At 45.9% G+C, this 71,391-nt stretch overlaps 3 protein-coding genes across 3 annotated transcripts in view; 1 reads left to right on the forward strand and 2 right to left on the reverse strand.

The window, feature by feature from the left end:
• Nucleotides 1–18,087: 18,087 nt before the first annotated feature.
• Nucleotides 18,088–44,312, forward strand: LOC308259954 (PRAME family member 12-like; the record flags this gene model as incomplete). Its single annotated transcript, XM_080691294.1, has 6 exons — nt 18,088–18,374; nt 18,757–19,338; nt 20,178–20,597; nt 21,626–21,708; nt 28,161–28,287; nt 44,237–44,312. The coding sequence occupies 6 exons, from the start codon at nt 18,088–18,090 to the stop codon at nt 44,310–44,312; spliced, it is 1,575 nt and encodes a 524-aa protein (XP_080547420.1).
• A 785-nt stretch (nt 44,313–45,097) lies between these two features.
• Nucleotides 45,098–54,559, reverse strand: LOC308259955 (PRAME family member 12-like; the record flags this gene model as incomplete). Its single annotated transcript, XM_080691295.1, has 5 exons — nt 45,098–45,102; nt 45,357–45,499; nt 52,362–52,769; nt 53,283–53,864; nt 54,249–54,559. 5 exons carry the CDS (start codon nt 54,557–54,559, stop codon nt 45,098–45,100), a joined length of 1,449 nt encoding a protein of 482 aa, XP_080547421.1.
• Nucleotides 54,560–67,521: 12,962 nt separating this feature from the next.
• Nucleotides 67,522–71,391, reverse strand: part of LOC308259956 (PRAME family member 12-like) — a gene marked incomplete at both ends in the record, with an annotated part of 4,613 nt that continues 743 nt past the window's right edge. Inside the window, 4 exons of the mRNA XM_080691296.1 lie at nt 67,522–67,546; nt 69,618–70,037; nt 70,402–70,524; nt 70,885–71,391. The exon at nt 70,885–71,391 is cut by the window's right edge and continues 72 nt beyond it. Coding sequence (XP_080547422.1) covers nt 67,522–67,546; nt 69,618–70,037; nt 70,402–70,524; nt 70,885–71,391 — 1,075 coding nt within the window. The remainder of the gene's footprint in view (nt 67,547–69,617; nt 70,038–70,401; nt 70,525–70,884) is intronic.

The raw sequence follows: 71,391 nt of genomic DNA on the forward strand, positions 1-71,391 counted from the left end.
AGAAAGGTGTTGGGGGTCAGGCTTCTGGGCCTGGAAGTTTGGGGCCAGTAAAGGTAAGAAAGAATGAGGGAGATCATTGGGGTGCAGTAAAGTAGGGGAGCGCCCAAGAGCTACAGTGAGCACAGGGAGGCTCCAGGCTTCAGGCCAAAGCCAGAAAGCTAAAGAGACAGCAGGGAGGGTGAGGGGGTGGCTGTAGGAAAGGCATTTGAGAGGCCTGAGTTGGAAAGTGTCTTGGCAGTCGCGAGAGGCCTGGAATGAGGGCGTATGAGGCTCCTGTGGCTGCTGTAACAAGTGCTGCCCTCCCCGCCTCTGAAAGTAAGGCGCATCTGTTCTGGTATGGTTCCGGAGATCCTTCAGGGATCTGCAGGGTTCCTTCCTTCTGGAGGGTCCTCACCTTCTCAGTGTCCTCGAGGGAACACTGGCATCCCGTGGCTCACAGCCCTGTCCCCATCTCCACGGCCACAGTGGCACATCCCCTTCCCTCTCACCCTAGCCCCCTGGAGAGTTCAGGATCCTCCTCCCACCAGCATCCTTCAGTTAAGCACATCAGCAAAATTCCTACCGAATGTCAACTCGTGCTCGTGGGCCCTGGGGTGAGGATGTGGACATTTTAGAAGGGACGAGGTGCGAGTTCTCTGCACTAGACAGATGGCCAGCGTCATAGCTTCCAGGACATCCTTTCCAGGAGGCTGGGATGGTCACAGGGCAGCGCCAGGGGATCAAAGGGAGCCCACAGAGTATGGCTGCCTACACCTGGTCAGTTTCCCAAAGTTTACACACACACACACACACACACACACACACACACACACACACACTGAAAAGTTACAGCAACTGGAAGTACTTGAGGTCAAATGAAAACCTTGCATCCAGATCAACAGTTGAGGTGCCATGACCAGTAGCAACAGCTCCAGTGGACCAGGGGTTTCCTAACCCTTCCCCACCCCAGGGAGGGCCTTTTCCCTACACCCCCAGCATCAGAATTCCCTGGAAGCTCATTGTCCTCAGCTCACTGGCCCACCCTGGAGTTTCTGGGTCTGTAGGTCCCAGGAGGGAAAGAGAGCTTGATTTTCTAATACAGGATGCTGCTGCTGCTGCTGCTGGACCACTCTGAGAATTATGCTTTGAAGTAATATTCTGCAGTTATAAAAGTAGGGGGAGGAATGGGGTGGGAACTGGGGACGGGCTAAATAAGCGCTGTGTGCATCTATGCCTCGACCATCTTATACTCCATTAAGATGCGTGACTGCAGTGCACCAATAAAAAAACTTAACAAATTAAACATAAACTAAAAAAACAAACAAAAAAGTAAACACGAGGCCTGACGTCCTTGGAGTGTCTCCACAGCTACAGCAGGAGGTCGTGATGCTAGAATGTTATTAAAAAGCATTAAAGTAAGAGGTGCATTGCTGAAAACAGGGACGGGTGATGTAAACCTCAAGAGTGCTGACAAACAGACGCTCCGTCACCCCAGCCCCACCCTCCACGGGCTGTGTGGCCCTGAAGGAGTTACTGCCCGTCTCTGAACCTGTCTCTTCTTCTATCATATGGATTCAGTATTAATCAATCTCTCTTGCACGCGCGCCCCTCTCCCTCTCCCTCTCCCTCTCCCTCTCCCTCTCCCTCTCCCTCTCCCTCTCCCTCTCCCTCTCCCTCTCCCTCTCCCTCTCTCCCTCTCTCTCTCTCTCTCTCTCTTTCTCTCTCTCTCTCTGGTTTTTTGTTATTTTTAAATTTTTTGGTGGTACTGGGGATGGAACCCAGGGTCATTCTACCTCCGGGCTACACTGACTCCAAGCTGGGTGTGATGGTGTACACCGGTCACCCCGATACTCGGGAGGCTGAGACAGGAGGATCTCAGGTTTGAGGTCAGCCTTACTAATTTATTGAGGCCCTCTGCATCTTACCAAAACTCTGTTTTCAATTAAAAACAATGAGCCGGGCGTGGTGGTGCACGCTTGTAATCCCAGTACTTGGGAGGCTGAGACAGAAGGATCTCAGGTTCGCAGCCAGCCTCCGCTACTTAGTGAGGACCTTTGCAACTCAGTGAGACACTGTTTCAAGATAAAGATTAAAAAATAGGGCTGGGGGTGTAGTTCGGAAGTAGAATAATGCCCCTTGGGTTCCATCCCCAGTACTGCAAACAAACAAACAAACAAAAACAAGTAAATAAATATAATAAAAACAATAAAAATAGGGTAGAGGGTTTATCTCAGAGGTAGGAACAACCCTGGGTTCAACCTACAGCAATATATATACATATATATACTGACCCTGGGTAAAGATGGCTGCTACTGTTTGACATTCAAAGGTAACAGGTTAAACAACAGCCCAGGGCCCGGGGGACAACCAGGACCCTCCGCAGACTCCACCCTCTACCAGAGGGGTCACCCTCTGGCCCCTCAGCTGTAGAACTCAGCACTAGAAAACCGCCTGGCAGCAGAGCTTATAGGGTGGAGAGGAACCCGGGACAAGCCTGCCCCCTGGTGGCCCGTTCAACACCAATTTACAGGTGGCTGTGGTTTCATCCAGATTAGGGGTTTCTTTGTGACAGGAAGACTCTGAAGAGCCGATGCAAAAAATAATTCAAAAGCTAGGTGGTGCATACCTATAATCCCAGTACTTGGGAGAGTGAGACGGAGGATTGGAGGTTCGAGACCAGCCTAGGCAAGCTAGAGGCCTTGTTTCAAAATAAAAAGGTCTTGGGTGTAGTTCAGAGGCAGAATGCCCCTAGTTTCTGTCCCCTGTACCTAAATAAATAAATAAATAGCCGGGTGTGGTGGCGCCAGCTTGTAATCCCCGCGCTTGGGAGGCGGAAACAGGAGGATCGCGCTGGTTCGAAGCCAGCTGCGCTGACTTAAGAGACCCTGTTTCCAAATTTAAAAAAGTATAAAATAGGTCTGGGAGTGTAGCCCGGAGGTAGAAGGGCTTCCAGGAACCCCAGTACCATGAAGAAAAAAATTTTTTAAAAAATACATAAATACATAAATAAAATTCAGCTCCTTTTCCTCCACTCCGCCCCCATGATTCTCTGTTTTGTCTGATCTGGGTAAGGGTGTGGGGCTGGCGGTGCAATTGGGGATTTATTGAAACTAGAAGCATTTCACGTTTGAACTTAAAGGCAAGCTGAGGTCGGCCCTGGAGATTGCGGGGCCCACTTTGAGGTCCCAGGCTCAGCCAGGTATAGATGTACTGGGCATGTCCCTGCTGCCCCTGGGCCTCGGTTTCTTCCTCTGAGAAATGAACATCTTGGAGGTCCCTTGGGAGATGGAAGACCAGGTCCCGGTTGTTGCTGAGTCTGGTTTGCTGTCTCCTTCTCTTCCTCCTCCTGCTCTTTCTCCGCCTCCTCCTCTTCCTTCTTTTTCTGTCCTCCGGGACTAGAAATCCCTTAGCCTCTGATGAAGGCAGAGCTTGGCTGTCTGCACTTTCTGGAAACCCAGGTCCTCAACACCCAACTGCACCTCCATGTCCCCACCCTTTGCCTGGGGTAGAACAAGAGAAATCAAATTCAGGGAAGGAAAGGGAGACTGTGGCTTTGAGTCTAAAATATCCATGGTGGCCCTCACCTTCCCCCTGGAAGGTCAGCTTTCCTCCAGACCCAAATATCTAAAAGCTCTAGTCAATACACGGTCTAGTAAATCCTAGAGCACTGTGTGTCGACTTCAGGGTACGTGTATTTTGTTAGGCTACAGAATGTATTTTTGACTGATAAGAGAAGTCTAGGTCTAAATTCTTAAAAGGTCCAGTAAATCAAGGGAAGCAAACTCACCCGCTCACATGCCCACCATTTCCCACCCTCAGGATGAGGCAGGATCCCACGGTGGCAGCACCCAGGCCCCGTCTGGTGGGGCCCAAATTGGCATCGTCCAGCCCCCGCCACGTGGAGGGAGAAACAGGAAACCAGGCCCAGGAAAAGAAACGGAAATCTACCCCGAGCTTCTGCTTCTGTACCCCTGCTTGTAATGGATGCAATCAAAACCGGCCCCGCCGCCCCTGGGGGTATATAATCTGTATACTGGGTTCAGACTTTGGACTTTAGTCCTCAGCTTCCCACCTGTGGAAATAAAGGAGTTCTCCTTCCCAACCTGGTCTCCGGGTTGACATCTCTTCAGGCTGAATCTCCTGCATGGATAAAAGCCCGCTATAAAAGAAGAGCCCTGCACACCCAAAGGGCCTCCCTCAGTCTGGGGGTGGCCTGCGTTCCCTCTGGAACATGTATTTCTCTTTTTTTGCATGTGTGTGCGGTATTGGGGAGGGAACCCAAGGGCATTCTACCTCTGAGCTACATCCCCAGCCCTACTTTTTATTCTTGATTTTGAAACAGGGTCTCACCAAGTTGTGGAGGGCCTCACTGAACAGCTGAGGCTGGCCTGTAATTTTCCTGTCTCAGCCTAAATACTGGGATTATAAGTGTGCACCAACACGCCTGGCTTGAAAGTGTATGTTTTACTTTCCTATGTAACTTCTATCTGTGTGTCTGACTGGCATGAGCTGAATTTCTTTCCCATCCCATAGGCAAAAGACCCTGAGGATCCTGAGCTGAAAAATCAGTCCTTCTCCCCTGACCTGCCCACTGCAGGACTCTCCCCTTCCAGGGGAAAAGTGTTATTCCTCTGTTGGTGCAAAACACCAGCCTCAGGTCCAGTTGCCTGGGGCCACCTCTTCCTCCAGGATGACCCCAAGCTGCCCAGGGCCACACAGGTGCAAGTCAGGGCCTCCCACCTGCGCAGCACGAGGTCTTCTTACCGGTTTTCCTCCTTCTCGCTCTCTCCATCATGCAACAGGATCCTCACAGCAGCTCTGGAACAGGAACTGGAGCTGGAGGTGGAGGCCGTGATCCTTAGCTGGTCGTCCCAGGCAGCGCCTGTCCAACCTCGCCTGTCCGCACTCCCGTAGCTCCAGGCAACGAGGCAGCTCCCCTCTCCCTAGGTGGGAAACTTCATGGCAGCCTATTCTGGGCCCTCAGGGCTCCCCAGGTGGCCTGGGACACAAGATGGGGCCTGAGGAAGGTACGAGACTTGGCAAAGGGTAGGAGAAAAAGGGCAGGACTCTGGATATGGAAAAGCAGAAGCTGAGGAGCAGAGCAGGGCAGACCACTTTGGGAGAGGAGAGTCCTGTTCAGTTCTCCACACCTGCTGCCCGGGGTTTGGAAACAGCTAAACCCAGACTGTGTCAGAGATGCCTAAAGGCAAGAGAGGGCTCCTTGAGGTGCAACTGTGTCCAGGTTACCTAAGACCAAGAAGATGGCCCATCATCAAGAATGAATCATGATGTTGGGCGTGGTGGGGCACGCTTGTAATCCCAGCATTTGGGAGGCTGAGAGAGGAGAATCACGGTTCGCAGACAGACTCAGTTACTTAGTGAGGCCCTCTGCAACTCAGTGAGACTCTGTTTCAAAATAAAGAATAAAAAATAGGAATGGGGGTGTAGTTTAGAGGTAGAATGCCCCTGGGTCCCATCCCATAATACTGCAAAAAAAAAAAAAATCATGGTCCGGCAAGTCGGTACAAGCCCATAATCCTAGTACTTAAGTACTTGTGAGGCTGAGACAGGAGGATCACAGGTTCAAGACCAGCCTCAGCAATTTATCAAGACGCTCAGCAATCTAGCAAAACCCTGTTTCTAAACAAAAATTTAATAGGGCTGGAGGTAGAGCTTGGAGATAGAATTCCCCTGTGTTTGCCGGGCTTGGTGGCGCGCGCTTGTAATCCCAGCATTCAGAAGGCTGAGACCGGAGGATCGCGGTTCGCAAACAGCCTCAGCTACTTAGTGAGACACTCTGCAACTCAGTGAGACCCGGTTTCAAAATAAAGAATAAAAAATTGGGTTGGAGGTGCAGCTCAGAGGTAGAATGCCTCTGGGTTCCATCTCCAGTACTGAGAAACAAAACAAAACAAAACAAAACAAAAAAACAGCACCTGTGTTCAATCTCCAATACCAAAAAATAAATAAAAAATAAAAAATAATTAAAAAATGTGTTTTTATCTGAGGGACAGCTCCTTCTGAGGCTCAAGGGCTGGGTGTACTTAGACAAGAGGTTCTGTCCTATCAGATGAGGATACTGAGTGCGCATCTGCTGTGGGACCCTCTGAGGACTCATAAAGGGAGGCAGGCCGAAGGCTCGGCACAGGGCTGGGCGTGTAGCTCAGTGGCAGTGCGCTTTCCTTGCATGTACGAGGCCCTGGCTCCACCCCCAGGAGCTGTCTCACAAGCCCTAAAACAATGTCACCATCTAAAGCTCGGCACGGGGCCTGGCATACAGCAAGAGCTCCATAAATGCACCTCTTCCTTCCTTGTCCCTCACAGCAGAAATCCACAGCATTCCCCATCCTTCAGTTTACTCTGTTCCAGGAGGAGGGAGGAGAGCGGGACACAGGCTCTGGATGGGACTCGGCTTTCACCTGCGGCCACCAATAGCCACCATTCCCCTGACCCAGAGCTTAGCGGCCAGCAGGGGCTGCAGGTGGGGAGCTCACGGCAGTTCATCTCTAGTTATTATTATTTTTTCATTCAGTGTTGAGAATCAAACTCAGGCCCTCATGGCTGCTAATCAAGCTCTCTGAGCTATGTGCCTAGTCCCCCGGCCTTTAAAATTTTGAGACAAGGCTTTGCTAAATTACCCAGGCTGCCCTCAGATTTGCAATTTTTTTTGCCTCAGTCTCCCCAGTTGCGGGGGGTTACAGCCTGCACCACCTCACCAAGCCTTTGTGATTTTTAGATAAAATTTCCAAACTGGCATTTGAGTGCCACCTGCTGGTAGGTTGGTTCTGTAAATGAGTGTTAGATTTTTATAGAGATCTGCTGTTTGTACATGCATATGTGGATATAAATACGTTGTAATTTCTAAGTAACCTTTTAAAATTATAAAGGAAGTTTAGCGGTTTCAAGAAATGATATGCAATGCGACACTAAAATAACATTTAACTCGGTTTGCTGTCTCAAGAGAAACAACAAAGGCAGGCGTGGTGGCGCACGCTTATAATCCCGGTACTTGGGAGGCTGAGACTGGAGGATTGCGATTCTCGGCCAGCCTCAGCTACTTAGTGAGGCCCTCAGCAACTCAGTGAGACCCTGTTTCAAAAATAAAGAATAAAAAATAGGGCTGGGACAGTAGCTTGGAGTTAGAATGCCCCTAAGTTCTACCCCCAGGGCCACAAAAAAAAAAAAAAAAAGAAAGAAAGAAAGAAAGAAAGAAAGAAAGAAAGGAAAAGAAATGACGACAAAGATTGTAAAAATCAGCAAATGAGAACTGTTTCTTCAAAAACGTATTAGAACAATGCAGAATTAACGCTGAAAGAAAATGCTGCGCTTACTTTTTGGCATCGATGTAACTTTTCTGAAACAGTATTCAGATCACAGTGGAGCTGGACAGGAAGCACAGAGTCTCCATGTACTCTGGCCGCACACGCCACCTCCCCTGCATCAGCACCCCGCATCACACCAGACTGGGAGCTGATCACAAACTCATGCTTTATTTTAAATTTTTATTTATTTATTTATTTTGGTGCTGGGTATGGAACCCAGGCAGAGGTGTTCTACTTTCTGAGCTATACCCTCAGCCCCCCTCCCCCCTTTTTTTGGTGGTGCTGGGGCACCTGGAAGCCCTTCTACCTCCGGGCTACACTCCCAGACCTATTTTATACTTTTTCTTTTCTTTTTTTTAAATTTGGAAACAGGGTCTCTTAAGCCAGCGCGGCTGGCTGGCTTCGAACCTGCGCGATCCTCCTGTCTCTGCCTCCCAAGCGCGGGGATTACAAGCGTGCGCCACCACACCCTGCTACCCTCAGCCCTTTTTATTTCGTAACAAGGTCTTGCTAAGTTGCTGAAGGCCCCACTAATTTTTTTCTTCTTTTCCAAAGGAAAGAGAATATATTTGATTAATAACATATACTGACTTTTCTCAATATAAGACAAAAAATAGCAGTGAAAGATATTCAAATAACCAAAATAATCATTATATTATTATAAAACACTCGTGTGTGGGCTTTTGCAATGAAACAGAATCAATAGGCTGCTCACAGACACATAGGAGGGGGTTGTTACGGTATTGGCGCCTGTCATTTTGGAGGCTGTAAAGGGTTTATTCTCCCAGCTGTGGAAAGCAGGTAGTTAACCCAGCCTGAGTTCAAAGGCCTGAGAATGGGAAGGTGCGGTGAGACTGGTTAAAGCCTTGTAGAAAGTGGGGCCAAGAGCCAAGCCCAGGTGACTGGCTCCGATACCCAAAAGGGAGAAAAGATGGCTGTTCCCGCTTCAGAACAGGGGGTAAGTCTACCGTCTGCGCTTTTTGCTCTATTCCAGTGAGCCCTCAATGGGTTAGATGACGCCGTCCGCTTTGTTAAGGGCAGATCTTCTCTACAAAGTCCAGGGCTTCAGCTGCTAGACTATTAGGAAGGCCTTCACTGATACACACAGCACAAAGTTTTACTTTCTTTTTTTTTTTTTTTTTTTTTTTTTTTTTTTGCCGGTCTGGGGATAGAACCCAGGGGCATTTGACCTCCGAGCCACACCCCCAGCCCTATTTTTTATTCTTTATTTTGAAACAGGGTCTCACTGAGTTGCAAAGGACCTCACTAAGTAGCTGAGGCTGTCCGCGAAGTGCGAACCTCCCGGTCTCAGCCTCCCGATTGCTGGGATTATAAGCGTGCGCCATCATGACCGGCTAAAGTTTTACTTTCTATCTGGGTCTCCCTTAATCCAGTTACATTAACACTTAAAATCGGTCGCCACAAATAGCCACGTCATGATTAATGGATGGAAAATCAACCGCATTCATGTATATCTGTCACCATTCAGTGCCTGCATGAATTTGTTCTGTTCACGGGCTGTTTTGAGACCATTTTGCAGGTATTTTCAGTAACAGACGGTAGCAAAATCCCATTTATAAATGAAGGGAGCCGGGTGTGGTGGCGCACGCTTGTAATCAAGTACTTGGAAGGCTGAGACAAGGGGATCCAGTTTTGAGGACAGTCTTAGCTACTCAGTGAAGCCCTTTGCAACTCAGTGAGACCCTGTTTCAAAATATAGAATGAGAATGGAGCTGGGGATGTAGCTCAGAGGTAGAATGCCCCTGGTTCAATCCCCAATACTACAAAAAAAAAATATGGATGCATCGATATCTTAAGGAGGATGTTGGCAAGCTCATCTCGAGCTGGCCTGGCCATTCTCCACTGGGTATTTATTTGCTTTTCCAGACAAAAGACTTTGCAGAGATCAGTGTGTTACTTCAAGAACTCTAGGGTGGAGCTCAAAATGTAACTCACTATAATAATTAAACCCTTAAGAATGCATCCCTGACCTCCTTGTTCCTCAGGTAGTGATTCACAGGGTTGAGCTTGGGGGTGACCATGGTCAGTATCCGTGGAGTGACTGGAGCTGGGCTGTTAAAACATCAAGATACTGTTCCCATAGAAACGAGATACTGCAGGTAAGTGGGCACAGGTGGACGTGGCCTTCCTGTGTCCCGCACCTAAGCATATCCTCAGGATGGTGGCAAAAATGAGTAGGTAGGCAATCCAGGTAATTAGGACAACAGGAAGGATACAGAAACTCACAACATAGCCGGGCGTGGTGGCGCACGCTTGTAATCCCCGCGCTTGGGAGGCGGAGACAGGAGGATGGCGCAGGTTCGAAGCCAGCCACGCTGGCTTAGGAGACCCTGTTTCCAAATAAAAATAATATAAAATAGGTCTGGGAGTGTAGCCCGGAGGTAGAAGGGCTTCCAGGAAGCCCAGTACCACCACCACCAAAAGAAAGAAAGAAAGAAAGAAAGAAAGAAAGAAAGAAAGAAAGAAAGAAACTCACAACATAAATACAAATTAGACCAGCGCACTGATTTGTCTATCAGAGCAAGAGAGAACCATTACTGCTGGAATATCACAGAAAAATGATAAGCCACATTGGACTTTGAGGAAGAGAGAGAGAGTGTGTACCCCAGTGTGGACAGAGGAATTCAGGAGACCAGTAACATAGGAGCCAATTACCAGATACACACACACAACGCAAGTCACTGTGGTGGCATAAGGTAGGGGTGATTCTCCGAGGCTGGCCTCAAACCTGTGGTCTTCCTTTCTGAGCTTTCTGAGTACTGGGGTGACAGGTGTGCTCCACTGTGCCCAGCAAAGATGTAGATTTTTGAGTTTACTAATGAGTGTGTCCTGTTCCACATTGGAAGATTATTCTGTGAGAAAGTATGTTAGCTGGGCCTGACGTCAGATGTCTGTGGTCCTGGTACTTGGGAGGCTGAGACAGGAGGATAGGAGGTTCCTGGTCAGCATCAGCAACTTAGCAAGAGCCTTTTTCAAAATAAAAAATATAATAGGGCTGGCCATGTAGCTCAGAGGCAGAATGTCCCTTGGTCAATTCCCAGTACCACACATAATAAAAAAGTATGTTTATAGAAATGATAGAATTCATATTTATGAACTGTTGGTATATAATAAATGGTACATAATTACTTGATTCTTCAGTTTTCACTTGAAAATTAAGGTTGAGACTTCCGGGAAGATGGCGACCGAGAAAAGCGGGGCTTAAGAGCCCCGCTAACAACAAACCTCCATTACCACAAAATCGGCGCCTTTCATAGCCAGAAAACACCATCACCAGTGAAACAAAAAATCACCAGGCTCCAGAGAGAAAGCGGACTGAGAACAGAGCCACAGAGGAGATAACCGGCCTATCGCCGAGGACGCGGCAGACGCGGCGGCAGCAGCGCCATACTGCCGGCGAATTCACGGGACGGCTACAGCAAGCCGAGGTGAGCCACTGCGGAACAGCCAGGCGGGATTTCTCCGCGCAGAGAGCATCTAAAGTTCCCAGTGGGCGAGCTCAGCACATGCTGCAGGGATTCAGAGTGGAAACCAAAACCAAGAAGAAAAAACCAGCCCCACAGCCGAGGGCGTAGCAGCGGCGCCATATTGCCACCGGCAGCAGCAGCACCGAATCCAGAGAGGCCAATACAGCTACATCTGCGTACTCAAGAACAGTGAGTCAAATTGCGGGCCACAGAGGAGAAATCCCAGTACTGTACTCCCTGGGACTTGACCCAGTGGGGGAGGGGCGGTGGCAGAGATATCACACCATAGGAGAACTTGCAACCTGGCACCCCCCACAGTCTAAAGCAGCCTCTAGCGACTCTCTGGGTCGGAGACTCTGTGATAAAACCCAGTAAAGGAGTAGTGGGGTCCGAGATACTACTGACTCGAGATCCAGAACACCTTAAGGGAAGTCATAGTGACCCAAGGGAAGAACCCAGAGAAGGCACAAACATCCGAAATCATGGGAAAGAGGAATAATTCTGGAGCAATAAATGCCCACAACCCCACAACATCAGAACCCGATAAAACTGAAAATCAGAGATTTCTAGAAGATCAAATCAGGAAAATAACTGTAGAAATAATAGAGGTGCTTCGAAAAGAACTCAGAGAGAGCCAAAAAGAGATAAAGGATGCAATTAATGAAGTAAAGGCCTCAATTCAAAGCACAAACAACCGATTAGAACACATGGAGAACAGAATCTCGCTCTTAGAAGATGAGCAATCCAAAAATGAACGCATAGTTTCTAATCTAGAAAAAAATATCCGACAGCAGGAATCTGATATTGAAGAAATATGGGCCCATTTTAAGAGAGCTAACCTAAGAATATTTGGAATAGAGGAGGGAAAAGAAAGTGAAACCAAAGGGATCAACAATCTCTTCAAGGAAGTAATAGCAGAAAATTTTCCAGACATAGAGCAAGAGGTCGATACACAGGTCCAGGAAACTTATAGAACTCCCTTTAGACAGGATCGGAGAAGAGGATCCCCACGCCACATAATTGTCAAAATGACCAATGTGGAAGCCAAGCAGAGAATCTTAAAGGCAACAAAAGCAAAGGGCCAAGTGACATTCAGAGACAAACCAATTAGAATCACTCCAGACTTCCCAAACCAAGTTATGAGAGCCAGAAGGGCTTGGAGTAACATATTCCAAACTCTGAAAGAAAACAACTTCCAGCCAAAAATTTCCTACCCAGCAAAACTTTCTATCAAATTAGATGGAGAAATAAGAAGCTTCCATGACAAACAGAAACTGAAGGAATTTATGTCTTCAAAACCAGCACTAGAGAAAATACTCAAAGAGATTAACTACAAAGAAGAAATAGGTAACACACTCCAGAACTAGAGAAACAAGATTTTCCATCCAACAAACAACTAAGATTGGTTATCTGTGGAGATTCATTATTTATGTTAGTCTTTTACCTATCTGTAAAGGGTATTGTTTGCCTTTATTGTTGTTAATTTCTAGGATTCCTAGTTGGAATATTAATACACCTTCAGATATAGCATTTGGAAATATTTTATCCCATTCTATTAGTAACTGTTAACTCTGTTTACATTGTCTTTGGATATACAATTTTTTTTTTTAGGGAGTTTGTATACTCCTCTGTTGCCTGTGCCTTTGAAATCATAACCAAGAAATCACTGCCAATTTCAATGTTGTGAGGTTTAATGACCCAGATTTTCTCCTAAAAGTTTATAGTCTTAAGATTTATATTTAGGTCTATTATCTATTTTGAGTTAATATTTGTATATGGGATTAGGTAAGGGTCCAATTTTATTCTTTTCCATGTAATTATTATTTTTTAACAATATTTAGTTAAAAGATTAATATTTCCACCACCAAATGTTCGTGGAAACCTTGTCAAAAATAACTTGACAATATAGGGAAGAATTTAGCTCTAGGCTTTTATTTAACTCCAATGGTTTATATATCTGCCTTTAGAATAGTACTACACTGTTTCAATTATTGTAGCTTTATATGGTTTGAAATCAGAAAATATATATCTTCTAGCTTTGTTCTTTTTCAAGATCGTTTTGGGTACCTAGAGTCCATATTCCATATTAGGATAGATTTTTTTCTGAAAAATAAATATATAAATATATGATAGTTTCACCTAAAAAATAGAAAAAAAATATTCTCTGGTAAGAAAGAAAGCAAAAAGAAATATTGAAATGTTATCTTTAAGTCATCAAAAGCTTGGTATCAGACAAATGAAACTGTTATGTGAGATTATCATTTTTAATTTTAGATAAATTGCCATAATACTAGATGTCAACTACTAAGCCAAGCATGGGAGGGAGGGATAGGGAGAGAATGGGGTGGGGATTGGGTGGGGGCTGCCTGGGAAAAGTGTGCATGTATGTCTACAAAAGTATGTATCCTACTATGATGTATGAATACAGTGCACCAATAAAAATAAATAAATAAAAAAAAAAAAAGAAAAAAGAAAATTAAGGTTATAACTGGGTATGTTTCTATAATCCCAGTTCTGGGAGGCTGAAACAGGAGGATCACAGGTTTGAGGACAGCCTCGGCAATTCATTGAGATTCTCAGCAACTTAGCAACATCCTGTTTCATAATAAAAAAAGATATAAAGTGTTGATGGTGTAGTTCAGAGGTACAATGCCCCTGTGTTTAACCCCCAGTACCCCTGAGGTAAGAAAGGAAAAATAAAAGTGATGGGTAAAAAGGGGACAGACAAGAAAGAAAAGGAAACTAGCTTTAGTTGGAAAAACACCATGATGATCCTTATCTTTGACCTACAGAGTCTGTTTTTCCTTAGACAAACATCCCCAAAGGCCCTCAGCTTTAACCCTAAATGTCTATTACCCAATTAAAGTATCTGAGGTGTTTGGGAAACAAAGGATTAAGGAAGGTTTGACACTTGGTCAAGGTCATACACCACCCAGCCAGCCAGCATCATGATTGGGTGTCAAGGGCCTGAGGATTCTGAGAAAGCGCAGACCTCCATCCCCGCTGCACACCCACATCCACTCCCTCACGGGGGCTCCTATGAAAAAGAATTGTAAAGACACCATAGTCGCTCTCTCCCTCTTTTTTTTTTTTTTTTTTTTTTTGCAGTACTGGGGATGGAATCCAGGTGCATTCTACCTCTGAGATACACCCCCGCCCTATTTTTAATTCTTAATTTTGAAACAGGGTCAACTGAGTTGCAAAGGGCCTCACTAAATAGCTAAGGCAGTCGGCAAACCCCGATCCACCTGTCTCAGCCTCCCAAAAGCTGGGATTATAAACCTTCTCAAGCTGGGCGTGGTGGTGCATGATTGTAATCCCTGCGCTTGGGAGGCTGAGACAGGAGGATCGCACGGGTTCGAAGCCAGCCTCAGCTACTTAGTGAGGCTCTCAGAAACTTAGTGAGACTCTATTTTCAAATTAAAAAAAAAAAAAAAAAAAAAAAATATATATATATATATATATATATATATATATATATATATATATATATATATCTGGGAGTATAGCCCGGAGGTAGAAAGCCTCTGGGTTCTACTCCTAGTACCACCCCATAAACAAACAAACAAACAAACAAACAAACAAAAAACTGCTCTCTCCCTCTTGAGGTGGCTTGAGTTCAAGGGTATATACTCTGCTTTCTGCTTTCTAAAATGAACCTTGGTCTCTGTTTCAGACTGGTGAATGCTGAAATTCTTTTCTCCCGTGGAAGCCAAAGATCCCTCCTCCACCAAAAAAAAAAAAGACCTAGGAAAACAAGGTTGCATCTTATCAAGATAATTTTATATGCCTTCGGTTGGTTTTATCAAAGTCTCTCTCATGACTTGAAAAAATAAACCATGTCCCTTAAAAGTTGAAGAAATTTTTCTTTCTACTATGTAAATTTTCATGTTAGTTTTATTTTAACATCTTCTCATTGTCACTCTGGTTAAATGAGTGACTTTTATAATGATCTATTTTCATTAAGTGCTTTAAACCTTTTGACATTTTTGACACACTTCTCTGAGATCAAGTTCTACATTAAGTCTTTTTGACCTGGAATTCACTTTGGGATGTTCCAGGGGCCCCAGAATTTCTCAAGGGATTTTAAAAGAGAGATATTAAACTACTTAGCTGTAGTTGATATTATGGAAAGCGTTGTCAAATGAAAAACCATACTCAGCCCTCTGTGAGTTCTAGCTACATCAATGTATTATTAATATTTGTTTTAGTTGCATTTAAATTAATAGAAATGTAATATGCTATGAGACACAATTCTAGTTACTATAGTAAAATGTTGTATGACAGATATCATCAGATCTTGTTAAGTCTTCGAGGCCAGCCTCAGCAAGTTAGCAAGACCGTTTCAAAATAAAAAAAAGAATCAGCATTAGTGGTGTAAACTGGAGGTAGAAAGTCCTGGGTTCAAAGCCCAGTACCCAGGCCTCAGGCATCTCTCGCCAGGATAAAGAGCCCTGGCGGCCAACTGGGGCTGAGGTTGCACGGAAACGATCACTCTGACGTTGGGGGTCTCAGGCGGTGGCCGCCATGATGGCTGGGATCCCTGCTGTGGCCCAGCTTGCTTTTTCTCCACATCCCAGGTTGTGCACAGCGTCCTCACTGGCTCACACATTGGAAATGATGGACTCCCCTGTCTGGCTTCCAGAGCTGCTGTCTGCTCTGCCAGCTCACATTCTTACATTCACTTTCTGAAGCCAGGGTGTGGAGCTCACCCCAACTGCAACACCCTGCACTCCCGGGGGCAATCCTAGGCTGCCTCTCTCTGTCTGACTTCAAGGCAGTGCTGTTTTATGAGAATCTCCATGTCTCTTGGTAGCTACTGCCCATTTAATTTATAAACGCCAAACAATTTTTTTTTCTTTCTTGGCGGGTCTGTTGGAGAAACCAGGGGCATTCGACCTCTGAGCTATACACCCTGCATCTTTTTTATTAATTTTTATTTTGAAACAGGATCTCACTGAGTTGCAGAGGGCCTCAGTAAGTGACCGCGATCCCAGTCTCAGCCTCCCAAATGCTGGCTTACAAGCCTGCGCCGCCACGCCCGGCTCCATCCAGAATCTTTCAATTCTTACATCTCCACCCCTCAGAAGAGCCCCCCTTGTTGAAACTCTCTCAGTTATTCACAGGGTCTTCTTAAGAACACCAGCTCCACAGGGGCTTCTTGTAACTGTCCTCTTCCTTTAAAGAAGCCTTGGCCTCAGGCCTGCAGACCATACACACCCTGAGGCTCCTTTTCCTGCCTGAGGGGCCGTTGCCAGCTGTCAGGAACAGGACACCCAGGGAACCATTCCAAACACAGGGAAAAATTGCATTTCTTTTTTTCTTTTCTTTTCTTTTCTTTTTTTTTTTTTTTGTGTGTGTGGTCCTGGGGGTGGAACCCAGAGGCTTTCTACCTCCGGGCTATACTCCCAGACCCATTTTATATTTTATTTGGAAACAGGGTCTCACTAAATTGCGAAGAGCCTCACTAAGTAGCTGAGGCTGGCTTCGACCCTGTGCGATCCTCCTGTCTCAGTCTCCCAAGCGCGGGGATTACAAGCGTGCGCCACCACGCCTGGCTAACGTGCCTTTTTACATTTCTTTTTTTTTTTTTCTTTTTTTTTACATTTTATTTGGAAACAGGGTCTCGCAAATTGCATTTCTATTTTCTTCACAATGCTCTTCCTAAAGATGTTTAAACTGGGAGTTTTTAAAAATAATGTTAACATGATAAAATAACAATTTCTAGTTTTGTTTCTTCTAATTACAAGAACAGATTAACCTTTCTTCTGTCTCACACTCAGAACTCTGAAGGGCACATGGGAATAAAACTCATTCAGTGACCTGCACTGACTCAACCAAGGGGTCCTTGTCTTTGACCCTGGCCCTAATTCCTGTCTCCTATATGCATAATCTCAGCCAATCATTTCATCCGGAGAAAGCCAAAGCCAATCAAGACCACTGGGTGGAGATTCTGGGATGTAATCACACCCTGCTCTCTGATTGGAGGCTGGTTCTTGGAAAAGGGAGGGGCCACCCAAGAGAGGTGAATAAAAGGGTGTGAGCCCTGGGGAGAAAGACTCAGAATCCTGGAGCCTGGAGTCACTGCCTGGCCATTCTGAGACGCAGAGCGCCCTGCAGACACTGCTCAGACCTGGTAAGTTTCTTGCCAATACTTCTAGCCCCAGCCACCCCTCTAGCGCAACATATATTCTAAGAGGCATGGGTGATGTTTTCTCTTTTTCATATGAGCTAATTGGAGACTGGATTTACCACAAAATGCAGTGTTGGACTAGTCCCAACATTATGACTTCTACAGTGTTTTATGTAGTGTGTGTGTGTGTGTGTGTGTGTGTGCGCGCGCGCGCGCGTTACTGGGGACTGAACCCAGGGGCATTATCCCTTTAAGCTACACCCCCACCCTTTTTAAAATATTTAAACAGGGTCTCATATATTCTATAGGGCCTCACTAAGTAGCTGAGGCTGGCCACTAACCAGATCCTCCTGTCTCAGCCTCTCAAGTACTAGAATTAATAAATAAAGTAAGATGAATTAAAATATAAAATAAATTGGTTGGGGAAGTAGATCGGTGGTAGACCATACTGGGTACTATGCCCAGTAATGAAAAGAAGGCAAAAAAACCCCCAAATCTAACATCGCCCACGAAAGGGGTATCCCTTTATCTCTTCCATAGTTGGTATGTAGAGCCTATTGAGGAAGGCTAGGTTAAGTCTCAAGACACTGCATGTGCCTTGCCTTAGGGACCTAAATTATGGTCAGAAACTTTACCCAAGGCTGGATGTAATGGCACCAACCTGTAATTCCCATCCTTGGGAGGCTGAGGCAGGAGGATTGAAGGTTTGAGTGCAGCCTCAGTAACTTAGTGAGGCCCTCAGAAACCTAGTGAGACTCTGTTTCAAACAAAAAATATAGAGACTGGGGTTTAGCTCAGAGTTGGAATGCCCTTAGATCCAATCCCCAATATCACAAACACACACACAAAACCTTTATCCACTAAGTGTGGGGTGAGCTCGGCAGCTCTCAGCGCCCTCCCAGGGGTTGTGCATGGATGGGATAGAGGTCTCCTGCCCCACCTGGCACTTGGGGTGCACGTCCTGGAAGAGCAGAGGCAGAGCCAGGACTCTATGACCAGTGCACAGTGAAGGTGGGGGCAGTGAGGACTCTTCCACAGTCGCCAGACAGTGACTGGCCCTGAGTTGAGTCCTTGGGTGTGGAGGACCAGGAGTTCCTGGACTGGATTGAGAAGATGTCTCTTCCTGCTTGTTTCCCAGCACATGTCGCCTTGCCCAGGAAAGAGGATGAACTCACAGACCCCTCCCGCGCTCCTGGAGCTGGCAGTGCAGAGCCTGCTGAGGGACCAGGCCCTGGCCATCCCTGCTCTGGAGGACCTGCCCAGGGAGCTCTTCCCACCCCTGCTCACGGAGGCCCTGGCCCAGGGACACTCAGAGATCCTGAAGGCCATGGTGCAGGTCTGGCCCCTCCCCTGCCTTTCTCTGGGGTCTCTAATGGAGAGGGGGCACCTGGACATCTTAGCATCAGCACTGGATGCGCTGGACTTGCTGCTGGCCCAGAAGGCTCGGCCCAGGTGAGTGGACCCAGTGTCCTGGAGGAAGGGATCTGGGAGAGACGGAGGGACAGCTGGGGCAGAGAGTGTGGGGACCAGGAATGGGCAGAGGCTTCTGAAGTAGCAGAAAGGAGGAATGGAGAGGCCGTGGCCATGGTTGAGCTCCCCTGGGAGAGGGCTTGTGGGTGTGCAGGATGCTGTGATGGACACAGGGAAGACAGAAGGAGCCTGTACCTGCCCCACACAGGAGCTAGAAGTGGGACCAGGGTGTTTTCCACATGGAAAGGGCTGGAGAGCAGTAGACAGGCATGGAGAGGGAGCAGCTCTTTCAGCCTGGGGAGTCAAAGCCCAGGCTGAAGTTGGGTGTGTGTCAGTGCTGAGGTTTCTTCCATTTTTCCCTCAGGGGGTGGAAGCTGCAGGTGCTGGACTTGCGGGAAGGGCCGCAGCACCACTGCGGTGTGTGGTGCGCAGCCACGGCGAGGCCCAGCTTGCCAGAGGTTAGAGGGAAGAGGCTGAGAGAGAAGACTGGCCAAAGGATGGAGGCGCAGCAGCCCCTGAGGGTGTTCATAGACGTTTCCCTCAAAGACGGCACCCTGGATGAATGCGAAACCTACGTTCTCCTGTGGGCCCTGCAGAGAAAGGATTCCCTGCACCTGTGTTGTCACAAACTGAACATTTTTACAAAATCCATCCACATTATGAAGAAGGTTCTAGAAACGTTGGACCTGAGCTGCATCCAGGTAGTGGAAGTGCACTGCGGCTGGGAGCTCTGCACCCTGGCTGCTTTTGCCCCTTACCTGGGCCAGATGCGGAACCTCAGGAAGCTGCTTCTCTGCAACATCTACATGTCTGCCCCTGTGTCTGTGGAGGAGGAGGAGTGCCTGATCACCCAGTTCACCTTGCAGCTCCTCTACTTGAACCGTCTTCAGGAGCTCAGCGTGGATGAACCCATCTTCCTGGGTGGCCGCCTTGACCAGATGCTGAGGTGAGTCAGGATACTGAGTTTTCCCTTCCACCAGTCACTGTGAGCCTGGGGGACGGCGGCTGTGAGGCGGCCTTTGCCTATGAAATAGTGAGGGCGACACTAGATGTAAAGCATCCTCTTGTTTTCATTTTATCGGGCATGGAAACCATGCTAGGACACTGGCTGCTGGGGTGTAAATGGAGGGAGGGTGGCTTGAGGATTCTCCTTAGATGCACATGTAGTTAAGGAGATGGGAACCAGGGGGGGAGAAGAGGGTGTGAGCCAAGGAGAGCCCCAGACCTGCACATTTCCACAGGGAGGCTCTGAACTTTCAGCTCTACGAGCTGAACCAGCCCATCTCTGATCCCCACCTGGGGCAGGTGTCCTGATGCCAGCTGGGATGCACAGACGGGGACTGTGATGCTGGAGTGGAGGGTGAGGAGCAGGAGGGAGGATGTGAACAGGACTGGCAGCTTTGCTGAGGATGCAGGGGACGTCCCCAGGTGGAAACACAGGCAGCCCCAGGTGATCAGTCACTAGATTTGCCTGGCTTGGTCCTTCGTGCCTGCCTCTCTCTGGCCCCATCTGCTTAGAGCTGTAGTTTTCTACCTGGTAGGAAGAACAGGGACCTGCTGAGATAGATCTGAGTTGTCACACAAGAAACAGAACAAGGTGTCAGCCTCCAGTGTTACTGGAGGGAGCAGAGTCATCCATCCGCAGCCTCCTGGGTGCTGGCCATTCTTAGATGGTCAGGGCCACCATGGGCTTTGGTAAGGTCATCATTTCTGCCTCACAGTCCCTTCCTATCTCTTTTTCTCCCTCCAAACCATCTTAAGACTGACCACTCTGTCTCTCCACAGGTCCCTGCAGTCCCGCCTGCACAGGCTGACACTAACCAATTGTCCGCTCTCAGCCTCAGACCTAGAGCATCTCTCCTGCTGGACCAGCACCAGTCAGCTGAAGCACCTGGACCTGAGATGCACCAAACTGACCAACCTCAGCCCCGAGCCGCTGCGACTTCTGCTGGAGAGAGTGGCAGCCACCCTGGAGACCCTGGACTTGGAGGACTGTGAGCTCGAGGACCCCCAGCTGCAGGCCCTCCTGCCGGCCCTGAGCCGCTGCACCCAAATCAGGACCTTCAACTTCTATGGGAACCATTTCTCCATAGCCGTCCTGAAGGACCTTCTGCGCCACACTGCCAGGCTGAGCCAGCTGAACGCAGAGCGGTATCCTGCCCCGCTGGAGAGCTACGATGCCTGGGGTGCTCTGTGCCCGAGGAGGTATGCCCAGCTTTGTACTGAGCTGATGGCTACTCTGAGGGACCTACGGCAGCCAAAGGGGGTCTTTTTCGTGTGTCCTCTGTCTTCATTGTGGCGACCAGGTGCTGGTTAACCTGGGGATTACTGCCGGGTCTGTTCAGCTCCTGCCTAGCTGGATGCTGGTATCAAAACCTTTCCTCTGGCCCAGCATATTGGCAAGGCCTGAAATTCCAGACTTGGGAGGTGAGACAAGAGGATCACAAGTGGGAAATCAGCTTCAGCAACTTTATGAGACTTTGTGCAACTTAGTGAGACACTGTTGAAAAATAAGAAATAAACCAAGCTGGGCGTGGAGCTTGGAGGCAGAGTACACATTAGTTCAGTCCCCAAACCACAAAAATAGTGTGCCTTGGACAGTAGGGTAGAAAAACTAGGATACTGGTCTATGAGCAAAGGAACACAGACCCTACATGGCAGCCTCGTCCTGGCCTGTGCAGCTACTTAGTGAGGCCCTTTGCACTCAGTGAGACCCTGTATCAAAATAAAGGATGAACAAATAAGGCTGGAGTGTAGCTCAGAGGTAGAATGCCCCTTGGTTCTATCCCCAGTAGAACAAAATTAAAATAAATTTAAAAATAAAATAAAGTAAGAAGGGCCAGGGTTATATTAGAGACAGAATACCCTGTGTTTATTCTACCTGATCACATGAAAAATGCCGGGGTGGGACTGCGTTGTTGCCTGGGTGACGTGTATGAAATGGCGAAAAATAAAGAGAATCAAGTGTTTGTTGTCTACTGTCTGCATGAAGGTTAACCCGGTCTCACAGCACTAGCGTGAGGACATCCAGGTGTCGCTGCAGAGAGGATGGTGCGGCTGGGGACCTGTGAGGTTCCCTGGCATCTGGAGGCTTCAGGACAGAAGTGGGCCATGTTCATCAGTGCCTCCACTGCTTCTTCTTTTTCTTTTTCTTAATTTCTTTTCTGCTGTTGTGATCCCTCCTGCGGCTCTTCACTTCTCTGGGCCTCTGTCCCTCCTGGCCATCACTGTAGCTCCTCGGTGGGCTGGCGCGCACAGGCGCACCCACGGGCCCTGGAGCACTCTGAGCACTGGACACCAGCCAGCAACGAAGCTCGTAGGGAGCTCAGCGCTGCGCATGAGCACAGCTGCTCCTCCCCAGGGTCTGCACGGGGGTCTGGAGCCTCAGGTCCCCCTGGCTCTGCTGGGCACGGCCTTCTCTGCACATGGCAGGCCGCAGCCCCCAGCACTGCAGGGCCGGCCACACTGCAGACCAGCCAGGGCCTCTGGGTCTCAGGTCCCCTCCTGTTACCTGCTGCACAGCAGCCCTTCCTGGATCAAAGTAGTTGTGGCCAGAGAGAGAACTCATTCCCTTTCCGCAAAGCCCCCAGGTCACATAGGCCTGAAACCCTTGTCAGATGCTCCCAGTCCACATTACAGTGCAGAACCTTTGCAGCGCGAGGCCTGGCAGGGAGAGGTGCTCCCCTAACTCCTCTCCTCTCTCCTACCTGGGAGGACCTAGAGGACCAGCCCCGAAACAAGCACACGCTTAGAGGAGAAGCAACAACGCCGATCGGTGGCACCCAGGTGGCCTCACCTGTGCGGCCCATCTGAGCAGAGGGCGCCGGGGCGGCTCCAGGCTGAGGCCCGCGGCTGCGTGGTGCAGGGGCCTCAGCAAGAGCTTGTCTCCCCGACTCAGGAGGGTGATGGTTCCTCCTGATTCCTAAGTTCAGATGGGCCTAAAGCTGCCTGTCAATGTTCTAACTTGGGCTCAAGACTTTCCCATTCATAATGAACTGGAACTCAAAGTGTCGTATAAAGGAGACTGCAACCCGCTCTCCAACAGAGAGAGCGTCCCAGCCAAGGCAGCTCTGAGCTTCAGGGGACCAACACAGCCAGGTTTTTCTTGTTTTGTTTTTGTTTTTTGTTTTGTGGGTCTGGAGATGGGACCCAGGGGCATTTGACCTTCGAGGTACAGCCCCTGCCCTATTTTTTATTCTTTACTTTGAAACCGGTCTCACTGAGTTGCCGAGGGCCTCACTAAGTAGCTGAGGCTGTCTGCGAATCATGATCCTCCCGAATGCTGGGATTACAAACCTGGCTTGTGAGCAGTGTTTTTTTGTTTGTTTGTTTGTTTGTTTGTTTTTTGTACTGAAAGCGAAACCAAGGTAGGGGCCTTTTATCTCTGAGCCGCACCCTCAAACTTTCTATTGATTGGTTGACTGATTGATTGATTTTCCATGGTACAATGGAATGAACTCAGGTGTGTTCTACTTCTGAGCTATACCCACAGCTCTATTTTATTTTATTTGCATTTTGGGACAGTCTCAATAAGTTGGAGACACCCTTGTTAAGTTGCTGAGCCTGACTGGGCACCTGTGATCCTCCCAAATGCTGGGATTAAAAGGGTACGCCACCACACCTCACTTCCAGACCAATTTTTGTTTGTGGTACTGAGGATTGAACCCAGGAGCATTCTAACTCTGAGCTACAGCCTCATTGCTATTTTAGTTTTATTTTGAAACAGCATCTTGCTAGATTGATGGGAGTATGGCTACTTACTGAGGTTGTCCTGAAAGCTGGGTTCCTCCTGTCTCAGATTCCCAAGTAATGGTGTTACAGGCGTCTACCACCAAGCCAGACTAGTTATTTTTTATTTCCAAAAGGTTCTGCCTGAGTTGCCGTATCTGTCCTCAAACCTGTGATTCTCCTATATCTGCCTCCCAGCAAGTGGGATTACAGCCTCACTTGTGCTTTATGGCCCCTCATTTTGCCTTTTTAAAAATTAAGGCTCGCCAGGCGTGGTTGAGCACGCTTGTAATCCCTGCGCTTGGGAGGCGGAGACAGGAGGATCGCGCAGGTTTGAAGCCAGCCGCGCTGGCTTAGGAGACTCTGTCTCCAAATAAAATAAAAGTATAAAAATAGGTCTGGGAGTGTAGCCCAGAATTAGAAGGACTTCCTGGAACCCCAGTACCACCAAATAATAATAATAATAAATAATAATAATAATAATAATATAAAAATTAAGGGTGAATCAAGGGTCAATCTCTCTCCAAACTACACTTCTAATACCTATTTTTATTTTGAAACAGGTTCTCGCTGAGTTGCTGAGGCTGGCCTCCAACCTGAATCCTCCTGTCTCAGCCTCCCAAGTACCATGATTACAGGAGCGTGGCCCGTCCTGGCTATGTCTGTGCCTCCTTTCCTCTTCCTGGCCCTTCCTTTTCTCCAGCTATAAATACGAGGTGCACGTTTAGCGGGTGGAACATTCTGAAACCTCCTCATTCCGTGCTGCTGCTGGATTCCAGAATCACAAATAAAACCAATGAGACCTTACAGTATTATTCATGGTGTCAATTTTTCTCTGAGAGTTGGGAGACCACAAAGGACTGGAGACTTCTGCTGGCTTCCAAGGCTGCCTAGAGACTCGGGGAAGACCGGGGCATGTGCACCCTTCGTGGTCCCCTTGTGCCCCACGGAGCCCGGGTAGTTGTAGGTTTCTCTTCAGCCCGATGCTGCTCTGTGCACTGAGCTTCAGTCTTTACATTAATCAAGGGCTGGCTTGTGCTGGGATAGAGCACGTGACTGTCGCATCTCACAGCACACAGGACTGGGCCATCAGAGGCCTTACACTGACCAAGTTTTGCAGAAGTGGAATGGGGCCAGGTATGGGGGCCACGCCTGCAATCCCAGTACCTGGGAGGCTGGGACAGGAGGATCACAGGTTTCTGCAATGCAGTAAAAATAAGGTTAAAACAAAAACGGTCTGCGGCTGTAGCTCAGAGGTAGAACGGGCCTAAAATCAGTCCCTAATAACAAAAACACACAGACAAACAGACACACACACACACACTCACACTCAGGATGAAGGAACCAGAAACTATAGACTGTATCTTGATTGGTATGCAGAGGCACCTAAGAGTGGAAATGTATAATGGACGGACTCCTTGAGATTCTTTGCAAAAGGCAAATGAAAAGTGGAGTGTGGTTGCTTTTTTGAAAACCATCTTAAATCTGATTTTCATTTGGTAGCAAATCAACAAAACTTTTTCCCAAAGCCTCCTCTGTGCTTATTGGACCTGAGACGAAGGGAAGAACTTGGATGTGGGGTCAAAGACACCGTCTCTGACTTAGCAGCTGCGTTTTGGTCTTTGGAGGCGTCGTGCAAGGTGTCCAAATAAATATCAAGTGTTTGTGTCAAATCCTGAAAACACAGAACCGATTGTCGTGAAGAGAATGTCTCTGAGGAAACTCCCCTGATAGGAGGAAAGCTCAGCAATGGCTCTGCAGAAACACAACCTGCAGGAAACCCACACCTGCCACCAGGGTTTCCAGGAGGATGCCTGCCAGCAGCTGCCTGCTCACCCCGGGCTCAGGCCGCCCTTGGGGATGCCCCTTGTGGCCATGGAGGCTCTCGTGTGAGATTGTTTAATCGGGACCTGTGGGAACATCAAAATAAAAACACACAGGAGCCGGGCGTGGTGGTGCTCACTTGTCATCCCAGTACTTGGGAGGCGGAGACAGAGAATCCCACGTCCACTGCGAGCCTCAGTTCGGCCCTCTATAACTTAGTGACACCATGTTTCAAAATAAAGAATAAAAAATAGGGATGGGGGTATAGCTTGGAGTTAGAATGCCCCGGGGTTCTATTCCCAAATAAAGAAACAGACACACACACACACACACACACACACACACACACACACACACGAGATGGGCATGGTGTGCACATCTGAAATTCTAGTACATGGGAGGCTGAGGATTGCAGGTTGTGGTAAAAACATCTGATTGGTTGGGAGATTTTTAAGTGATGTAAACCAAATAAGAAATGATAATGTTTGAGATGAATGTAGCAATGCATCTGAGGCAATTTCAAGGTTGTCAATTGGTTCATGTAAAAAGACAGAAAAATGCCGGGCATGGTGGTGCACGCTTGCAATCCCCACATTTGAGAGGCTGAGACAGGAGGATCGCACAGGTTTGAAGCCAGCCTCAGCTACTTAGTGAGGCTTTCAGCAACTTAGTGAGACTCTGTTTCCAAATAAAATAGAAAAAAAGGTCTGGGAGTATAGCCCGGAAGTAGAAAGCCTCTGGGTTCCAACCACAGTACCACCAAAAATAAATAAATAAATAAATAAATAAATAAATAAATAAATGGCAGAAAAAAAATCATCCATGCCTCTTGAAATACAAGTTGCCTTTGGAACGTGGCTGCGGGTAGAAGGGCTGAGTGAGTGACAGGCTTGGTCTGCAGTGCGCTCTGAGCTCAGCAGGGCCACATGGTAACTGCAGCCTCCTGGACTCTCTGAGTGTCTCCTGTTTCCTCACAGGCATGTACTGACCTTTCAGATGGTCCCTCCCCTTTCCAAGGACAAGCAGCCAATCAGAAAACAGTATCTCACTGGATTCTCAAATCTCTGCCCAGTCATCTTGATGGTTTGGGGCTTTTGCCAGGTTAAATAATGGAATAACAGGTGTAGAGAAATTAGGGCAAGTGTCAAAGGCAAGGATTCATTGGATTATCACCTCCTTGAATGATCACTGCACATCAATGACTGAGTTTTATTTTTGACAATCATAGTCCTGCATGTGAGACAGAAAAGAGTTTAAGCTGTTCTCAAAATTAGAAAATATAACACCTGAAAATACCATTGGAAAAGGACTTTAGGTCACATTAAAACGATCGATTTAAGCTGGGCGTGGTGTCGCACGCTTGTAATCCCCGCTCTTGGGAGGCTGAGACAGGAGGATCGCACGGGTTCGAAGCCAGCCTCAGCTACTTAGTGAGGCTTTCAGCAACTTAGTGAGACCCTGTTTCCAAATAAAATATAAAAAGAACAGGTCTGGGAGTATAGCCCAGAGGTAGAAAGCCTCTGGGTTCCACCCCCAGTACCACCAAAAAAAAAAAAATAAATAAAATAAAATAAAATGATCAATTTATCAAAAATATCAGTGTGAAAACAGCTTTATGAAGAGTGCTGTGTCATCCCCAAAGAAAAAGAACAAGAATCCTTCCTATATGGAACAGTCTCCTGGATGCCATGTTAGTAATAGCTGGTGTGAGCCTCTCAGAAAGAAGTGGGACCTCAGGGTGTGTGTGGTTTCCAGGGCAGAGTCTGAAACTTCTTTGAAGGAAAAGCGACAGTCACTACTGGTATAAGCACAGTTACTGGCATCATCTCCACCATTCTGGAGTCCTGCTTTTCCACATCCAGGCTCTCTCCTCCTCTATTAAAGCCTCCTTTTTGTACTTCCTGCTTCTCTGCTCGACTTAGGCTTGCCACCAAAGATTCTATTTCTCAGGCATCAGAATCCTCCTTTATTTCCCTCAATTTGGTTCTGCCTTCTTACCAAACAAAAGGCTTCCTGCCCCTCTTCCATCCCCCCAATATCTCAAAATCACCTCTTCCCCTTTCCAGTGTCCCTCGGACCAGATCGACACTGCTCCTGCTCCTCCACATGGGGCAGCAGATCCTTCACCCACAGGGCTCCTCCTGCTCCCTCCTTCCTCTACACACCATGGCAGGGGCAGAGGGAACCATCATTGCCCATGTCTTGTTCTCCTGTGGTGAACTCTCATTGAAAAGCACTTGGATCCCTTCACCTCTAATCCCACTACCTATTTTTTTTTTGGGGGGGGGCAGGTCTGTGGATGGAACCCAGGGGCATTTGATCTCCGAGCTACACCGCCTGCCCTATTTTTTTTTATTCTTTATTTTGAAACCGGGTCTCACTGAGTTGCAGAGGGCCTCACTAAGTAGCTGAGGCTGTCCGCGAACTGCGATCCTCCAGGTCTCAGCCTCCCGGATGCTGGGATTACAAGCGTGCGCCACCACGCCCGGCTCCCACTACCTATTTTAAAGAGTTTCAGTATGTTACCCAGTGACTTTTACATTATACTTTCTAATACCCTTCTCCCTAAGGAGCAAAGAAGAGAATGGGAACAAGCCTGCTTATGGGCTGATGAGGCCCACCAAACCAACCCAGCTCCTCCTCTGGGGACCGAGGCTATTTCTGATCAAGACCTTCACTGACAAGAGAATATTTCCATGGTATTATGTGCAGAGACCAATTCATTACTTATGTCCTGGCTGGCCTATGCAGATCTACCTGCAAGGCAGTCTATTATGACAAACTTTAAAAACTCACCCAAGATAAAATAAGAACCCGTTTGCCTTTTTAGACACTAACTCAGGGCAATTTCCTCACGCCCCACTTTTTCTCCCAATGCTTACCTGATATAAAGGTCAAACTTAGGTGCCTTAAGAGGGATTCCCTAACGACCCAAGCCTAAGCTATGAAAGTGGCTTAGATGGTCTGTCCTGGTAGAGAGGAGAAAGCCAAACACCAAACGCTAGTCAGAAGCCCTACAACCTTCCTTGCCAGTTTTTTCTGCTCCAAACCACAATGGGCCTCCAGGTCCATGTCTCACATTTGGTCAAATGGGTCACTGGGAAAGCAGAGGTCCAAACCAGGTTCCTAACCAAATGCCATCAAGGGGGCCACTGGTGTATCGATTGTCCCCTCTCTTTTAAAGGTAAGAGGTCAACTGTCCCCTCTCTTTTAAAGGTAAGAGGTCAACTCCACCACAGGCTGACCTTCTGGGATTAGCATCCAACACGGATGCAGCCCGGAATCCCATCACCGACAACCATCACTGCAACGCGGGGGCCCAGAGGAATCATCTTGACAGCAGGTAGGCCCATTTCTTTTCTCTTAAACACTGGAGCTCCGTACTCATTGCTAACACAACATTGGGGGCCTACCGCTGTTTTCACATCCACCATAGTCAGGGTGAAGCAAAAACCATAGCAACCCCAAAGCACAGCCTTATGATACATTTTTAACAATGCACCCTTTCACACGCTTTTAGTCATTCCACAATGCCCCTTCATAATTCCACCTTTATTTTTATTTTTATTTTTATTTTTGGCGGTACGTGGGGTAGAACCCAGGGACTTTCTACCTCCGGGCTATACTTACAGACCTAATTTATATTTTATTTGAAAACATGGTTTCACTTGGTTACTGAGATCCTCACTAAATAGCTGAGGCTGCCTTCAAACATGTGAGATCCTGTCTCTGCCTCCCAAGCGTGAAGATTACAAACATGGGCCACCACTCCCGGCTCTATTTCCATATTTATCTGGTTTCCCAATGGGAGCTTCTTCCCACCTCAGGGTCAGAGAAGGACAGGATATGCTATCATCCCAAATATTCAAATCATTGAAGACAAGCCTTTGCTCTTAACTGCAAGAAAACGACAGTCTGCAGGGACTGCTCTCCTCGGGCTTTTTCTCTAACAATGGGACACTCCCTTACTGTCTACACAGATTCCAAGGGTCCCTTTCAAAGTTTTATATGTCATATATCACATATCACTCTCCTATAACAAGTAGCCCTCCTTCCTTTTTCAATATGAATAAGTCACTGCAAAGCCTACCGAAAGGATGACTCAGTTATTACAGCTGGTAATAATACGTAGGGCAGACTACACGCCTCGCCGAGTCCCCCATCCTCATTTGTTGAAGCACTACAGCTTGTCATGGCTGCTACCACTGCTCCAATACAACATACTGACTCTCCTTCTACCCAAGACATCCTCCGCTATCTATACCACCACTTTCATCCTAAAAATGAAATGGTGGGCCGGGAGTGGTGGCGCACGCTTGTAATCCCCGCGCTTGGGAGGCAGAGACAGGAGGATCGCGCAGGTTTGAAGCCAGCCACGCGCGCTGGCTTAGGAGACCCTGTTTCCAAATAAAAATGTAAAAATAGGTCTGGGAGTGTAGCCCGGAGGTAGAAGGGCTTCCAGGAACCCCAGTACCACCAAAAAAAAAAAAAAATGAAATGGTGGAACAAGCGTATAATCACAGTACTTAGGAGGCTGAGACAGGAGAAGGACAGAAGGAAAGGGAAACATGAGTACTTGGGTGGCTGAGACAGAAGAAGTGAAGGTTTTGTGACAGTCTCAGCAAGTAGTTATATTCTCATCAACTTAAAAGATCATCTTTCAAAATATAAACAGAATAGGAATGGGAGTGTAGCTCAGAAAAATAATACCAGCATATCTAGGGGATAGGAGGGCAGAAGAGAGAAATTTCCTAATGAATTCAATGTACATTCACAAACACATGAAAGTCAATCACTAAGCCAAACCTGAGGAGGGAGGGGAGCCAATGGGGAGGAAATTAAGGAAGGGCTAAATGAGTGATGCGTGGTGTATGCCTCTACCATCTTGTACCCCATTAAGATGTATGACGACAATGCATCAATAAAAATTAAATATATATAATGCCCCTGGCATTGATATAAGTACTGCTCTTGGCATAAGTACTACCAACTTGGCATACTATCACCTCTTTAGTTTCATCTTCTTAAGAACCAAGGAGTTTAATTTGTTTCTTAACATCTAAACTGACTCTCCTCAAACTAGTGAGGGTAGCAAAAAACCATTTTAGCAAAACCCATTTTTTCAAATGTCAAGCCTGTTCCCTGTCAGGAAACAGGCTTTCCCACCATTTCCACCTCTACCTAAAAGCCCCATAAAGCCAGGACTGTCAAAAGGTTCCCAGCTGCTGCTCTCTCACCTAAAACCGCCTGTCAGTCTCCTGACATTAAATTCTCTTTTGCTTATCTGGGTCCATGTGGTATGTTCTGCGCCAACATTTCATTGGTGCCATGGTTCGGATCCAGGCTCTCCCCTGGGCTGCAATCTCACCACAGATCTGAGAAGCTTCTGGTTCCTGACCCAGGCCCAGAAATGCCCCACGGGAGATCTCTTCCTCACCAAGTGCTCATTACGCCAAAACTGGCCGATTCATTTAAAAAGGGTGTGTTTGGGGTTTCCCTTCATGAGTCTCTCTCTTGGCTCTTGGCTCTTGCTTCCTGGTTGCCACAAGGCCTGCTAACATATGCCGAGTCTCCTATGGGCTCTCGCCCGGGATATGGCAAGGTTGCAATGACAACTCCCCTTCATGTCGCCTTTCTTCTACTTGTTGGCTTGATTCCAGTCTGGGGACGCCCACTCCCTTTCACTACAACCACACTTGCCATGGGAACTCCCCAGTCAAAGATTCCTTCTGACTCTCCTCTTGGTTACCTGTTTGTCAAGCTCATTCCTCTTAAGTTGGCTCCAGACCTTCGGCGGACTAAGTTCATTTTTCTCTGTCATCAGACATGGTCAGACTCTGAGTTAGACAATACCTCCAAATGGCTGCTTAAGGGCACTTTTGATCCAGAGCAGCCCTGGCTCCTAAAAATTAAGCTCAGGCTCGGAAATCAGGCCACAGGGCCACGAGGGCTGCTTTGTCTAGTGGGAAGCCAGTGTAAGCAATCCACCAGAATGGCTGGAATGGCATTGGCTTCGGGTGTTTTACAAGTCACCTTCTGTCCTTCCGACCCGGCAGGGTGATTGAGCTGAGGAGCCAAGGTTGGTCAGGGCACATGGCGCGGGACATTCAGCAGATGCAGGAACTTTTCCACCACGCTGCTTATTTACAAGGATGGGAACATGGCTGCAGGGCTGTGTTTGTGTGCTGAGTGCAGTTGTAAATAGCAATGTTCATAGGGTGTTCCTAGCTGCAGCAGCAGTCAGAGAGACTGACTGCTCTTTAGCCACAGATCATGGCTGCCATCCCCTCTTTTAGGGTTCCTACAGGTGGGCTATGGATATTTTCCCAACTTGACTTTTAACTGGATTTTTTAAAAAGAATGTTTGTCCCATCTTTGATAGGGGCAGAATGTAAGGGCACTCATTTGGAGCCTCAATAGACAATAATGGGGTTTTCCAGTACTCCAATACAGACTGTGACATCAATCTGGTCCCCCCTGAGAAGAAAGGCAACAAGACACCAATGGATGTGAGGTTCCCGAATCATTGATCGGTCACAACTTAGTTCATATAGTTAGCTCTGGGTTTTCAGGAGTCCCTTTTTGTCTGCCCTACACTATTTTAAAGGGATTTTTTTTTTCCTGAAGGGGTTTTGGTCATAGACTATTTCCATGATCAGGGGATCCCCTCAAACCAAAATTGTCTCTCAGGCTTTGGATGATCAACAGTCATTCTCAGGAAACCCTTATCACATTCAGGAAGGCATGTACTTTTCAGGGTGCACTGGTGTTCATACCATGGCCAAGATTCCCCGAAAATCACTTCTGTCAGTGGTACTAAACCACTGTTAGTGTTACGGTTAAAGATGAATGTTACCATTTGGGAGTGAGGGTTACCATTTAGGGGAACAGTCCCTGGGGATCTTTGTTAGACCCCAGGAAACAATTCCCCTCAAAAAAAACTGCAGGTTCTTGTCCTGAGCTAAGAATAAATATGCAATAGCCTGGACTCTTGCTGAAGATTTAAAGAAGTTTATTAAAAAATTAGACTACAGAAGACAGGTACAGCCCCATGGCATTCAGGAATGGCACGGGGCGGGTGTTTCAAATGAACTCACCAAAGATTTTTGGATACAAAGTATCTTTATAACTGCCCCCAACCAACCAGATCTGTGGCAGGTCATTTGATATGTAGATATCTTGCCCTGTCTCCAACCAGATCCGCCCCCTTTGTCTTGGGCACAGACCTTTGCATCTTTTGTTACACTCCCAAAATGTGTTAAGTTGCTTATCTGGAATTGGGATTTCCTCAAATCCCTGAGGAAGTTTACCTTTCTTTAGAAATGTAAAAAGAAAAAAAGGCCCTCAGCTCTTGGGTTTCTTCTGTTCCTTGAATCCCCTGGCTTTCTTCACTACCAACAATATATTTTAAAATTAAAATTCTTTCCCAATACTGGTACATTAATACATTTTGAAACCTCTTCCCAATACTGGTAGTTAGGTGTCCCTGTGATTTCACAGTTGTATCAAAGCACTACAACTCTACAGCCAGAGCTGAATTGCTATTGCCCACTAAATCACTGGACCTAGGTCCCGTAAAAATCATTACTTAAAATTTATTATTAGAAGCCGGGTGTGGTGGTGCACGCTTGTAATCCCCGCACTTGGGAGGCTGAGACAGGAGGATCGCACAAGTTCGAAGCTGGCCTCAACTACTTAGTGAGGCTCTCAGCAATTTAGTGAGACCCTGTTTCCAAATAAAATAGAAAATAGGTCTGGGAGTATAGCTCTGAGGTAGAAAGCCTCTGGGTTCCACCCTCAGTACCACACACAAAAAAATTTAAAAATTATTATTGAGCCACTTGTCCTATCTGGGTCACAAAAAATGTTGCCCTTGTAATGCGACTCTGGGCTCATTTTCCTATATTCAACTAGAATTTGTTGAATAGAGAAATTAAAACTTAATACTTAGTGTAGCTTTAACAATTCTTTATTACAAAATCAGTAGGAAATTGAAAGAGAAGAGAAAAAAAGCAGTGTGCAGGCACACCGAAGGGCCCCGAATGGAACCCCAACGCCCTCCCAAACCCTGGCCTTTCCTTAGATTTTGTATTGGTATGTTTTTATCAGTGTTACCAAAGCAATGGGGCAGTAACTTACTTTTTAGCCAAGTGGTACCTCTTTGCCTCCAGTGTACTTACTAAGGGGAGGGGTTAATAATCTACCTGGCGTACCCCTTTGCTGTACAGGTTACTCATCAATTAGGGGTGCTTTGAAGCAGCACACAAAGTTTATTCTTTTTCCTTTCTCTCTCTCTCTCTCTCTCTCTCTCTCTCTCTCTCTCTCTTTCTCTCTCTCTCTCTCTCTCTCTCTCTCTCTCTCTCTCTCTCTCTCTTTGTGATACTGGGCGTGGAACCCAGGGGCTTTTCTACCTCTGGGCTACACTCCCAGACCTATTCTATACTTTATTTGGAAACAGGGTCTCACTAAGTTGCTGAGAGCCTCACTAAGTAGCTGAGGCTGGCTTCAAACCTGTGTGATGCTCCGGTCTCAGCCTCCCAAGTGCTGGGATTACAAGCTTGGGCCACCACTTCCAGTGGAGTTTAACTTTTCTATACCCAGGCAAGTTCACAAAGGAGATGAGGTAAACAGATGCACTGCTTGCCTCTACTTATTTTTAGGGCTAAAAGTTTCAATTGTCTCTAGGGCATTTAAGGCTAAAGGCCTTATTTATTTATTTTTTTTTTACATTCTTCCTATAGTTTAGTCATTGGAACAAAGGACAGAGATGGAGGGGAACTCTGCAGTGTAATAGCTACTGCTCCTACCTGCCCGAGTGACTACACAGCACCCAGACTCTGACTGCCTTTTAATTTTAAAAATTAATATGAGAGCAATTCTCTAATACTAGAACAGGTTCATTTTCCAGTACCACAATATAAATAAACAAACAAGCCGGGCGTGGTGGCGTACGCTTATAATCCCCGCGCTTGGGAGGCTGAGACAGGAGGATCGCATGGGTTCGAAGCCAGCCTCAGCTAATTAGTGAGGCTCTCAGCAACTTAGTGAGACCCTGTTTCCAAATAAAATATAAAATGGGTCTGGGAGTATAGCCCGGAGGTAGAAAGCCTCCAGGTTCCACCCCCAGTACCACAAAAAATAAACAAACAAACAAACATTCTGCGGGGTGGCTTGAGGATAACATACCCTTGGGTTCTGCCTTCATTACAAAAAAAGAACAACCAGCCGGGCGTGGTGGCGCACGCTTGTAATCCCCGCGCTTGGGAAGCTGAGACAGGAGAATTGCATAGGTTCGAAGTCAGCCTCAGCTACTTATTGGGGCTCTCAGCAACCTAGTGAGACCCTGTTTCCAAATAAAATATAAAATAGGTCTAGGAGTATAGCGCAGAAGTAGAAAGGACCCAGGTTCCACTCCCAGTACCACACACACACACACACACACACACACACACACGAAGAACAACAAAACATCTCACAGCTGTTGTTAAATCTTACATCCCTGTGGCTCCCTGAAGTTCAGAGGCTGTGTTTGGCTGAGATCCTCTACCTGTTACACAACTGGCTACAGTCTGTTTACACAACATTTTAAATTCCAGTCACAACTGGGCTTGGTGGGGCACGCTTGTAATCCCCGAGCTTGGGAGGTGGAGACAGGAGGATCTCGCAGGTTCAAAGCCAGCCGTGCTGGCTTGGGAGACCCTGTTTCCAAACAAAGATATAAAAAATAGGTCTGGGAGTGTAGCCCGGAGGTAGAAGGGCTTCCAGGAACCCCATACCACCAAAATAAATAAATACATAAATAAATAAAATAAAACAAAATCCAGTTCATTATACAGGGGAAAGCCTTTAGCCCAAATTAGACTATGTAGAGGAAGTTTTAAGCTCTATTTAAGAGTGGAGTGTATCATCACCCTCCTGTGTTGGGGAGACCGCAGCTCTTCTCTAGGTCTCTACTCAGCGCCAACCCCTGGGCTCAGCAGGCGGCCGCCCTATGCTCAGGACCAGGAAGCACAGGTGAGGTTTCACAGAGAAACCCAATAATTCTATGAAGAGCCTGGAGGAGTTCCCAGTTTGGAGATGAAACACTGAGCCTCAGGACTCTTGTAGGTGGTCTCTAGCAGGTTTCTTGAGCCAGCTTGAGGTCCTTAACTCAGACTGCCTTGTTAGCCCCAACAGAAAAAGGCAAACAAACAAACAAAACAAAACAAAAATTGTGTATGTATGAGTGTGTGTGTGTGTGTGTGTGTGTGTGTGTGTTTCTAAGGATTGAACCCAGGGCAATGTACTCCCAAACTACATCCCCAGCTGAATTTTATTTTTTTTGAAACAGGTTCTCACTATATTGTGAAGGACCTCACTAAGTCCCTGAGGCTGGCCATGAACCTAAGATGCTTCTATTTCAGGCTTTTAATTAATGGGATTACCAGTGGGTGATACCATGTAAGGCTGTCTATAGTCATTTAAAAACAAAATCAGATTTACTTTTTTTCCAAAATACTAAGTACAAATATAGAAAAAAAGAAATCAACATACTTTACTTAATACAGACTCCTGAGAATGCCCCCACCAAAAAATAAAAATAAAAATAAAAATAACTGCACAGTGGACCTGCTTAGCTGGAATTGAAGACAAGACACTGTTTACAAAGACAATTTTTTTGTGTGTGTGGTACTGGGGATGGAACCCTTCTACCTCCGGTCTACACTCCCAGACCTATTTTATATTTTTATTTGGAAACAGAGTCTCTTAAGCCAGTGATGTTGGCTTCAAACCTGTGTGATCCTCCTGTCTCTGCCTCCCAAGTGCGGGGATTAAAAGCGTGCACCACCACACTCAGCACAAAGACTATTTATTTATTTTTTTATTTATGGTACTGGGGATGGAACCTAGGGGCCCTCTACCTCTGGGCTACACTCCCAGACCTATTTTATGTTTTATTTGGAGACAGGGTCTCTTAAGCCAGCTGAGGCTGGCTTCGAACCTGCACGATCCTCCTGTCTCAGCCTCCCAAGTGCGGGGATTACAAGGGTGCGCCACCACACCCAGCGTACAAAGACAATTCAGAACTCACAATTATAACAAAAAGTTTAGAGAGTCAACAGTTTGGCCACTAAGATGTAACAGGTCTGAATATGTGGTGTTTTAATCAAGATCTTTCTTCTGCTTTTATATCAGAGTCGGTTCCCTTCAAAACTTGTTTTAGAAGGACCCCACAGCTGGCAAAGTAAGGAGTTTCTCAAAAATCCTGACAGATCTCATAAGACCCTAATGAAAAATTATAAAGCCCCTAGCAACTAGCCAAATGCATAGCAAATAGTTCCTCATTCCTGTTAAAGTGAAGATTTGAGAAATCTTTCTGCTACGGGTTAAAAGTACAAGCTTAGGAAACATCATGATTAAGGGTAGAGTGATAAAAAAATATGTGACCCCCAGGTCAGCCTGCCTTGTTCCAGAAATCTGCTGACTACAAGATGGACACACCTAGCATCTTGTCCAACATTTGACCCCAGAATGTACTTTTCAAATGGTTTTGTAATTTTCCTTTGATGCATGTAATCTGGCCCAATCCCCTCCCCAGCTTGTGGTTTTTCCCTTTAAATATCCCCAGCCCCAAGCGCTCGAGGTCGATCTCAGCTCCTGCGTGAGTCATGAGACGACCCCAGTGTGCACTGGCTCCTTAATAAACCTTTTGCTTTTTGCATCAAGGATAAGTCTCTCATGTGTACTTGGCATCACTTATCCCAAGGCTTGATTGAAGGTCTCCCCTCTGTGGGGGTCTTTCATTTGGTGCATTGGCTGGGAACAAGCGACCACCCAAGTTCCGCGAGACACCCCCTGGAGGTAAGACTTTTACCTGTTTGTTTCTGTTTGTCTTGTTTTTCTCCTGTTGCCGGCTGTGTTAATTTCTGATTTTGGCTTTCTCCTTCCTCTTTTGTAGTTGCCGGCTGTGGCAGGGCCAGGTTCTGCTTTTTGGTTTCAGTTTCTGGTTTCTGCAGTTGCCTGCGCAGGTTTGTGGTATTTGCAGTTGTCTGTGCCAGTGGTGCCCGCTGGCGCAGAACTCCTTTGTCCGGGTGCCGATAGACAAGGGTATACTATCCGTTCAATCAGCCGCATGGAGGGAGGGTTACGACAGACGTGTCTGTGATAACCGACTGCTGCCCTGGGAGACGTCCCAGGAGGTTTGGGGGACCTCCAAGGATGCTCGGAAATGTCCCATCTGGGTGCTGATAGACAAGGGTATACTATCCCTCCTATTGGCCGTTTCTGAGCTTCTGAGTGCTGAGTTTCTGAGTGCTGATAGGGAATGAGAGTCCTTTCAGTCGTCTGGAATATTAGTGTTTGTTTGTTTAGTTTGTTTTGGTGTTATTAGTGGAAGTTTCTTTGTGAGAGGGAAAGATCCTCTTTTTCATTTGAAGTTACTTTGCTAAAAGGGAAGTTAGAATCCCAGTGCCCTGGTCAACGGCTGGAGTTCCTTTTGAGGGTTAGTTGTGTCTCTTTGTCTAGTTTGTTAGAGTGTTATTTTTTGTGTTTCTTATCAGGATGCGTGTACCAGCTGGGTTGTAAATAATTCTTTTTAATAGGGGTAATTAATAGTTTGTTAGATATGTGTTGTGTAAATAGCTTAAATTTAGTAGATTAGATTACAGTTCATTTTTATTAACTTAGGGAAACAGCCGATCTTGGGTGGGGTTGAGCAACAACATCTGTTTAAATTAAATAACAGTCCGCCAGGGGAGTGCAAATAAGGGGTGGTTGCCCAGCATTCCGGACTAGCCTACCTCTGTTAGAGAGGGCAGGTTTACCTGAGACATTGTAGGAGGCAAACGGCATCAGGATAACAACCTGATGAAGTCCCCTCCTTAATACAGCACACACCCTGACCCAAAACACTAGAAACTCCACCCCGGACTCCAGTTAAGGTATAAGGACTTCTTGCCAGCTGCTTGGGTGGGTTTCCATCCACCTGTGACCCTTAAGGATCAGGGGAAGTGGCCGGCAAGAAAAGGGGAACCTCGCTACCAGCTGCTCGGGTGGCCCTCCTACCACCTGTAACCCGTAAGGATTTGGGGAGCTTCCAACGGTAAGGAGCCTGGGTGGGGGCTTGTACCACCCCACCTTCGTTCCAGACCGACTGGAGTCCACTACCATCTCCCTAGACTCATAACTCCCCCGTCCAACTCGGCTGAAAATAGTAAAGGGTTTTAGTTATAAAGCTTTAGTGTTAAAAGGTTGAGGTGTGTGTGTGGATTTTTTTAGTTTGTTTTCGTGTGTTTAATTTTGGCAATGGGGCAAGGAACCCCAGCTGTTCATGGAGAAAGGTAAAAATGCTGTTTTATGTTTTATTTGTTTGAGATGGCATGTTTTTTTGTACGATAGAAATTTTATGATATTGTTTTGTCTTCTATGGTGCTTTTAGTGTTTTGTTTAAAGTGATAGTGTTGGAATAGTTGCCCTATGATAATAGAATGTGGTGTTTGTTATTAGTTGTATGGTGGTTATGATATGCTGTTGAAGGAAAAAAAAATGAGGTGTGGGTCGGAGAACGCTTCTGGCCTCTCTTCTGCATCAGATTGCATAGAAAAAGATTTTTCAGTACTGTGCATTTATTTTGTGTGCTTAATTTGCTTTTTAATTAGACCTTGGATGGTGAGCTGGAGGGAGGCTGAGCAAACTGCCCTGGGGGCGGCTGCTGGAAAACTTCTTCCAGCCCCAGAGAGAAGTTCCGTCAGCATCCCACTCCTCACTCGTCCAATGAGAAAGGGGGGAGGAAACTATATCTAGCAGGCCTATGCTGTAAAATTAGAAAGGCAATTAAGTTGTCTTGTCTCTCTTATCAGACTGAAGCTCTTTGTAAAGGGACCCCCCCCCCCAAGAGGAAATGTTTAAAATCACAGTGGCTAAACAGCACAGATTTAAACCGAAATAAAATCTAAAACCGAATATTAAGGATCCTAGCTGTATGTAAATATAAAAAGGACCGGTCTGTGTGAGTGGGAGTATAAAATGAGTGAAAATAAAGGATGTGTGCTATTGGAATTGCAATTCCCTTGTTTTTATTATATTTTACATTAAAATACTGGTACCAGTAATAGGGATATTTAATTGTTTTATTGTGAATGGCTTATTATTATTTTTTTAAATGTATTTTAAATGATTTTAGCTAAAAAGGTTTTTTAAAATATAAAAGAGAGCTTTGAAAATTATATAAGTTGTTTATTTTGTTTCTTAGGTTATTTGCTTGCATATATATATATATGGTTTATAGATTCAATTTACTAAAATATGAAATGGGACTTTTGTAACAATGTGGGTTTTTATTCGTAGTTAATTCCCCCTTCCCATCCTGTTTGGCAAATAGTTTTTCTTTTCCCAATTATTATGGCAGGAAAACCTGCCAATCATTTTTGCTTCTTGTTTTAGATTAATTATGAAAATGTTGTATTTGGTTAACAAAATCAGTAGGGTTTAAAATAGCTTATCTTCAGCTGTTCTTAAACTTCAGAGACCATCCAAATTTTTTTTTAATAATTTCAGAGTTAGGATAATTTCCTAGGCACTTGAGCCTGGCTGCTGAACATTCCAGGAGCAGCTTCAGCAGCCTGGGATCCTCAGGGTCTTAGTGCCACCAGATTAGCCTCAAATTAGTTCTGCCCAATACAATAGAGCCGAGGGCCAGGAAGATTCTTGACCCTTACACTTAGTACGTGCACTGCCCGGAGACAAGGAGGCACCACCTGGCTAAGGAATAAGTATGTCAGAACAAAAGACAGATATAATAAGTGTGCAGGTATAAAATTTTGATGGTTATAAAGAAAGGCTTGTGAGAATAAGAAAGCATTTTGTATGAAGTAAGTTTTATCCTAAGATTGTTCCAAATGGGAAAGAAAGGATCAGGATAAAAAACAGGAAGGTTAAAAGGAAGTTGCAGAATGTTTGTGATATGTTTATTTGCATATGTGATGAAGATAGATGATTAAAAGAGGAGTAGGTTTCTAATAAGCCTACCACTTGTGTATTCCCAAAGAGGACATTGGGGAAAGATAATTCTTTAAAACTGGCTTCAAGGTTATTTATCAGAGAGCAGTTATGGGAATCAATTCACTTTTCTTTTCTTGTCATGTTGCTTTGTGGCCCTGTCTGCTAACTATTTTGTGAGTGTTATCTCCTACATCAGATGGTGTTACAGACAGAACCTGACAGACATCTATCAAAGCCCTTTGGACTGCCATAGAGACATACTCACCCATCTGACTCCCTCACCACCCACCTGCATGCCTGTATCCTAAAGCCGGGCCCCCAACTTCGTCCCTGTTCAGCTCAAAGCATTTTATGACTGAGTCTGTGTCCTTATTCCTTTGCTAAGGGGTACAGGTGTCAGGAAGTTACTCGACAGAGAGGAAAATGTACCAGTATTGGAAAGATGCATCAAAATGTATTAATGTGGCAGTAATGAAAATGTAGTCAGAGCCTAGGTGCTGTGGATACCAATACAAATAACACAGGGTACATGCCCACTTTGGAATTTGGAGCATGTACCATCCACATGTGTCCTTAAAGAGTTTTGGGCCATTTTTTATCTGTCTGCTAAAAATTGTTTATGTTTAACTTAAATGAAAATTTCAAGATACAGAGATATATAGTCCTACAAGGTATAAAGGCTTTGGACTAAAATTCCTTTGTATAATTGGTAATTAATATTGGATTAATACAGCTTGCTTTTTATAACAATTTATATGATAATTTTTCTAAGTACAGGTGTTTGTGTTTTAACACTTGGTGTTAACTAGACTAAGGGTCAGCTTTGACTGACCAAGGTCAATGTTTAAAACAATATTATAACTCTAGCCTGATGGCTCAGAGACAAAAGAAAAATATTTTATTATTTGGCCTACATGTGAAGTCTTATTCTTGCTACTGGCTCAATCCCCAGCAGCTTTTTGTTCTTAAAGGAAAACTTTGTTGAATGTTTGCTAAATGAGTAAAACAAACAATAGTAAAAAGGTATCTTGGTTCATGTGGCTTAAATTGTTAAAGTTTTAAGGTTGTTATTGAAAGATTAATATACTTTGTTTTCTTCAGGATGAGACAACTACCATCATATTGTCTCCCTGGTAATAGATATTTAAATCATAATGTACTTATATCTAAAAACTAAATGTGTTATATATCTAGAGTCATCTAAGTGTGCTAAGAAGATTTTAAAAATCAAAGATTAGAGGTTAAGAGTGTATAAATTTTATATTTGTATGTAAACTAACCAATAAGATTTTGTCTTTTAATCCAGAGATTTAGCCTTAAAACCTGGTTTACATCTCTTTGTCCTAACTAAATAAATGTCTTATTGTAAAAATATATCTGATGGTTGATCAGGTAACACATTTATTTTCATTGTTAATGTTGTCATCTAAAAGATAGACCTATCTAATTTTTACCAATACTGTTAGCTCACATAGACTTATAGTTACTAGTGTAGTCCAGTATAAAATTGGGTCAATGCTGAGACCACCTACTTCCTCTCGGCATCTGCGTGCGCGACAACCTCCCACGTAGCTAAATAGGCATATAGCCCCGAGAGAGGGTGTCGTCTCTGGCCAAAATACTCCTCCACTTTTAGATACTCTTTCATAACTATTATTCTTTTGGTAATGATTCTTTTAACTCTCCACACAAATTGCTCCAGTGGTGTAAGATCAGGACTGTGAGAGAAACTGAGTCCGTGGAAAATAAACTTTCTGGTAATTTGTCTAAGCCTCTAAATGTCCTCGGCTTTGTTCAAATGGTAATAAAATCTAGTTAGAATTTAGATGCAGTGGCAGCATTCCATTCAGTAATTACAAACGCGGATTTCCCCTCTATCTCTGACTTTCATTAACACACAGTAAAAGCATTAAGTTAACTGAAACCATTAGCCCTAAAGGGGAGGCAACCGGTAACTGTTTATCCTTGCAATCCTGCCTAGATATGGAGAAGATACACTTTGTGAGCAGCTAATACTGCCCAATACAATAGAGCTGAAGGCTAGGAAGATTCGTAACCTTTACACCCAGTATAAACACTACCCGAGACAAAGAGGCACAACAAAGAGGCACCACGTGGCTAAGAAATGAATATGTCTGAAACAAGGATAGATATAATAAATGTATAAAAGAAAGGTGAGAATAAGAAAGGATTCTTGTATGAAAAAGAGCTTATCATAAGATTGTCCCAAATGGGAAAGAAAGGAATTAGAAAGATTAAAAGCAGGTTGCAGAAGGATTGTGATGTAGAATTGGATTATTAAAAGAGGAATAGGCTTCTAATAAGCCTATTGTTTGAGGAAAAGTGTTCAGCAGCTAAGGAAATACATCTGACAACTAAATCTAAAAACTTCATGGTTTTTTTTGGTGTTTTATCTGCCAAACTGTGTTGTGAGTTTGCTTAAGCTTTCAGAACTTAGAAGACAAGGCAGGACAACTCCTGGGAGAACTCCATCACATCCACCTGGATCGCCACATCTCCCCATGCCTGACATATGGACTAAGCCCTAAAGACAGAAAGTTCCAAAAAGTTAAAGAAGACTCCATGAGAAGCCTATTCTCCAAGCCCTGGACGTGCCGTTTCTTCTGGAATTTGCCCTTCGCAAGGACAGCTGGATCTGCCGCGGGATCCGGAGAAGATTCTGAGCTAATCTCTTGAAAGCCGGACTAACTTGTTTTTTTTACCTTGATTATTGATTTATGGTGATTACGCTCTTTTCTTTTTTTTACTATTAACCCCACTGGTGAAAGATATAAATTTTCTGGGTTCTTGTAATAAAGTGTCATTGGCTCAAGAAGCTTTTGTCCATGTCAGATTCTTTCCAGAAGCGCCGTAAATAGGAACTTAAAGAAATTTATTTCCTAGAAGGGAAAGAATAGCTGCAGATAAGCGGCTGCAGTACGGCACCCTAATTCTTTGCCCATCTTTTCTGAGATTGATTCGATTGCGAGTGGGTTCACACCCATTTTGACTGAGCAGTCTGCGGCAGGTCAATGTGCAGAAAACCCTGAAATTTAAAATTTGGCTATTATGTTTGATCTAACAAAAATGAGATGCATATCCTATTGTGTCTCTGGGATGAAGGCTCCCATTAATCAGCTTTTAAGTTTGACCTTTGGGGTGTCTCAAAAACAGAAATAGGATAAACAAAGTTAAGCATCAGAATGGACAGATGCAGACACAGAGACAAGCCCATTTAACAGCCCTGCATTGGATAATAAGTCTTTGCCCCCTCAGAGTTACCAAAGGCTTCTTATACAGAGAGGGAAGGAGCTAAAGGCCTTATACCTTCCAGCATGGCAAAGGTGCCTGGGTGTAGTGTCGAAGACTGGCCAAAGAGTCTGTCGGCACCTGGGGGAGAAAGCATGTTGTCCTCACTTCTGAAGGGAAGTTAGGTCAGCTGTGCTCTCTGTGGCTACCTTCAAAGACTGAGAACTAAGGATGCCCAAGGCTCAGCAAGGCCCCTCTGATCAGCCCTCTGACCAGCGGGAGGAAGTCTGGGTAGCTCTTGAGGTAACAGGCAAAATATTGAATTTTTTTTAGATACTGTGCTTAGTTCTCTGCTCGCTCTGTCTCTCCTAGAGTTCTCTTCAGTAGAGACATATTTTGTATCTGAGGTTGACAACACTCCAAAGCCAAAGAAATATAATGTCTTGAGTCTATAAAAGATAATTTAGTTTACTTGTATATGTTAGCTGACTTGATTCTGATGAGCAGCCTCTAACCCTAATATAAAATGAGTGGCCGAGAAGAGCAGCTTCATGAATAAGGAGTTTCGGAAATCAGGCTATAGTGAGCCCCCCCCCCTTCGATAGGGACAAGGGAAATCTTTGATCCCGATGCTTCTCTTTCTCAACCCTTGTTAGTCCGCTTGAAGGCCCTTGAAGCTGTTAGAAGTGAGGCATGGCAGCAGATTTAAAAAAAAAAAAGCCTACGAGCCAGGAACGACAGTGATTCCCCATCCTTATCAAGTGGGAGATCGAGTCCTGGTTCGCCGCCATCGAATTGGCAATTTTAAACCGCGCTGAAAGGGACCCTACCTGGTACTCCTGACTATGCCTACGGCTGTAAAAGTGGAGGTCGATCGCTGGCCTTCTAGGTGGACACCATTTGGCCTAATTCCGGAACCTGACTGTGAGAGGGGTTAACAGCATCGGATCTTGGGTGCACTGTTCTCATGTGCAAAGGGCTTGTGTCAGCAAGTAAGGGGAGACAGAAAAGTAGGACATAAGACAACACCCCACCAACACGCCAAAGCTGCGCTTCACCCGAAGGTCCCAAGATGACAGCACACCAATATCTTCTTCTCATCTGCGGAACCCTGATGCAGATGACCAGCACCGCAGCTGACCCCAACCCACATCGACCTTACTTTCTGCCCTGATGGGACTGCTATTGATTTTATTCCGCTTATTAACCATAGGACCCTGTATACTCACTCGATTAGTTACTTTTGTTAGAGAAAGAGTCAGCGCTGTACAAATCTTGATGTTACGTGAACAACATCACCAACCAGGACAAAGGATCGTAGAATGTGCAGAATTGGAACTTTAGTTCTAAGATTAGAACTATTTACTAGAAGAAGGGGGAAATGTAAGACCCTAATGAAAAATTATACAGCCCCTAGCAACTAGCCAAATGCATAGCAAATAGTTCCTCATTCCTGTTAAAGTGAAGATTTGAGAAATCTTTCTGCTACGGGTTAAAAGTACAAGCTTAGGAAACATCATGATTAAGGGTAGAGTGATAAAAAATATGTGACCCCCAGGTCAGCCTGCCTTGTTCCAGAAATCTGCTGACTACAAGATGGACACACCTAGCATCTTGTCCAACATTTGACCCCAGAATGTGCTTTTCAAATGGTTTTGTAATTTTCCTTTGATGCATGTAATCTGGCCCAATCCCCTCCCCAGCTTGTGGTTATTCCCTTTAAATATCCCCAGCCCCAAGCGCTCGAGGTCGATCTCAGCTCCTGCGTGAGTCATGAGACGACCCCAGTGTGCACTGGCTCCTTAATAAACCTTTTGCTTTTTGCATCAAGGATAAGTCTCTCATGCGTACTTGGCATTGCTTATCCCAAGGCTTGATTGAGGGTCTCCCCTCTGCGGGGGTCTTTCAATCTCACCTCATATGCGTTAATCTGAGCAAGGAACAGTGTGAGCCTAATAGTGTTGTCATGGGTCAGCATGATAACTTCTATGAGTTCATGGCTTTCATGGCAAAAACATTTCAACATGTGCCAGTCAGATATAAAGGCAGAGGTTTTCATTCAAGTAAAGTCAAAATGCAGATTCAGGTGAAACATGGGCCACCTCAAAGAGCACGAGAGTAGCTCCGGGATTTTCCTCAATCCCTCCTTATGGGCTACCCACAAAAGGGCTGACAAAGGGGTACAGGCAAAGATGGCTGGTGGCCTCTTTTCTTTGAAGCTTTCTGGTTCATGGAGCATTGAAATTTCTTTTTGGACAGGCCTCCTTGTGAGGGGAGACAGCACGTCGGGGATGCTGGGGTACACGGTGAACTCTGGAGGGATCTCCCTGAAGGCAAACAAAAGGCACAGCTCACTCGGGTTTAATCACTTTAGGATTTCCTGAACCAACCCATTTGATTTAAAAGTATAGGCCTGGCTTTGTTAAGAACAAGCCAGCTCTGTTATTAATCTGAGTCTTAAGACCTTAGATTTTAATGCCACATTTTTTTTTCTCCCAACGTGTATCGTTTCTACCTAACACTTTTTTCTTTACTTTTTTTTTTGGGGGGGTGGTAATGGAGTTCTTGGAAACCATTCTACCTCTGGGCTACACTCCCAGACACCCATTTTTTATACTTTTATTTTGAAACAGGGTCTCTTAAGCCAGCGCGGCTGGCTTCGAACCTGCTTAATCCTCCTGTCTCCGCCTCCCAAGCAAGGGGATTACAAGCATGAGCCACCAAGCCCAGCCTTTTTTTTTTTACTTTTACCTCATCAGGGTATCAGGGTGAGCCCTTTTTTCAGTGATTTTAAGCACTCTTTCTTTTCTTTTATTATTATTATTATTATTATTATTATTATTATTATTATTTTATTTATTTATTTTTGGTGGTACTGGGGATGGAACCCAAGGGCCTTCTACCTCCGGGCTACACTCCTAGACCTATTTTATATTTTATTTGGAGACAGGGTCTCTTAAGCCAGCTGAGGCTGGCTTCGAACCTGCACACAATCCTCCTGCCTCCACCTCCCAAGCGCAGGGATTACAATCTTGCGCCACCATGCCCGGCTCTTAAGCACTCATTTTATATATGATGGTTTGGCTAGAAGAGGAGACAGACACAAAGACAGATTCAGAGACAGAGGAAATGTTTTCCTTTAAGACCCAAAGCTAGTGGTTGATTTTAGAAGCAACACTTACACCAATAGACAGCTAAGATGCCTATAAAGGTCCTTCAACAGAGGATAAAAAAGAGAAAAAAGAAACGGAGGGAACATTTGAGCTATGCATGACACTTAGCTCAGGGACAGTTGTATTCTTTATTTTTTTTTTGGTGGTTCTGGGGTTCCTGGAAGCCCTTCTACCTCCGGGCTACTCCCAGACCTATTTTTACATTTTTATTTGGAAACAGGGTCTCCTAAGCCAGCGCGCGCGGCTGGCTTCGAACCTGCGCGATCCTCCTGTCTCCGCCTCCCAAGCGCGGGGATTACAAGCGTGCCCACCACGCCCGGCTCAGTCACTGGTATTTTAAGTGTAGCTGCTATCCTCCTTGCAGTGTAAATTTGCACAGCAGATTTCCCCTACTTCCCATAAATTGGGAACCCAGGACAAAGGAAATACTGAGTTTATGCTTTTTTGGTCCATGAAATTTTACAAATACTTATATTCAGACAAATGTATAAGGCATTCACAAACAAATGGAAAATTTTACAAAGAGAATAAAATACCAAAAACATTTTAGTAGACTTTACAATGTCAGAGTCTCTAACGCCCTATTGTTGGGTCATCAAATTTTTGTCAATGGAAAACACAATAATTCCATGGAGAGTCCTGAGGCGCTCTCATGGGGTGGGCAGCTCACCTCAGGGGCTTTGGGATCTTTTGCTGCCGTGGCAAAAGAATTCCAGCACGTGCCAGTGAAAACAAAGACAGAGGTTTTATTTAGAAAAAGTGGGAATACGTGACTCAGGGAGAACTTGGTCCATCTCGAGCGTATGAGAGATAGTATCTTTGCAATCCTTTTCTTAAAGGGAATCCAGTGGCTGGGATGGTGCAATGGGATGGTTAGTCTCCTTTTTTTTTTTTTGAATTTTCAAGGTTTTTGCCATTTCATTGGTGGGTGCATGCTCGGCTTGACAAAATATGAGACTTTTCTGGGATTTTTTTTCCTCCCAGGAAGCTGAGGCACAAAAATGAGGTGTGGGGCTTGACACCTGTGAGACTTCTTTCGTGGGATTTTTTTGTTTGTTTGCCGTTTTGTCAAGCATCTCATGTATTTTAGGTGTGAAGCTTGGTCATTATGATGAGAGGGTTTAGTCCAGGCCTACTGAGAACCCAAGTAAAGGATAGGGCAGATGAGATGGCTTATATATTTTCCAGTCCAAGGGAGAGGTAGGACCCTGGGGCGTTCTACCTCCGAGCTATAACCACAGCCCTATTTTTTATTCTTTATTTTTAAACAGAGTCTCACTAAGTTGCAGAATGGCTCACTGAATGGTTCTCTTCCTACCATGACCCTCCTGTCTCAGCCTTCTAAGTACTCGGATTACAAGTGTGTGCCACCAATGCCTGCCAGGTGGCCTAATGTTGTTAAAAGTGAATAAATAGTCCAGGCCTATTGAAGACCTTTGCCAAAGAAAAGGACAGGCAATGTCTGCTATTTCAACAAAAAGTGGGGATCATTAAGGGCTTTTGCCTAAGTAAGAGAAGACTCTATGAGGTAAAGGTAAGAATTACAAAGTTCTTATATTTTTTAGCAGTACTTAGGATGGAACCCAGGGACCTCGTACCTCCAAGCTACACCCCAGCCCTTTTGTAAATATTTTTTGAAACTGGGTCTCCCTGAGTTGCAAAGGGCCTCACCAATTAGCTGAGGCTGTCTGCACATAAGCGATCCTTCTGTCTCATCCTCCCAAACTTTGGATTACAAGAGACACCACCACCCCTGGCTGAAGTTAGTAGATTTTTTTTTTTTTGGTGGTACTGGGGGTGGAACCCAGAGGCCTTCTACCTCTGGGCTATACTCCCAGACCTATTTTATATTTTTATTTGGAAACAGGGTCTCACTAAGTTGCTGAGAGCCTCACTAAGTAGCTGAGGCTGGCTTCAAACCTGCGTGATCCTCCTGTCTGTGCCTCACAAGCGCGGGGATTAGAAGCGTGCGCCATATGATCCAGCTATACCACTCCTAGGTATCTTTCCAAAGGGGTTGAATTCAGAGAAATACAGCAACATATGCATACCTATGTTCATAGCAGCACAATTTGTAATAGCAAAAATATGGAACCAGCCCAGATCACCATCAACAGATGAATGGATAGCAAAACTGTGGGAAATACACACAATGGAATTCTATTCAGCCATAAAAAGAACAAAATTATATCATTTGCAAGCAGATGGAAAGCCCTGGAGAACATTATAAGTGAGATCAGCCAAGCACAGAAGGAGAAGATACATATGTTTCCTCCAATATGCCCAAACTAGGAAACACAAAGGATACCAGTGGGACTCCAGATAATGGAGGGGAAATACTAGCTAAGTTTGAATGGAAAGATAGGAGAGGAGGAAGGCCGATCTTGATTAATGAGGGTCTACATCTGAACATGTGTAAAATTATGAATAAGACATGGTTAACCTGGACAACCATTGGTGGGAGGGGGGAAGGGAAAACGGGGACGGGGGGGGGAGAGGGCACCAAATATAGTTTAAATGTATACTATTTATGTTCAATAAATAAATTGTTAAAAAAAAAGCGTGCACCACCACGCCCAGCTGAAGTTATTAGATTTTAAAACCGTATTTTCCCTTCTTTTTCCAAGTTGTCTCCTTTCAAGCTGACATTTTATTTCTTCTGTTCTGCATCAATGCTGCTCAGTTTCCTTTGGTACATACCTATTTCGACCTTTGGCCATGTACTTGTTTTTCCATGGGAAAACAAAACACAATAATTCTGTGGGTTCTTAGCTTCCAGGGCATTAAAAAAAATCAGCAAATGACAGTGACAGAAACAGAGTTTAATTCAAGAACGTAGAGATCTGGTGGTCTTGGTGGTGCACGCTTGTAATCCCCATACTTGGGAGGCTGAGACAGGAGGATCACAGTTTATGGCCAGCCTCAGCTACTTAGTGAGGCCCCCCAGAATTTAGTGAGACCCTTTTACACAAAAAGAATAAAAATAGGGCAGGGAAGGTATCTCAGAGATAGAAAGCCCCTGGCTTCTATTCCCAAAGCCAGGGGAAAAATAAACGTACACATTCAAGGGAAATTGTGAGCCTCTGCAAGGGTGTGAGGGCAGCCTCAGAATCTTTTACTATCCTTTTTTACAGCCACCCACAGAGGAGGTTTTTAGGAGCACGTAGCAGAAATGGGGCTCCATGGGATGGTAGTACACTTTCTTTAAATTTTCAGGTTGATCAAAGGTGACAATTCCTTCCTGATAAGAATCCAGGGGACAGAGGCATGGTGCTGTGGAGCCCAGGGTTGGCAGGCACCCAGCCTATCGATGTGTAACTTTTTAGAGGATCCTAGCACAATGGGTGCACAGCTTTTAACAAAAAAATGGAACATTTATGGAGGATATAGTAGCCCTAAAATTTTCAGGTATGGGCTAGGCCATTATGATTTAAAAGGCGGGGCTTGGCTTTTTTTTTCTAAGAGCAAACAAACTTTGTAAAGAGAAAACACTAAAGATTATGAAGATTTTTAAGTGTTATTTTTGTGTGTGTAGTACTAGGGATGATGGAGCCCAGGGACATACTACCTGTGACCTACACCCCAAGCCCTATTTTTTATTCTTTTTATTTAGAAACAGGGTCTCACTGGGTGCAAAGGGCTTCACTAAGTAGTAGCTGAGGCTGACCGCAAATCACAATCCTCCTGTTTCAGCCTCCTGAATGCTGGGGTTACAAGCATGTAAACACCATGCCCAGCTTTTACTTTAGTCTTTTGAGTTTTTGAAACAGGGTTGCACTGAGTTTCTTTTTCTTTCTTTCTTTCTTTCTTTCTTTCTTTCTTTCTTTCTTTCTTTCTTTCTTTTTTTTTGTGGTACTGGGGGTGGAACCCAGCTGAGAGCCTCACTAAGTAGCTGAGGCTGGCTTCGAACCCGTGCGATCCTCCTGTATCAGCCTCCCAAGCGCGGGGATTACAAGCGTGCGCCACCACGCCCGGCAGGTTGCACTGAGTTTCTGAGGGTCTCACTGAGAAGCTGAGGCTGTCAGCGAACTGCCATCCTCCCATCTCAGCCTCCCAAATGCAGGATTACAAGTGTGCACCACCATGCTCAGAAACAAATGTTTTAGAAAACCAACACCAGGCCGGGCATGGTGGCGCACGCTTGTAATCCCCACGCTTGGGAGGCTGAGACAGGAGGGTCGCACGGGTTCGAAGCCAGCCTCAGCTACTTAGTGAGGCTCTCAGAGACTTAGTGAGATCCTGTTTTCAAATAAAATATAAAATAGAGCTGGGAGCATAGCCCAGAGTTAGAAAGCCCCTGGGCTCCACCCTCAGTACCACAAAAGTAAAACCCAACACCAGGAGGCGCTGTAAACATGACCCACTTGTGTCCTGATGCCTGGAGGGGTCAAATGAAGGTCACAGTCACCAACCACCCCATCCTCTCTGCATTAACACCTGGGAACTGCTGGTGTTCGAACTGTGAAATTAGGTTATCTTTCATGGAGGACAGCACACAGAAATCATTGAGACGTCTTTATTTCTCACCATTTTGTACAGAGCATCCACATAGATTCAAGTCCTAACTTCCTCCCACCATTTTTTTTTTTTGTTGCTGTTGTTCTCAGGATTAAACCCAGGGGATTCTACTTCTAATCTATACCCACGACCCTCCTTATTTTTATTTTGTGACAGAATTCTACTGAGTTTCTGAGGCTGGCCTTTAACCTATGATTCTCCTGTCTCAGCCTCCCAAATACTAAGATTACAAGTGTGGATCACCACTAACTCTTAAGACATATTCCCCCAAATCCCTTCATTCCCCTCCAGCCCGGCCCCCTGCATCACCTTTCATTTCTCTTTTCTTTCCTTTTTTTTTTTTTTTTTTTGTGGTACTGGGAGTGGAACCCAGAGGCTTTTCTACCTCCGGGCTATACTCCCAGACCTATTTTATACTTTATTTGGAAACAGGGTCTCACTAAGTTGCTGAGAGCCTCACTAAGTAGCTGAGGCTGGCTTCGAACCTGTGTTGTCCTCCTGTTTCATCCTCCCAAGCACGGGGATTACAAGATGCGCCACCACGCCCGGTTATCGCCTTTCATTTCTATTCACATACCAGGACAAGGTTCCAATGTGGGGACAATGTTCCCTGCTAATGTACCTGTGCTCCATCTTTTCTATCCTACTACCCAGAAGAAAACTTTATTTTTGTGGTAGTAGGATTGAACAAAAGGACATCCTACTTCCCCTACACACCCGGCTGGTTATATGTTATTTGTGTGTGTTTGTGTGTGGTGGGGCTACCGGAGATTGAACTCAGACGTATTCTACCTCCAAGGTACAACCCTAGCCCTATTTTTTATTCTGTATTTTGAAGAAAGGTCTCACTTAGTTGCAAATGGAATAAGTAGCTGAAGCTGTCCTCGAAACACAATCTCCTGTCTCAGCCTCCTAATGCTGAGATTACAAGCGTGCGCCACCACGCCCGGCTTATTTATTTATTTATTTATTTATTTATTTTGCAGTACAGGGATGTAACCCGGGCATTCTACCTCTGTCCTACACTCCCAGCCCTATTTTCTATTCTTGATTTTGAAACTCGGTCTGTGTTGGAAAGGGCCTCACTAAGTACCAGCTGAACCACGATCCTCCTGTCTCAGTCTCCCAAAAGCTGAGATTACAAGCATGGGGCCCCATGCCCAGCCTCACTCTTATTTTGAAAACAAGGTCTCAATAGATTGTTCCCACTCCCACAAAATTGCTCAGGCTGCTTTCTAACCTGTTATCCTCTTGTCTCAGCCTCCCAAGAACTGGGATAACAGGCATGGGCTATGATGCGGGGCCATAAAAGCTTTTGATACATGTATTCACCTAGGGAGGTACTGGACAGCGACAGGGACTGAGCCCCAGGGTATACATCACCTGGTATCCACAATGAAGGCAAGGATCACACATGAAAAAGACCCTCTTTGGCTGCCGTATGTCCCTTAGTATAGCCATGAGCTCAGCACAAAGCTGGGAAAATCTCCCCGGGCACACATCACCCCAGGCATCATAGCTCTCCAGTGGGGCGGGGTACCGCTCTGTATTCAGCTGGCTCAGCCTGGCGGTGTGGCGCAGTAGGTCCTTTAGGACGGCCATGGAGAAATGGTTCCCATAGAAGTCAAAAGTCCTGATTTGGGTGCAGCGGCTCAGGGCCGGCAGGAGGGCCTGCAGCTGGGGGTCTTCAAACTCACAGTCCTCCAAGTACAAGGTCTCCAGGGTGGCTGCAACTCTCTCCAGTAGAAGTCGCAGTGGCTCGGGGCTGAGGTTGGTCAGTTTGGTGCCCCTCAGGTCCAGTTGCTTCAGCTGACTGGTGCTGGTCCAGCAGGAGAGATGCTCTAGGTCTGAGTCTGAGAGCGGACAGTGGGTTAGCGCCAGCCTGTGCAGGTGGGACTGCAGGGACCTGTGGAAAGATAGAGCGGTCAGTGGGGAGGGGGGTGGGGAGCAAAGGAGGGGAAAAAGAACCTCAAGGTGGACATAATGGTCTTTCTAAACCCCACGAAGTTCCTGACCATCTGATGATGGCTGGAACTCAGAAAACTGCAGGAGGAGGACTCTGCTCACCCAGTGGAGCCCTACACTTGGTCCAGAGCTTGTGTGACAACTCAGACCCATCTCTACAGCTCCCTGTGCACACTGCAAGGCAGAAAACCACAGCTCAGGGCAGGCACATCCAGTGGGGGACACACACAAAAAGACCAACCCGGCCAGATCCAATGACCTCACCTGGGGATACCTGACACTGAGGCCCTTAAACCCCTGTATTCTCAGCAAAGCCACCAGCCCTGTTGATACCCTCCCTGCTGCTCCTGACCCTCCACTCCGGCATCACACAGTCTCCATCTGCGTATCCCACCTGGGCTCACGACAACCTGTCCCAGAGGGGACCAGAGACTGGCTCAGGATCCTGGCTCACCTCAGCACCTGCTCCAAGCATCCCTCCAGGAAGACGGGTTCATTCACACGGAGCTCCTGGAGACGGTTCAAGTTGAGGAGCTGCGAGGTGAACTGGGTGATCAGGCACTCCTCCTCCTCCACAGACACAGGGGCAGACATGTAGATGTTGCAGAGAAGCAGCTTCCTGAGGTTCCGCATCTGGCCCAGGTAAGGGGCAAAAGCAGCCAGGGTGCAGAGCTCCCAGCCGCAGTGCACTTCCACTACCTGGATGCAGCTCAGGTCCAGCGTTTCCAGAACCTTCCTCATAATGTGGATGGATTTTGTAAAAATGTTCAGTGTGTGACAACACAGGTTCAGGAAATCCTTTCTCTGCAGGGCCCACAGGAGAACGTAGGTTTGGCATTCATCCAGGGTGCCGGCTTCAAAAGAAAGGTCTATGAACACCCTCAGGGGCTGCTGCGCCTCCATCCTTTGGCCAGTCTTCTCTCTCAGCCTCTTCCCTCTAATCTCTGGCAAGCTGGGCCTCGCCGTGGCTGCGCACCACACACCGCAGTGGTGCTGCGGCCCTTCCCGCAAGTCCAGCACCTGCAGCTTCCACCTCCTGAGGGTGAAATGGAAGAAACCTCAGCACTGACACACCACCCAACTTCAGCCTGGGCTTTGACTCCCCAGGCTGAAAGAGCTGCTCCCTCTCCATGCCTGTCTACTGTTCTCCAGCCCCTTTCCATATGGAAAACACCCTGGTCCCACTTCTAGCTCCTGTGTGGGGCAGGTACAGGCTCCTTCTGTCTTCCTTGTGTCCATCACAGCATCCTGCACACCCACAAGCCCTCTCCCAGGGGAGCTCAACTATGGCCATGGCCTCTCCATTCCTCCTCCCTGCAACTTCAGAAGCCTCCGCCCATCCTTGGGCCCCACATTCTCTGCCCCAGCTGTCCCTCCGTCTCTTCCAGATCCCTTCCTCCAGGACACTGGGTCCACTCACCTGGGCTGAGCCTTCTGGGCCAGCAGCAAGTCCAGCGCATCCAGTGCTGATGCTAAGATGTCCAGGTGCCCCCTCTCCATTAGCGAGCCCAGAGGGAGGCAGGGGAGGGGCCAGGTCTGCACCATGGCCTTCAGGATCTCTGAGTGTCCCTGGGCCAGGGCCTCCGTGAGCAGGGGTGGGAAGAGCTCCCTGGGCAGGTCCTCCAGAGCAGGGATGGCCAGGGCCTGGTCCCTCAGCAGGCTCTGCACTGCCAGCTCCAGGAGCGCGGGAGGGGTCTGTGAGCTCATCCTCTTGCCTGAATGAGGAGTCATGTGCTGGGAAACAAGTAGGAAGAGACATCTTCTCAATCCAGTCCAGGAACCCCTGGTCCTCCACACCCAAGGACTCAACTCAGGGCCAGTCACTGTCTGGCGACTGTGGAAGAGTCCTCACTGCCCCCACCTGCACTGTGCACTGGTGATAGAGTCCTGGCTCTGCCTCTGCTCTTCCAGGACGTGCACCCCAAGTGCCAGGTGAGGCAGGAAACCCCTATCCCATCCATGCACAACCCCTGGGAGGGCGCTGAGAGCTGCCGAGCTCACCCCACATTTAGTGGATAAAGGTTTTGTGTGTGTGTTTGTTTTATTGGGGATTGGATCTAAGGGCATTCCAACTCTTAGCTAAACCCCCAGTCTTTTTACTTTTTGTTTAAAACAGCATCTCACTAGGTTTCTGAGGGCCTCACTAAGTTACTGAGGCTGCTCTCAAACCTGCAATTCTGCCAGGTGTGCCTGCGCATGATTGTAAATCCTGCGTTCGGGAAGCAGAGACAGGAGGATTATGTTTCAAGGAGAGCTTCAGCTACTACTTAGTGAGGCCCTTTGCAAGTCAGTGAGACCCTGTTTCAAACATAAAAAGGCTAAAAAATAGGGCTGGGGGTGTAGCTTGGAAGTAGAATGCCCCTGGGACCCATCCCCTGTACCGCCAAAAACAAACAAACAAACAAACAAACAAACAAAAAACCTTGCAATCCTCCTGTGTCAGCCTCCCAAGAACTGGAATTACAGGTTGGTGCCCTTACATCCAGCCGTGGGTAAGTTTCTGGCCATAATTTAGGTCCCTAAGACAAGGTACATATAGTGCCATCAGACTTAACCTAGCCTTCCTCAATAGGCTCTACATATACCAACTCTGGAAGAGATGAAGGGGATACCCCTCACGTGGGAGATGTTGGTCTTTGGGGTTTTGTTTTGCCTTGTTTTCAGTACTGGGCATAGAACCCAGTATGCTCTACCACAGGCCTAATTCCCCAACCAGCTTATGTTTTCATTCATCTTCCTTTATTTATTAAATCCAGTACTTGGGAAGCTGAGACAGGAGGGTCTGAGTTAGTGGCCAGCCTCAGTTACTTACTGAGACCCTGTGGAATTAGTGAGACCCTGCTTCAAATTTAAAAAAAAACAAACATAGAACTGAGGGTATAGCCTCTGGGTTCAGTCCCCTTAAACTCACACACACACACACACACACACACACACACACACACACACACTACTTAAAACAAATGCAGAAATCATAATGTTGGGTCAAGGGCAACACTGCATTTTGTGGTAAATCCAGTCTCCAATTAGCTCATATGAAAAAGAGAAAACATAACATCACCCATGCCTCTTAACATACATGTTGCGCTAGAGGGGTGGCTGGGGCTAGAAGTATTGGCAAGAAACTTACCAGGTCTGAGCAGGGTCTGCAGGGCGCTCTGCGTCTCAGAATGGCCAGGCAGTGACTCCAGGCTCCAGGATTCTGAGTCTTTCTCCCCAGGGCTCACACCCTTTTATTCACCTCTCTTGGGTGGCCCCTCCCTTTTCCAAGAACCAGCCTCCAATCAGAGAGCAGGGTGTGATTACAATCCAGGATCTCCACCCATTGGCCTTTATTAGCTTTGAGCTTTCTCCAGATGAAATGATTGGCTGAGATTATGCATATAGGAGACAGGAATTAGGGCCAGGGTCAAAGACAAGGACCCCTTGGTTGATTCAGTGCAGGTCACTGAATGAGTTTTATTCCCATGTGCCCTTCAGAGTTCTGAGTGTGAGACAGAAAAAGGTTTACTCTGTATTTGAAATTAGAAGAAACAAAACTAGAAATTGTTATTTTACTATGTTAGTATTACCAAAAATCCCAAATTTAAACCTCTTTTTAAGAGCACTGTGAATGAAATAGAAAAGGCTGGGCTGGGTGGCTCCTGCTCATAATGCCAGCATTTGGGAGACTGAGACTGGTGGATGGAGCTGTATGGACAGCCTCAGCTACTTAGTGAGGCCCTCCACAACTTAGTGAGACCCTGGTTTAAAATAAAGAATCAAAAATAGGGTAGGGGTATAGCTCAGAGGTAGAATGCCCTTGGATTCCATCCCCAGACAGAAACAAAGAAAAGAAAAGAAAAGAAAAGAAAAAGAAAATAGAAGTGCAATCTGCCCTGTTTGGAATGGTCCCATGGTTGTCTTGTTCCTACAGGTGGCAATTACCCCTCAGGGAAGAGGAGTAGCCTCAGGGTGTGTGTGGTCTTCAGGGCTGAGGCCTAGGCATCTTTGAAGGAAGCAGGACAGTTACAAGAAGCTCCTATGGAGTTGGTTTTCTTAAGAGGATCCTGTGAATGACCAGGACATTTTAACCTAGGAGGGCTTTTCTGAGAGGTCAAGATGCAAGGATTGGAAGACTTCTGGTGGAGCTGGGCATGGTGGTGCAAGCTTGTCGTCTAGCATTTGGGAGGCTGAGACCAGAGGATCACAGTTCGCAGACAGCCTCGGCTGTTTAATGAGGTGCTCTGGCAATCCGTGTGAACCTGTTTCCAAATAAAAAATAAAAAAGTAGGGCAGAGGGTGTAGCTCAGATGTCAAATGCCTCTGGGTTCCGAACCAGACCCGCGCAAGAAGAAAAGAAAAAAAGAAAAAGAAAGAAAGACTGTGGGTGGCGTTTGTAAATTAAATAGGCCGTAGCTGTAAGGAGACCTCGGAGGTACTAATAAACCAGCACTGCCTTGAGGTCAGTTAGAGAGACGCAGCCTAGGATTCTCCCCGGAGGTGCAGGTGTTTCAGGTGGGATGAGCTCCACGCCCAGGCTAGAGAAAGCGGATCTAAGATGTGAGCTGGCAGAGCAGAGAGCAGCTCAGGAGGCCAGACCAGGGGAGTCAGACATTTCCAATCTGAGCCAGTGAGGACGCTGTGGGCCACCTGGGGTGTGGGAGAGAAAACAAGACGGGCCAGGAAGGAATCCCTGCCCTCATGGCGGCCGCCGCCTGGAGACCTCCTTCAGAGTCAGGGTTCTCCCCACAGTGGTCGTTTCTGCGCAACCTCAGCCCCAGTCGGCTGCCAGGGCTCTTTAGCCTGGAGGGAGATGCCCGAGACCTGGGTCCTGGGGGTTGAACCCAGGACTTTCTACCTCCAGTTTACATCACTAATGCCTATTGTTTTTTTTATTTTGAAACGGTCTTGCTAACTTGCTGAGGCTGGCTCTGAGGAATTAACAAGATTTGATTATATCTGCGTCATATAATATTTTAATATAGTAGCTAGAATTATGTCTCATAACATAGCAGATATCTAAACTTAAATACAATTAAAACAGATACAACTAGAACTTCCAGAGGGTTGAGCATGGTTCCTCATTTGACATCTTTCCATTAATGTCCAGTGACGGTACTTAGTGTAATATCTCTGCTTTATAATCCCTGAGCTAACCTTCAAGCTTTGGCACATCCCAAAGCGTCCACAAACCCCACACACTTTCCAAGATCAGACAAAACAAGAACCCTGGGGGTGGGGTCGGGTGGGGGAGAAGGAACTGAGCTTGACTGATTGACAGATTGATTGATGTGGGTATTAGGGACTGAAACCCGGGGCATTCTGCCTTTAAGCTACAACCCCAGACATTTTTATTTTTTAATTTTTTAATTTATTTTTAAATTTATTTTTATTGGTGCATTGTAATCACACATCACATTGGAATACAAGACTTGAGAAGATATGCAAGCACAATCATCCAATTAGCCCTCGTCCAGCCCCCATCCCATTCCCCCCCCCCCCCTAGATCCCATGCTTGTTTGGTGATTAACTTTGATACATATGTTTATGTACCTCCTGCGTTTTAAAGAGGCTCCATCCTCCCCTATTCCGTACCCTCTGATTGGTCACCTTAATTGCTTCACGACAGGGACCTTTCGATAGCTTGACCACTTCCTGTTGCCCCTTTCCTCCTAGTTATTGCTGATTAGGGGAAGCATCTGGTTTTTATTTGCTGCGATATTTCTCTGTGCATGCTGCCTTGCAAGTACCAATCCCACTCTTGACGGCCCCAGTAGTGGCCTGGCTACCCGGTGGACTGATCCAGACCTCGTTGGCTCAAGCAGCGGCCTTGCCTCATGGGAGGCCCCGATTCTGGCCTCGCTGGCAAACCTTTTTATTTTGAAATAAAGCACAGGATGTAGCTTGGAGGTCGACTGCCTCTGGGTTCCATCCCCAGACCTGAAAAGAAAGAAAGAAAGAAAGAAAGAAAGAAAGAAAGAAAGAAAGAAAGAAAGAATCGGGCGTGGTGGCACACACTTGTAATCCCTGCACTTGGGAGGCTGAGACAGAAGGATCACACAGGTTCAGAGCCAGCCTCAGCTACTTAGTGAGGCTCTCAGCAACTTAGTGAGACCCTGTTTCCAAATACAATATAAAATAGGTCTGGGAGTATAGCACGGAGGTAGAAATCCTCTGGGTTCCACCCCCAGTACCACCAAAAAAAAAAAAAAAAGAAAAAAAGAAAAGAAAAAAAAAAGAAAAAAAAGAAAGGAAGGAAGGAAGAAAGGAAGACTTGGGTGGGGTTTATAAATCAAATGTGCAGGAGCTACAAAGAGACATTGGTAATTCTTCTGAAACAGCATTGTCTCCGCGCGTGGTAGCACACACACACTTGTGGCCCCGCACACAGGGAAGCAATTTCCAAAGAGTAACTTCTGCAGGCCTGGGGAGGTGGGCTTTTACCTATTATTGAGGTTTCCCATATGTTAGTTGTTAGTTAGTTAGTTAGTTAGTTAGTTTGTTTGTTGTGGTACTGGGATGGAACCCAGGGGCATTCTACCTGCGCAATACACTCCCAGCCCTACTATTTATTCTTTATTTTGAAAAGGGGCCTCAGAGTTGCAAAGGGCCTCACTAAGTAGCTGAGGCTGGCTGAGAAACTGCGATGCTTCTGTCTCAGACTCCCAAGAACTGGGATGACAAACATGTACCACCAAGCCCAGTTTTTATTTTTTAGTTTTGAAGCTGGGTCTCACTAATTTTCCCAGGGCCTCACTAAGTAGCTGAGGCTGTTCACAAACCTAGGGTCCTCCTGTCTCAGCCTCCCAAGTACTGGGATTACAGGCATGTACCACCACACCCGGCTACTTGATATCATTTAAAAATGACTCAACCAAGGAGCTTTTTTAATGAAAATGAAAACATCTGGTTGGCATTCTGTTTTTTGATACTCAAAGTATTTATTTTGTGTGCACTTCAATTTGAGCTCATTGGCCCAGTGGTTTTGTGATGTCATAAATTATGCTTTTTATAATTAAATGCTTAAAGCCATTTCATATATCCTAAGAGACTCTTTGTTCTCATTTGTTTTTCTCGAATCCATCCAAAAGTGATGCATTCTCATAACTGTTAGAGATATGCATGAAAATATATTATAATTTCCAAGTGTCATATAATCCTCTTGCAGGGTACCACAACTGCTCGTTAATGTGTGTGTTTGTGTTTGTATGAGCCTGTGCACGTGTGAGTGTGCATGTGTATGTGTGCACCGTGGGTGTGCAGGTGTGGGGGCCAGCCTGTACATGATTACTTATTTCTTTGGTTTTCATTTGGAAATTAAGGTTATGACTGGGCGTGATTGCATGGTCCTATAATCCCAGTACTGTGAGGCTGAAACAGGAGGATCACAGGTTTGAGGACAGCCTCGGCAATTCATTGAGATTCTCAGCAACTTAGCAACACCCTGCTTCATAATAAAAAAGATATCAAGTGTTGATGGTGTAGCTCAGAGGTACAATGTCCCTGAGATTAACCCCCAGTACCCCTGAGGTAAGACAGGAAAAATAAAAGTGATGAGTAAAAAGGGGACAGACAAGAAAGAAAAGGAAACTAGCTTTAGTTGGAAAAACACCATGATGATCCTTATCTTTGACCTACAGAGTCTGTTTTTTTCCTTAGACAAACATCCCCAAAGGCCCTCAGCTTTAACCCTAAATGTCTATTACCCACTTAAAGTATCTGAGGTGTTGGGGAAACAAAGGATTAAGGAAGGTCTCACACTTGGTCAAGGTCATACACCACCCAGCCAGCCAGCACCATGATTGGGTGTCAAGGGCCTGAGGATTCTGAGAAAGCGCAGACCTCCATCCCCGCTGCACACCCTCATCCACTCCCTCACAGATTGTAAAGACCACAAAGTCACTCTCTCCTTTCTTTTCTTTTCTTTTTTTTTTTTTTTTTTTTTTTTTGCTGTACTGGGCATGCAACACAGGGGCGTTCTACCTCTGAGAAGCACCTTCAGCCCAATTTTTTTTATTTTTTATTTTGAAACAGGGTCTTGCTGAGTTGCAAATAGCCTCACTAAGTAGCAGCTTGCTGGCTGCAAACCGTGATTCTACTATTTCAGCCTCCCAAATGCTGGGATTATGACCTCTTCAAGTGGTTTGCGTTCAAGAGCATATACCCTGCTCTCTGCTTTCTCAAATAAGTCTTTGTCTTTGTTTCTGACTGGTGGATGTTGAAATTCTTTTCTACAGTGTAAACCAAGGATTCCTTCCTCAAAAAAAAAAAAAGGCCTAGAAAAGCTGCATCTTATCAAGATTACTTTCTATGCCTCAGGTTGGTTTTTATCAAGGTTTCTTTCTTTCTTTTTTTTTTTTCTTTATTTTTGGGCCTGGGGATGGAGCCCAGGGGCATTTGACCTCTAAGTTATACCCCCCGCCCTATTTTTTATTCTTTATTTTGAAACAGGGTCACTGACTTGCAGAGGGCCTCACTGAGTAGCTGAGGCTGTCCGGGAAACGCGATTTTCCGGTCTCGGCCTCCCGAATAAGGGGATTACGTACACCACCACGCCCGGCTCTTATCAAGGTTTCTGATGACTTGAAAAAATAAGCCGATCTATTTGAGGACTTCCGGGAAGATGGCGACCGAGAAAAGCAGGTCTTAAGAGCCCCGCTAACAACCAATCTCCATTACCACAAAATCAGCGCCTTTCATAGCCAGAAAACACCATCACCAGAGAAACAAAAAAATCACCAGGCTCCAGAGAGAAAGCGGACTGAGAACAGACCTCAGAGCCACAGAGGAGATACTGCCGGCGGCAGCGGCGAATTCACCGGACGGCTACAGCAAGCCGAGGTAAGCCGCTGCGGAACAGCCAGGCGGGATTTCTCCGCGAAGGAACATCTAAAGCTCCCAGTGGCTGAGCTCAGCACACGCTGCAGGGATTCAGAGTGGAAATCAAAACCAAGAAGAAATACGCCAGCCTCATGGCTGAGGGCGTGGCAGCGGCGCCATATTGCCACCGGCGTCAGCAGCAGCGAATTCACCAAGTCCAGTATGGCTACATCTGCGAACTCAAGAACAGTGAGTCAAATTGCGGGCCACAGAGGAGAAATCCCAGTACTGTACTCCCTGGGACTTTTCCCAGTGGGGGAGGGGCGGTGGCAGAGATATCACACCATAGGAGAACGTGCAACCTGGCACCCCCCACAGTCTAAAGCAGCCTCTATCGACTCTCTGGGTCGGAGACTCTGTGATACAACCCAGTAAAGGAGTAGTGCGGTCAGAGATACTACTGACTCGAGATCCAGAGCACCTTAAGTGAAGTCATAGTGACTCAAGGGAAGAACCCAGAGAAGGCACAAACTTCCAAAATCATGGGAAAGAGGAATAATACTGGAGCAATGAATGCTCACAACCCCACAACATCAGAACCCGATAAAACAGAAAATCAGAGATTTCTAGAAGATCAAATCAGGAAAATAACTGTAGAAATAATAGAGGTGCTTCGAAAAGAACTCAGAGAGAGCCAAAAAGAGATAAAGGATGCAATTAATGAAGTAAAGGCCTCAATTCAAAGCACAAACAACCGATTAGACCACATGGAAAACAGAATCTCGCTCTTAGAAGATGACCATTCCAAAAATGAATGCATAGTTTCTAATCTAGAAAAAAATATCCAACAGCAGGAATCTGATATTGAAGAAATATGGGCCCATTTTAAGAGAGCTAACCTAAGAATAATTGGAATAGAGGAGGGAAAAGAAAGTGAAACCAAAGGGATCAACAATCTCTTCAAGGAAGTAATAGCAGAAAATTTCCCAAACATAGAGCAAGAGGTCGATACACAGGTCCAGGAAACTTATAGAACTCCCTTTAGACAGGATCGGAGAAGAGGATCCCCACGCCACATAATTGTCAAAATGACCAGTGTGGAAGCCAAGCAGAGAATCTTAAAGGCAACAAAAATAAAGGGCCAAGTGACATTCAGAGGCAAACCAATTAGAATCACTCCAGACTTCCCAAACCAAGTCATGAGAGCCAGAAGGGCTTGGAGTAATATATTCCAAACTCTGAAAGAAAACAACTTCCAGCCAAAAATTTTCTGCCCAGCAGAACTTTCTATCAAATTAGATGGAGAAATAAGAAGCTTCCATGACAAACAGAAACTGAAGGAATTTATGTCTTCAAAACCAGCGCTAGAGAAAATACTCAAAGAGATTAACTACAAAGAAGAAATAGGTAACACACACCAGAACCAGAGAAATAAGATTTTCCATCCAACAGACAACTAAGATTGGTTATCTGTGGAGATTCATTATTTATGTTAGTCTTTTACCTATCTCTAAATTGTATTGTTTGCCTTTATTGTTAATTTTTAGGATTTCTAGTTGGAATATTAATATACCTTCAGATATAGCATTTGGAAATATTTTATCCAATTCTATTAGTAACTTTTAACTCTGTTTACATTGTCTTTGGATATACAATATATTTTTTTTATTTTTTAGGAAGTGTGTATACTCTTCTGTTGCCTGTGCCATTGAAATCATATCCAAGAAATCACTGCCAATTTCAATGTTGTGAGGTTTTATGACCCAGATTTTCTCCTAAAAGTTTATAGTCTTAAGATTTATATTTAGGTCTTTTATCTATTTTGAGTTAATATTTGTATATGGGATTAGGTAAGGGTCCAATTTTATTCTTCTCCATGTAATTATTATTTTTCAACAATATTTAGTTAAAAGATTATTATTTCCACCACCAAATGTTCGTGGAAACCTTGTCAAAAATAACTTGACAATATAGGGAAGAGTTTAGCTCTAGGCTTGTATTTAACTCCAATGGTTTATATATCTGCCTTTAGAACAGTACTACACTGTTTCAATTATTGTAGCTTTATATGGTTTGAAATCAGAAAATATATATCTTCTAGCTTTGTTCTTTTTCAAGATCGTTGTGGGTATCTAGAGTCCATATTTCATATTAGGATAGATTTTTTTTTCTGAAAAATAAATATATAAATATATGATAGTTTCACCAAAAAAAAAATAGAAAAAAATATTCTCTGGCAAGAAAGAAAGTAAAAAGAAATATTGAAATGTTATCTTTAAGTCATCAAAAGCTTGGTATCAGACAAATGAAACTGTTATGTGAGATTATCATTTTTAATTTTGGATAAATTGCTATAATACTAGATGTCAACCACTAAGCCAAGCATGGGAGGGAGGGATGGGGAGAGAATGGGGTGGGGATCGGGTGGGGGCTGATTGGGTGATGTGTGCATGTATGTCTACAAAAGTTTGTATCCCATTATGATGTATGAATACAGTGCACCAATAAAAAAAAAATAAGCCATGTTCCTTAAAAGTTGAAGGAATTTTTCTTTCTACTATGTAAATTTCCAAATAGGTTTTAACATCTTTTCATTGTCACTCTGGTTAAATGAGTAATTTTTATAATGATCTATTTTCATTAAGTGCTTTAAACCTTTTGACATTTTTGACACACTTCTCTAAGATCAAGTTCTACATTAAGTCTTTTTGACCTTGAACTCACCTTGGGATGTTCCAGAGGGCCCCATAATTTTTCAAGAGATTTATAAAGGAGAGATATTAAATTAATTAGCTTTAGTTGATATTATGGAAGGCGTTGTCAAATGAGAAACCATACTCAGCCCTCTGTGAGTTCTAGTTTTATGGATGTATTACTAATATCTGTTTTAGGGTCACCTGCAGGCCTCTGGGCTGGTTCTTCGCCCCGGCGCCAGGGACGCTCGCCAACAGCCTCTGCAGGTGCCCCCAGAGTGCTCCAGAGCCTGCAGGCGGTGGCGCTCTCTGGGGGTTCTCCAGTGAGCCTTGGGGAACAAAAGTGGCTCTAAGTCCAACCCATGCACACTGAGGCAAGTTAAAGGATTTAATATCAAGCACAGAAGCAGTAACGCCCAAGAGCAAGTGGCTGGCACACACGTGGTGAATGGGGCAGCATTTGGTGAGTGGGGCGGCATTTCCTTCTCCAGTGCTGTCGAGATTTTAAAATTAGTCGAATTCAGCCGGGCTTGGTGGCGCACGCTTGTAATCCCTGCGTTTGGGAGGCAGAGACAGGAGGATCATGCAGGTTCTAAGCCAGCTGCGCTGGCTTAAGAGACCCTGTTTCCAAATGAAAAAGTATAAAAATAGGTCTGGGAGTGTAACCCAAAGGTAGAAGGGTTTCCAGGAACCCCAGTACCACCAAAAAAAAAAAAAAACTATATATATTGTATATATATTATATATTGTATATATATTATATATTGTATATATATTATATATTGTATATATATAATATATATACAATCAGTGTTTCTGTTTACCTCCTCTTCTTTGTGAACTTGCCTGGGTATAAAAAAAAGTTAAAATCCATGTGCTACTTCAAAGCACTCATAGTTGATTAGCATCCAGTACAGCCCATACAGTAGAGGTGTAAGCCAGGTAGATTATTGACCCCTGCACTTATTTGGAGGCAAAGAGGTACCACCTGGCTAAGAAATAAGTTATTTGTCCATTGCCTTGGTAACACTGATAAAAACAGCAAAACAAAATCTATGGAAAGGCTAGGAATGGAGAGGAGGTTGGAGTTCATTTGGGGCTCTTTGGTGTGCCTGCACACTTTTTTTTTCTCTTCTCTTTCAATATCCTACTGATTTCATAATAAAGACTTGTTAAAGCTGCACTAAGATATTAGTTTTAATTTCTCGATTTAAAAAATTCTAGTTAAGCCTGGCATGGTGGCGCACGCTTGTAATCCCAGCATTCGGGAGGCTGAGACCGGAGGATCGCGGTTCCCAGACAGCCTCAGCTACTTAATGAGGCCCTCTGCAACTCAGTGAGACCCAGTTTCAAAATAAAGAATAAAAAGTAATAGGGCAGGGGGTGTAGCTTGGAGGTCGAATGCCCCTGGGTTCTATCCCCAGACCCACAAAAACAAAAAAAAAAAAAAAACAAAAAAAAGAATTATAGTTGAATAGAGGAAAATAAGCCCACAGCACCATTAAAGTGTAACATTTTTGGTGACCCAGATGAGACAAGTGGTTTAATAATAAATTTTAAGTAATGATTTTTATGGGACCTTGGTCTAGTGATTTAGTGGGCAGCTCTCTGGCTGTAGAGCTGTGGCACTTTGATACAACTGTGAAATAGCAGCAACTCCTAACAGTGGTTCAATGCCACTGACACATGGAAGTGATTCAGGGCATCTTGCCAGTGGTCTTAACACCAGTGCACCCCAAACGGTATATGACTACCTGAAGGCAATAAGGAGTTCTCCTCAAATGACTGCCAGAGAGGCAATTTTGGTTAGAGGGGCCCCCCAGATCACAGAAATAGTCTATGATCAGAACCCCTACAGGAAAAATATCCCCCTTTAAATAGTGCAGGGCAGACAAGAAGGGACTCCAGTCACCCTTATGAATAACTATAGGGACTAAGTGATGACCGATCAGTGATTCGGGACCTCACATCTTTTGGTGTTCTTTTGCTTCAATTACCTAAGAGGGGGCCAGGTTGATATCACAAACTGTATTAGGGTTCTGGAAAAACCCATCATTGTCTATTGAAACTAAAAATTCATACATTTCCATTATCCTATCCAGTAAAATCCTATCCTATCCAAGAAAAAAATCCAATAAAATGTCAGCTAGAGAAAATATACATAGCCCACCTTCAGAGAACCCCAAAATAGAGGGGATGGTAGCCATGATCTGTGGGGTCTTGGCATCTGCTAGCAGGACTTGTGGGAGCCAGGAAGCAAGATGCAAGACCCAAGAGGGATCTTCCCATGGGGTATTCCTGGGCTCAGTATCTAGAAGCTTCTCAGATCTCTGGGGAGAAGCAAAGTCAAGAGGAGCATCTGGATCTGAGTCACGGCACCAATGAAAGGTTGGAGCAGGACATACTACCATTGAGAGAACAGAAGCAGGGACCTTTTGACAGTGCTGGTTTTTATAGAGTTTTCAGGTACAGGTTGAAATAGTGGGAAAGGCTCTTGAGGCAGGCTTGACATTTGAAAAAATGGGTTTTGCCGGAATGTTTTCTGTTTTGCTACAGTCACTAGTTTTTGGAGGGTCAGTTTAGATGTTAAGAGACAAATTGAACTCCCTGGTTCTTAAGGATATGGAATTAAATAGGCTACTGTACTCCAAGGTGGTAGTACTTATGCCAGTGGCAGTGCCTATTCCAATGCCAGTGGAATCATACTCTTTTTTTTACAACATTGCAGAAACCTGTGATCCTCCTGTCCCAGCCTCCCAGGTACTGGGATTGCAGGTGTGGCCCCCATACCTGGCCCCATTCCACTTCTGCAAACTTGGTCAGTGTAAGGCCTCTGATGGTCCCAGTCCTGTGTGCTGTGAGATGCGACAGTCACGTGCTCTATCCCAGCACAAGCCAGCCCTTGATTAATGTAAAGACTGAAGCTCAGTGCACAGAGCAGCATCGGGCTGAAGAGAAACCTACAACTACCCGGGCTCCGTGGGGCACAAGGGGACCACGAAGGGTGCACATGCCCCGGTCTTCCCCGAGTCTCTAGGCAGCCTTGGGAGCCAGCAGAAGTCCCCAGTCCTTTGTGGTCTCCCAACTATCAGAGAATATTGACACCATGAATAATACTGTAAGGTCTCATTGGTTTTATTTGTGATTCTGGAATCCAGCAGCAGCACGGAATGAGGAGGTTTCAGAATGTTCCACCCGCTAAACGTGCACCTCGTATTTATAGCTGGAAAAGGGGAGGGCCAGAAAGAGGAAAGGAGGCACAGACATAGCCAGGACGGGCCACGCTCCTGTAATCATGGTACTTGGGAGGCTGAGACAGGAGGATTCAGGTTGGAGGCCAGCCTCAGCAACTCAGCGAGAACCTGTTTCAAAATTTTAAAAATAGGTGTTAGAAGTGTAGTTTGAAGAGAGATTGACCGTGCATTCAGCCTTAATTGAAAACCAAGGAAAAATGTAGGGCCATAAAGCACAAGTGAGGCCGTAATCCCACACGTAGGGAGGCTGAGACAGGAGAATGACGGGTTTGTGGCCAGCTTCAGCAACTCAGGCAGAACCTGTTCAAAATTAAAAATAAAATATATGCCGGGCAAGGTGGCGCACACTTGTAATCCCCGCGCTTGGGAGGTGGAGACAAGAGGATCGCGCAGGTTTGAAGCCAGCCTCTCTTGCTTAGGAGAACCTGTTTCCAAATAAAATATAACATAGGTCTGGGAGTGTGGCCTGGAGGCAGAAGGGTTCCATCCCCAGTACCACCAATAAATGAATGAATGAATGAATGAATAAATAAATAAATAAATAATATAGCTAGCCTGGCCTGGTGGTGCACACCTGCAACACCTGTAACACCAGTACTTGGGAAGCTGCGACAGGAGGATTCCCAGGTCCAGGACAGCCTCAGCCCAATCAGAATGTTCCAGGCTATGAGGGGACACCAGTGAGCACCAGCCCCCTGAGGAGCTACAGTTGGTGACCAGGAGTGACAGAGGCCCCAGAGAAGTGAAGAGTGTGCAAAAGTGATCACAACAGCAGAAAAGAAATAAAAAGGCACAGAGGAAGCAGTGGCAGGCACTGATGAACATGGTCCACTTCCGTCCTGATGCCTTCAGATGCCAGGTGAATCTCAAAGGTCACTAGCCACTCTGTCCTCTCTGCAGCAACACCTGGAAGGTCCTCACACCAGTACTGTTAACCCAGTTTAATCTTTCATGGAGGACAGTAGACAAAAAAAAATCTTGAGATTTTCTTTATTTGGCACCATTTCATATAAGTCATCCATGCAAAAACTCAGGTCCCCACCCCAACATTTTTTTGTGTGAACATGGAGAATAAATCCAGGGGGTTCTACCTCCAATATGACCCCCATCCCTTATTACTTTATCTTATTTTTAAATTTATTTTTAAATTTATTTTAGCTCTTGTGGTACTGGGATTGGAACCAAGGGACATTCTACCTCCGAGCTACTCTCTGGCCTTATTTTTTATTCTTTATTTTGAAACAAGGTCTCACTGAGTTGCAAAGGGCCTCACTAAGTAGCTGAGGCTGGCAACAAACTGCAATCCTCTCTCAGCCTCCCAAATGCTGGGATTAGAAGTATGTGCCACATGCCTGGCTCTAATTTTTATTTTGTAACAAAATCTCTTTATGTTGTTGAGGCTGGACTTGAGCTTGCGATTCTCCTGTCAGCTTCCCAAATACTCAGATTACAAGTATGGGCCATCAGTCCTGCACAAGCTCTGTTTCTGACTCCTTAACACATATGTCCACAAAGATCCCATCAGTCCCCTCTATCCCAGGCCCTGCATCACCTTCCGTATTCATCACAGGCCAGGACGAGGCTGCCATGTAGGGTCTGTGTTCTCTTGCTCATGCACCAGTATCCTAGTTTTTCTACCCTACTGTCCAAGGCACACTATTTTTGTGGTATTGAGGACTGAACTAAGGTGTACTCTGCCTCCAAGCTCCACGCCCAGCTTGGTTTATTTCTTATTTTTCAACAGTGTCTCATTAAGTTGCACAAAGTCTCATAAAGTTGCTGAAGCTGATTTCCCACTTGTGATCCTCTTGTCTCACCTCCCAAGTCTGGAATTTCAGGCCTTGCCAATATGCTGGGCCAGAGGAAAGCTTTTGATACCAGTATCCAGCTAGGCAGGAGCTGAACAGACCCAGGCAGTAATCCCCAGGTTAACCAGCACCTGGTCACCACAATGAAGGCAGAGAAGACACAAAAAAGACCCCCTTTGGCTGCCGTAGGTCCCTCAGAGTAGCCATCAGCTCAGTACAAAGCTGGGCATACCTCCTCGGGCACAGATCACCCCAGGCATCGTAGCTCTCCAGCGGGGCAGGATACCGCTCTGCGTTCAGCTGGCTCAGCCTGGCAGTGTGGCGCAGAAGGTCCTTCAGGACGGCTATGGAGAAATGGTTCCCACAGAAGTTGAAGATTTTGATTTGGGTGCAGCGGCTCAGGGCCGGCAGGAGGGCCTGCAGCTGGGGGTCCTCGAGCTCACAGTCCTCCAAGTCCAGGGTCTCCAGGGTGGCTGCCACTCTCTCCAGCAGAAGTCGCAGCGGCTCGGGGCTGAGGTTGGTCAGTTTGGTGCGTCTCAGGTCCAGGTGCTTCAGCTGACTGGTGCTGGTCCAGCAGGAGAGATGCTCTAGGTCTGAGGCTGAGAGCGGACAGTTGGTTAACACCAGCCTCTGCAGTTGGGACTGCAGAGTCCTGTGGAGAGACAGAGCAGTCAGTGGTTGGAAGGGTAAGAGGGAGAAAAAAAGAGGGGGGGAGCGCCCTTGAGGTGGAAATGATGAGCTTGCCAAAAAGCCCATGGTGATCCTGACCATCTAAGAATGGCCAGCGCTCAGGAGGCTATGGATGGAGCGTTCTGCTCACTCCTGTAACCCACTGGAGGCTGACATCATGCTTTAGTGCTTGTGTGACACTTCAGACCCATCTCTACAAGTCCCTGTTTTCCCTGCCAGGTAGAAAACTACAGCTGTAAGCACATGGGGCCAGAGAGAGGCAGGCACAAAGGACTAACGCAGGCCAGATCTAATGACTGATCACCTGGGGCTGCCTGTGTTCCCACCAGGGGACGTCCCCTGCATCCTCAGCAAAGCTGCCAGTCCTGTTCTCATCCTCCCTCCTGCTCCTCACCCTCCACTCCAGCATCACAGTCCCCATCTGTGCATCCCAGCTGGCATCAGGACACCTGCCCCAGGTGGGGATCAGAGATGGGCTGGTAATGCTCACAGAGCTAAAAGTTCAGAGCCTTCCTGTGGAAATGTACAGGTCTGGGGCTCTCCTTGGCTCACACCCTCTTCTCCCCCCTGGTTCCCATCTCCTTAACTACATGTGCATCTAAGGAGAATCCTCAAGCCACCCGCCCTCCATCTGAACCTTGGCAGCCAGCATCCTAGCATGGTTTCCATGCCCGATAAAATAAAAACAAGAGGATGTTTGACAACTTGTGTCTCCATCGCTGATTCATTGGCAGAGGCTGCCCCCCAGAAGCTCTACTCTCTGGCTCACAGTGACTGGTTGGAAGGGAAAACTCAGTATTCTGACTTACCTCAGCATCTGGTAAAGGTGGCCACCCAGGAAGATGGGTTCATCCACGCTGAGCTCCTGGAGACGGTTCAAATTGAGGAGCTGTGAGGTGAACTGGGTGATCAGCGACTCCTCCCCAAAGTACGCAGAGGGGATTACGAGGACGTGGGAGAGAAGCAGCTTCCTGAGGTTCCGCATCTGGCCCAGGTAAGGGGCAAAAGCAGCCAGGGTGCAGAGCTTCCAGCCGCAGTGCACTTCCACTACCTGGATGCAGCTCAGGTCCAACGTTTCCAGAACCTTCCTCATAATGTGGATGGATTGTGGAAAAATGTTCAGTTTGTGACAACACAGGTGCAGGGAATCCTTTCTCTGCAGGGCCCACAGGAGAACGTAGGCTTGGCATTCATTCAGGGTGCTGGCTTCAAAAGAAAGGTCTATGAACACCCTCAGGGGCTGCTGCGCCTCCATCCTTTGGCCAGTCTTCTCTCTCGGCCTCTCCCTCCTGGCCTCTGGTAAGCTGGGCCTCGCC

Source organism: Muscardinus avellanarius (assembly GCF_963383645.1).
Source record: "Muscardinus avellanarius genome assembly, chromosome: 3".
Classification (NCBI taxonomy): domain Eukaryota; kingdom Metazoa; phylum Chordata; class Mammalia; order Rodentia; family Gliridae; genus Muscardinus; species Muscardinus avellanarius.